The sequence below is a fragment of the Elaeis guineensis genome, chromosome 16, assembly GCF_000442705.2.
Source record: "Elaeis guineensis isolate ETL-2024a chromosome 16, EG11, whole genome shotgun sequence".
NCBI lineage: Eukaryota > Viridiplantae > Streptophyta > Magnoliopsida > Arecales > Arecaceae > Elaeis > Elaeis guineensis.
In genome coordinates this window covers 6,889,702-6,961,790 of record NC_026008.2, presented here as the reverse complement: position 1 = coordinate 6,961,790, position 72,089 = coordinate 6,889,702, and positions in this window count along the sequence as shown.

Below are 72,089 nucleotides of genomic sequence, written 5' to 3'. Positions count from 1 at the left end.
TACACAAACTATAGGGTTATGGTACTCTAAGGACTCACAAATTAATTTATTAGGATATTCAGATGCTGATTTTGCTGGATGTAAATTAGATAGAAAAAGCACAAGTGGAACTTGCCAATTTCTTGGAGTTAATCTAATCTCATGGTTTAGCAAGAAACAAAATTTGGTGGCACTGTCTACGGCTGAGGCCGAATACATTGCAGCCAGAAGTTGTTGTGCTCAAATCTTGTGGATTAAGCAACAACTCGAAGATTTTGGAATCAAACTTAATGAAACACCAATAAAATGTGATAATACAAGTGCCATAAATCTATCTAAAAATCCAATACAACACTCAAGATCTAAACATATTGAAATAAGACATCATTTCATAAGAGAACATGTTCAAAACAAAAATATAATTCTTGAATATGTTTGCACTAAAAATCAATTAGCCGATATCTTTACAAAGGCCCTTAGTGAGGATAGATTCTGTGAAATTAGGAGAAATCTAAGAATTCTAGATCCATTTGTCTAAACTTCTCTTAATTAATATCAAATATTCTTAGAGCTCAATTTCCAACAACTATCCTGGTTCCAAAAGCTCAGATTTATCACTCTAAAAACTTATCATTGAGCAAAATTCCTTCTCCCAAAATTTTGAATTTTTTTGGAATTTATTTGCATTTTTCCTGATTTTCTGAACTTCATGAGTCGACCCCCATGAGTCGACTCAATGGCAAACTTGTAAATCCCACCAACTTCCATCGGGTTCATTGTTTTTAAAACGGGAAACCCTGTTTATGAGACGACTCATCTTCTCGTCGTCTTCCTTCCAAAAGCCGTCCTCTCCAACTCTTTTTGCTCCAAATCCAAGGATCAATTCTGAGGCAATTCTCCCTCCTTCTCTCCACCAAAAATCGCCTCCTTGAAAAGGACTTTTCTGTGCTTTCTCGCAGTGATTGGCGCGGGCGGAACGTGCCCTAGAACTTCACCGTTCATTCAAAATCCACTTCTTTTCTCCACCAAAATTCTTCTTTACTCTTTTGTGATCCCTCCTCCACTGAATTCAAATCTTCTTGTCTGCTATTTTTTGGATATGGCTCCAAAGATGAAACTTCCCCAAAGAAGGAAATCAATCCGAGAGCCTGAGGAAATTGTCCGAAAGAAAAGGCATGCTCAGTCTTCCAGTATTCCCGATCCAGTTTCAGTACCTGCTCAAGGTCTCTCTCAATCCTCCATAAGCCCCAGTGTAAATCCTCTTTCTGATAGAAAAGTAGAAACCGGGAAAAACATAGATTTTCGGTTCTTTGAGAAAGAAGGCTTTACTTTTGCTACCAAGATCAAAAATCAAGGATGAGAACTTTATTGCTCTCTTAAGGAAGTCACCTATGTTGATCTAGTCAGAGAGTTCTACCAGAACCTAAATTATGGAAACGGGTCTGTGACTTCAACTGTAAAGGGGATTGACATCTGTTTGGATTCTAGGATATTGGGAGAAATACTTCAGTTGCCTAGTGAAGGATACTCATATATGGAACTCCCAATTAAAGAAGAAGGGATCAGAATTATCTTAGGAGAAACTTTTTCAGGAAGTTTAAACAAATTGGAAGCAAAGCTATTATCCATTGAGATGAGGGTCCTGCATCAGATTGTAACGAAACTCTTCTTTCCTAGGAGTGGTAGACATGACTTACTATCTGGCAGAGATGTATGTGTCATGTTTCATATCATCACTCAGACCCCCCTAAACCTCCCTGCACTTATGATAGAGGCCATGAGAGAAACTTTGAATAGATCAAAGGCACACTTGCCTTATGGTATGGCCCTTACTAGAGTTTTTAGGAGGTTTGGAGTTAGCTGTGAGGGGGAGACACCTACCAAGCTCTCACATGTGGATACTTTCAACCAACACAGCCTGCACCGAATGGGAATTACAAAGACTGTTGGTGGTTGGATCAAGGGCTCTGAAGAAAGAGCTGAGGAGAGAGCTGAGGAAAGAGCTGAAGACAGAACTGAAGGCAGAGTAGAAGAAGAAGGTCCATCTTCTCCTGTACATGACTTCAGGACAGCTTCACCAGATACCCAGTTCATTCCTGATACTGAGGCTGGCCCTTCTGAGTTTACTAGGATGCCCACACCAGTGTATCAGCCAGAGAGCAGAGCACCTCCATCAGAGTTCAGACTGGCTGACGATCAGATCGAGCATATTTCACAGCGTGTGGCTTCTTTGCTGTCTAGCCAGTGGAGTAGTACTTCTTTTGCACCTGGAGCTACTTCTTCTGATCAGACCATTACTCCCCACATCTCCACTGTATTTCAGATGATTTCAGATCAGTCCGTCAGGATACAGCAGCTTGAGGATACAGTCTGGAGACTTACTGGCAGAGTTCTTGACTTGCAGGGGCAAGTCCTTGCATTGGCCCATCCCTAGCCACAGGAGTCTACTATTGAGGTCACAGACCTCACTGCAGAGGCTGGCAGGCTCAGAGGAGCATTAGTAGGTGGATATGAGCTACTGAGGAAAGAGATCAGAGGATCGAGTGAGCATGCTACCACCCAGTTCACTGCTCTACTTCAATCTGTTTCCAGAGCACTGAACGTACTTGATTCTATCAGACTCATGGTATCAGCCCTAGTATCTCAGCGTTCTCAGCCACCCAGTTCATCTCGTTCTCCTGCTCGTGCCAGCACTTCCACTCGTGGCAGAGGCAGACGGGGTAGAGGACGCACTTCTGATCCATCATCTCCTCACCCTATATCTGATGACTCTGATCATTGACTTATCTAGATCCTAGGAGTTAGTATCTTGTTCTAGGATCTATACCTTGGGGCCATGTATTGACATTTAGCCGGTTGAATTTTATGTATTGAAACAATTATGATATTAATGGAATCATCTTTTACCTATATTTCTACCACTTTGTAATGATTATATTTTGGTTATATTTCAATCTCTGATACATCTGTTGAAATATTATCTTCTCCTTGTTGTTGTTTGCTGTTGATAATTGCTATATTAAGGGGGAGCAAACATCTGTAAAAAAAAAAACTCTAAAGAAGAAGAAATTAAAGAATATTTCAGAAAAAAAAAAGAAAGAGTTAACTATGTTTGATGATGTCAAAAAGGGGGAGAAATTAAACTAAAACAAAAATTAAAATTAGACAAAAAGCAAAACCCTAAATTATGAGAAAAAGGGAGAGAAATTAAACAAAAACAAAGATTAGGAGAAATTAAAACAAATATTGGAGAAATTAAACAAAAATAAATATTGGAGAAATTAAAACAAATATTGAAGAAATTAAACAAATATTGGAGAAATTAGACAAAAACAAGGATTGAAAGATTAAACAAAACTTTGAGAAATTTTGGTATCAAAATTTGGTGTCAGACAGAACTTTAACAAAAAGTCATCCATCAAAAGCAAAATCATGAGTACAATGCAAATAAGTATTTTTTATATAAGCTCTGATATTCAAACTTGCTTTTGAAATTTTACTCACCTTGATACATCAATAAGAAATTTGTTTTACTCTGATACATCCTACAATTTCTTTTAACTTAATCTGATACATGATAACATTTGATCCAATACAGTGTGAAGGTTTCTCTAATATATTATAACATTTGCTCTGATACAGTGTGAAATTTTTTCTGACATTTGCTCTAATACAGTATGAAATTTTCTCTGATACATTATAAAATTTTCTTGCTCTGATACATTATAAAATCTTTTCTGATATCATTGTAAAAATTATTTTTGCTCTGATACATAGAAAAAGTTATTTATCTTCTCTTGCTCTGATATATCTTGAACTCAAAATGATCTAATACCCTTTTCAAATCTTTAAGAAAATGGACAAACTATTTTTGCATTTATATTACATGCCAAAAGAATCATACTCTTTTCAAGCATATACACCTATAATGGATTCTTTTGAAATTAATGCATTAACATAAATATTTTTATTCAAATATTTTGTCATCATCAAAAAGGGGGAGATTGTTGCTCCTAGATTGATTTTGATGATTACAAATCAGATTGAAGGGATTCAAATAATTTTAAAATGAAAAAGTCCTTATGATCTTCAAGGGCAAAATCATAATTTCACTCAAATCTTGATTTGATAGTATCATTTGGTAGAACAAATGATTTGAAATCTATTTGTGAAAATTTCATTGTGTTTGGACTTATATTTTTGAAGTTATGAAGGTTTGAAGTGCATGAGTCGACTCATGAGTCAACTCATGGCACTGTGAGCTGATTGGCACACAAAAATTCTCCTTGGCACGCTAGTTTTCTGGCTTGGCACGACCAGTGAGTCGACTCATGAGTCGACACACAAGGCATGAGTCGACTCATGAGTCGACCCCTGCTAATTTGAGCCAAGAAATTCCAGAAAAGCATTCTCTGGTTTTTGCAACAGAGGTCGACTGACTCATGAGTCGACCCCTGCTAATTTGAGCCAAGAAATTCCAGAAAAGCATTCTCTGGTTTTTGCAACAGAGGTCGACTCATGAGTCGACCCCTGAAGCATGAGTCGACTCATGAGTCGACCCCTGCGACGGGAAATGTCAGCAACGGCTATTTTTTTGCCCGTTTTAATTGCCATTTATGCTTCCTAAAAATCCTCTAACGGCTCTTTATCTGCCTAAATTATTTTCTCTTGCTTCTAATGCTACAAAATGCTTAATTTGATGAAAGAAATTGCAGATTAAATAGCGGATCAAACGTGAAATCAAAAAGAAGAGAAGAAGAAGAAAAAGATGAGAAAGAGAGAAGAATAGAAGAGAGGATCCGTAATTTGCAAGAATAAGCCTGAGATCAACGAAATATCCATAGAGAAAAAGAGAGAGGATCCACAATATACCAGAGAGATTGTGAAAGAGAAAAGCTAGATCTTTCAAGGAGAGAATTCTTCACGCCTATCGTTTCAACCTTGATCTAGAGATCGTTCAAAGCTTTCAAGAGATCTTCAATCAACGATCAACCTCTTCTCAAGCATTCGTTCAACCGTTCATTCATCTTGAGAAAATCTGAAAAAGGGGTTCTTCATTTGAGTAAAGCTTTTATTGTTATATTTGCTCATAAAAGGAGCTGTTATTGTATTAATCTGTACTCTAAATATTCTTACTCTTTGTGAGTTTTTGCTCTTGTTTTTGGAGGATTTCCAAAACAAGGAAAGGTTGATCCGAACCTGAAATCGGAGTGTTTTGGATTTGCTTGTACCCGAAAAACAAGTGATCTAGCTTGGGATAGCTAGTGTCGGAGTTTCCGACGTTTTGTATTCGGGTTGAATACAAAGGATAGTGGATTGAAATTCCCAAGTGGGATCTTGGAGAGTGGATGTAGGTGCAAGGTTAGCACCGAACCACTATAAATCCTTGTGTTTGTGGTGTGCTTTATCGCTTTATCTTATTTCTTTATTATATCCTTGCAATACTGCTTTAGGTAATTAATATTGTTTTAAGCCATTGTTTTGTTCTTCATAAGTTATCTGTTGGGCTTAAAATTTTTAGAAACCCAATTCACCCCCCCTCTTGGGTTGCATAGCTGGGCAACAAGATGGAAAAAGAAAGAAGTTCTAAAGATGAAAATCCTAAGAGAGTTTTAGACCTAGAGACGATAGACGAGAAGGTTATTTTTAATTATTTTTCTTGATTTTTCAAATAAGTGATGCAATCAAGCCAACTCTATCCTAAGGTTATCCTAGATCTAGACAGCTCCCAACTCCCAAAGTCACCTTCAAGCACTTCAAATAAAAGACTAGCCACTCAACTGATCAGTTAAGTATGAGGTTGGTGGGGGTCTCTCCAGTATTTTTCTTAAACACTAACTAAGTTAGCTAGATCAGTGAATAAAACTAATTAATGAACTACCTTCCTTTGGGATGTAATCTTTGAACTACTTTTTTAGACACCAATTAAACTGACCAATATTAATCCAATCCAACTCTTAGGATTCCTTATCCTATTATGCTCAACAGTCCTTAGAGGCCAATGTCTAATTAATTTTAAGTTAGAGGCCAATGTCTAATTAATTTTAAGTTAGAGGCTTAGGTCAATGCAAATAGGATTATGATTTGTGGGCCAAGGAAAGGTGATCAAATCTCTATCTTATCTTATTTAATTAGGTTAAGTGCCCTTAAAGTATTTTATGAAAATATGCAATGCAAAAAGAAAAGGTGTCCAAACATATTAAGTAGCTTTTAAGATTTAATTAGTTTTTTTATATTAGTCAAATATTATGTGGTGTCTTTGTATTCTTTTTATATTATGTTATCTTTAAGCAAGAAGAAATAAGAGGCAAGTTTTAAATTAGGTTAAGTAGGAATAAGAAGATCTAGTGAATCTAACTAAATAAAAAGTAAATAATACTAAAATTAAAAGATAAGTAGGTAATCTACAAATAAAGCAACAAATCAAATCTACTTTTAAGATAATAAATTATTCTAAGCTATGAAAAATAGTAAATCACTAGGAATAATAAGCAGTAATAAATAAAGTAACTACTTAATTATGCAAATAAGATAATCTCATAGTTAAGAATAAAAAGTAACTACATAATCTAAATAAAAGATAAAAAGTCTAATCTACTTAGAAAATAGAAAATCACTAATTATATAAAGCAGTAAATTATTCTATGTTGTAGATGTTGAATGCATGCCCTAGAAGCTAATCTTGGCTGACACATATTATATTACTAGGACATGGTTTTGTACTTAATAGGCACTTATATTACCATTCATATTTTATGTGTCCATGAATCATCTAAGGGATTAACAAGATGATAATATATAATCTCAAAGTATTAAGAATTTGAGACATGTGTCATTGATGGTTAATTCTTAAATTGCTTCTGATCATAGGATCATGGGGATGGTGATTAATCCAGATAGATCAGTGCACGGATCACTTCCTTCAGATAAATGAGTCTCGAGTCTGTGATGTAGTGACACTGGAGCGAGAGTGCAGGTGGTTATTAAAAAATAACTAATACTGAGTGTGATCAATACGAGAAGTTATATAGATGTCTCCTCACTCGTTAGTGACTTTCTCGATGCTGTAGTAGTGTGACTGGTCCTTTAACCTATGATGCTACAGCTACTCTCAATGAGGCTGCTGAAGTTTAACTACACATAAACATTGACTCAATGAGCCCTTGTAGTGGATGTTGGCAACAGTTGATCCATCGTAGGAGTAGGGTGCGCACCTAGATAAAATCTATCGATCCTAGCAGAAGGGAGTAGTTCTATGAGATTTAAGAAGCTGAATCTTTTAGTCTATGGCCATAGTAGTGTGATTAATGAAAAAGAATTTTCATAAGAATCATAGATGGACTCGAGCTAATTGAATCTATCATATGACCAACGATGAGGTTTGATAATTTATCCATGATCTGCCATCTGACTAAGACTCACGATAGAGAGACTGTATCATACATTAACTGTACCTAGAGGTTCATCATCTTTTATTCTACTAGATTGCCACTATATACTGTGAGGTGTCATTGATGGATTGTGAGACCCATAAACATCATCTCGATGATCGATCATCTTTGATGGACAGAGTTGGAATGGTTTCAATCCATTGAAAGGAGTTTTAATGATCTTGCGATAGAAAATACAATATATCTCACTATCGGATAGAACAGAACTTATGGGATCACACATAAAGAGGTTTTTGATCGATCAGATGGTTGAATTATGATTATGAATCATGATAGGATTTAATTATTAATTTAATTAATGATTAATCAAATGCAAAAGTTATGATTAAGTAACTCGCTAAAGAGCTAGTGAGTTATAGGAGGATTAATTAGTAATTGGATTGCTAATTGGCTCAATTTGATTGAGCAATGGGACTTGCATCAAGTCTAATTAGATTTAATTTGACTTGACATAGATTTGATTTGATTAAGCCTAATAAGGTTATGAGATAACCAAATTACATGGGAGAATAATTTCTTGTTTGATTAGAATTTGAATTTGACTTAATTTCTAATTAGACAAGAATTTAACTAAGAAGTTTTTAGCATCATATTTGGACTAGAAATCCTCTTCTAATTAGGTGACATCTAATTCCTAATTGGATTAGGCTTTAATCTAAATAGTTTGGGCTCCTAATTAGATTAGGATTTCAATCTATTTGGGTCTAATCAATTCCTAACACGGTTAGAATTGATTAGAATTTTAATTGATTTGAATCAACCACCTAAAGAGGAGTCCTAAGTGGTTAGGACTCTCCCTCTCCATGCGCCATAAGGAAGCCCCACGCCCACCCATATTTGGATGCCATATATACCCCACGCCCCACTCTTTTTGCGAAACTCCTTTCTCTCCGAGAGATATCTTGGCACAAATAGAAGAAAGTTTGGGCAGCATCATGATGTAAGAGTCCTAGGATCATTGGACTCTAATCTCCTACCCAAAACCAAACTCTCTTCCTTTTTAAACATGGGATAAGAGAGGGGCAATAACAACCTAATGGTGATCAGATTTGGATGCCAAAAGGATGAGGAGGTATGCGTGAAAAAAAAAGGGGATAAGAGAGGCATGGCATGAGGCTTCATGGTGTGAGTTTTGGTTGCATCTATCCCTTCTTTCTTACCAACAACCAAAGGTTGGTTGTTAGGGACTCTTCTCTCTCTTTTTATCCAAGTTTGGATATGGAATTATTCTCTCCTCTTTGTCCAAGAGTTGGACATATGTTCTTACATCTCTAGCATAGAGATTTGGTGCATGAGTTTTAGGCAAAAAAGAGAAGAAAGTGTTCTTCTCATGATCTCTAGCGTAGAGATCATCATCCTCCTATTATCTTCTTCTTCTCAAAGAGTATCTTGAGAGGAAAAAAAAAATTAACTATTAAGATGCGATCTCTACAAGCAAACTAGCATCTCGATGAGATCAAGAAGCTTTTGATCAGATCGAAGTCTCGTGTGGATACCAGTAGAGGCCAGATGCTTGTGCGGTTTCAACGAACCTTTGGAAGACATCCACGATCATTAGTTTGTGGTGTAGATCGACTTACACCAAGGTATGAAGATTAGATCTTCTCTATTTATTTTTGTCTATTTAATTTTTATATCTAAATCCTATATCACTTATGTAGATCTTGTTTATGATTTTAAGATTTGATCTTATACATGCTTGGATTAAATTAGATTTAATCTAAATTTTTAAAATTTTTACTGCGTACTCATTTCAAAATTTTTGCATACATGAAATCATGAAATCCTAGCAATGGTATTAGAGCCATGTCATATGCATGAGATTAGGATTTAGATTTGAAATCTGTAGAGAAAAATTTTAGATCTAAAAGTTTTTGATGTCGTTATGATATAAGGTTACCCTGGTATAACTTGTTATGCTGTATGGTTGTCCTAGAAAGATATTAAAATTTTTAATTAAAAAAAAAATTAGATCTAATTTTTCATCATATATATGATATATATTTTTTTGTTTAGATCAAAAAAGAGTTTCGAGATCTATTTTGATTCATATATATGATATATGAAAGCATGTTTAGGGCTGAAATCAGTTTCTATGACCTGAACTTTATTCATGTATATGATATATGTTTGTTATGTATGATCTAAAAAATTATTTTGAGATCAAAAACATACTTTTCATGCAAAGAATTTAGATCTAAAAATTTAGATTTAAGATCTAAAATTAGTGTTTGTGCATGAGGGATTGGTCATGGGTAGATCAAATTAGGTCATGTAATTGGATTACATCTAGAATTTCTGATTTGATCATAATGGGTCAAAATCAATTTAGCAGTTGATCAAACTAAGTCAAATGTGGATTAGGGTTAGGACAATAAAGCTTAAGATCATACAATTGTTGTTGATCAAATCGATTGACACCCATATGTAGAATCAATTAACTTAAGAACCTAATTCGACTCTATGGCTCGAATCTGATTCACCAAAGCTAACCTATTCGGACCAATTAACCAATTGATGTCTAAGGCAAGCAATTGAAAGGTGGTTATTTAATTGATTCCGTTCGTTGATTTGGCTAATTTATTGATGTCTAAGGAAAGCAACGAAGAGATCCCCATCAATCTTCACTTACTTGGCCAATTTAGAAGATTAAGTCTCAAATATGGTTGCTTGATGGTTTGGTTTAGCCCATGCCAATTAGATCTATCATGTGATTACTGATTAGATGAGATCTAAATTCAAATCTTTCCACAAATATTAAGTCCAATAATCTTCCATCATTATAGATGTGCGGGCGTGCTACCGACGTTGATTGTTCATGGCTGGTCATAGTGGTTCAGTTGCATCAGAAACACGCAACCACTCTATTAGCAAAGAGTTGCTCCGAGGTAAAGATGGGGTTGGGCCCAATAACTATTAGATGAGGAACCCAATGATGGCTTTGTACCTGCTTGTGAATGATGGGTTTGACTTAACTAAGGAGTATGGATAATAACTGTTATGTGAGCCCACATGACTTAGAGATCAAGTCGCTGCAACATACTTAGAAAAGTATCTGGACAAAGAGTTATCCACACATCAGTGTGCGTATTACCAATAACTGTTAGGTGAGGTGCACGACATCGATGGGACCGTAGTACCCACTAAAAATCAGTTGTCGCATTAGGGTTTTCGTTTCTCCACCTGGAGAGTGTGAGAGATCTGATAAAATAGTGGGAGTCCTTTTGCATCTAAAAGTTTTTAGAGTAAATTATAAAATAAGTACAAATATCTAACTAGAATCTTTGCTCTCTACTATTTATTGTGTCAGCTTCCATCTCTCTAGCTCAAATCCTAGATATCAACCATTTAACCAAAATTAATTACATAGATTTGCTCACAAATTTAAGAATCATTCTTAATTTTAAAAATTAAGCAATATTCTCTATCAGGTTATTCTAATGTTAACAGCTAGTCCAACCCAAAGTCAATGAGCTATACTTGATGAGTGGATGGACTATGACAATAAAGATAGATGCTATATGTTGAAGTTCATGTTAGATGAACTCCAACGAATGCATGAGCATATGTTCACTGCCAACAATATATTGATTCATCTACAAGTGTTGTGAGGTGATCAGAGTTACACAACGCATAAGATGTGGGATGGACAGTCAGTCTATGATCATTATTTGATAATGGTCAAAGATGTTAAGGAGCTTAAAAGGCTCGACATGACCATGCATAAGAAATTGCTTGTGGATTTGATCCTACAATCCCTTTTTAATTTATATGGATAGTTTATGGTAAACTACCATATGAATGAACCTCTTGGCATCTCATCTGAATTGATCAAAATATTGGTAACTAAGGAACCTTGAAAAGTTCAGAGATATATAGCTAGAGAGCCTAAAGAAATAAGGACACACCTTGAGTAGGCTTGTCAAAATTACTCAATACTATCCTTATGATTTTCTCTTCTCCTAGTTGAGTTTAGACTTTAGTATTTTTATGCACTTTAGTATAGAGTCTATGGAAAAGTAGAGGGCTAAAGAAGTAATCTTTATAATTGGCAATAGGGCAAGAGTTACTACTGTGGCCATGGATATTTATCCTTTGTGATTATCGTTTGGATTTAGTTCTTAGAGACAATCTCTATCATTTGCATAGCAATGAATCTGTAAACCTAATTGAGCAAGTAGTGAATGCCATTGGATCTAAGAGATCTAGAGTTGAGATAAAACTTAAGTATATGTAGAACCTTAGGCTAGATTATATAGGAGAAGAAATGATTAACAGACTGAAGAAATATGAACTTTTGGGCTCATTGACTATTGGGTCATATCTAGTTTATGCATCATCTCTTTGAGAAAAATGACCAAGCTACTCTTGTGGGATAAGAAGAAAAAGACCACTAAGATACTTATCTTGATACATATTTGATTTGTGTAGCCCATTTGATATGCTAACAAAGGGAGTTGTCTCTACTTCATTATCTTCATTGATGATCAGTCAAGGTAAGGGTAAGTATATGAGATGCAAAGCTGAAATTTTTGAAAGGTTCAAAAAATTTAGATATAAAGTAGAGAAGCAAATCAAAAAATTTCTAAAGATACTTCGATCAGATCGAGGATGCAATACCAAAGAAAGAAATTTCTTGGTTATCTCATAAAATGGCATAGTTTCATATTGGACCTCTCTTGGTACATCTTAGCTCAATGAGATAATTAAGAAGAGTTATGGGTCTGTATGAGATGTGGACCGATCCATGATGGACTTCACTGATTATTTTTATTTTTTTAGAGACATGCTTTATTTCTATGAAATTAGGTTCTCTCTAAATTTATTCCTACCACACCGTATGAGATGGTATGGTGAGAACTGAATCTTGGTTATTTCAAGATTTAAGGATGTCTAGCCTGTGTTAAGGACAGCAGGTGGATATATTAGAGGATAGGTCTATAAAGCTCATTTCAAAGAATATCCTAAAAGAGTTTGGGATACTACATTTCTTCTGAAAGGATTACAATGTGATTGTGACCCGATATGCTATCTTCATGAAAAATTATTTATCTAAGATGAAGCAGTGGGAGGAAAGTTAAGCTTGAAGAGAGTGTCTGTGAAGAGCGACGAGTCTTAGGATCTAAAGAATCTATTCATGATAAGCCAGTATATGTATGTTCCTCCTCTACCTCGTAGATACAGTAGGATCTCCCATCCTCTCAAAAGATACTTGGATATGCTTAACAGAGGATGTAAAGAAAAATTATTTCTCAATGAGAGAGAGGGAACATAGAGATGATCCCAAAATCTACAATGAGACAATGTCAGACATTGACTCCAAGAAAGAGATATGAAATAGCTTTCCTAATTGGATACTTTTTGAAGATTTTCATATGGAGTAGCTTATGGTTTCACTTCTCATGATAAGAGATCACTAAGTCTGTGATAATCTTAAAGTTGGAATATTTATTTTGATAATATGATCAAATTGTTTGATCAGAAATGAAGATTTATGTGTTTCCAAAAGGGTCAATGAGAGTGTCCAATACTGACGTCGGTTAAAATATGGTTATATATTGAATTCTCCATGAAAGACCTAAAGCAAGCATCATATATTCTGATAATATAAAGATCTATAGAGATAGATGTAATTGGATGCTTGTGTTTTCACAAATAAAGTATAGAGAGTAGATGTTGAAAGGGTTCAGCATAGAAATCTCGGAGAGGGGTCTACTACCCTTTTGGATATAGATGTATACCATGTAATGTATTTAATCTGATATAGTTAATATTGTGAATGTCACGAGTAGATATCAGTTGTATCCAGACTGAGAGCATTGGATTGCTATGAAAACATCCTTAAGCACTTGAGAAGAACTAACGATTTATTCTTAATTTTTGGAGAAGGATGAAAGCTAGGAGTGGGAGGATACACCAATTCAGATGTTATGTCTGATATTAATGGTAGAATATCTATATCTTGGGGTGTGTTCCTACGTAATCATGTCGATATCTTGGGGTGTGTTCCTATGCTTATCAGATATCCAAGCACATAGAGCAGCATAATATGCGACTACCTCAAGTAGAAATACATAGAGGTGCAAAGAGCAAACTCTACATGGGATGTGGTTAACCCACTGGTAAGTCACTTAGCCAATGGAAGACTAAAGCCTGTCTTGAGAAGATGGAGCTTGGTATATAGCAGATTGGATTTAGTGCAAGTGGGAGATTGTTGGATATATGTCTTAGAAGCTAATTTTGGTTGACACATATTATATTACTAGGACATGGTTTTGTACTTAATGGGCACTTATATTACCATTCATATTTTATATATCCATGAATCATTCAAGGGATTAACAAGATGATGACATATATTCTCAAAGAGTTGAGAATTTGAGACATATATCATTAATGGTTAATTCCTAAATTACTCCTGATCATAGGATCATCGTGGAGATGGTGATTGATCCAAATAGACCAGTGCACAGATTGCTTCTTTCGGACGGATGAGTCTCAAGTCTGTGGTATAGTGACACTGGAGCGAGAGTGTAGGTGGTTATTAGAGACAACTAGCACTGAGCATGATCAATATAAAAAATCACATAGATGTCTACTCACTCATTAGTGACTTTCTCGATGCTGTAGTACTGTGACTGATTTTTTGACCTGTGGTGCTACAGCTGCTCGCAGTGAAGCTGTTGGAGTTTGACTACACATAAATATTAACTCAATGAGTTCTTGTAGTGGATGTTAGCGATAGTTGGTCCACTGTAGGAGTAGGGTGTGCACCTAGATAGAATCTATCAATCCTAGTAGAAGGGAGCAGTCCTATAAAATTTAAGAAGCTGAGTCTTAGTCTATGGCCATAGCAGTATGATTAATGAAAAAAAATTTTCATAAGAATCACATATGGACTCGAGCTAATTGAATCTATCATATGATCGATGATGAGGTTTGATAATTTATCCATGATTTGCCATCTGATTGGGACTCACGATAGAGAGATTGTATCATACGTTAACTGCACCTACAAGTTCATCATCTTTTATTCTGTTGAATTGTCACTATATACTGCTAGGTATCACTCATGGATTGTAGGACCCATAAGCATCATCTCGATGATCGATGATCTTTGATGGGCAGAGTTGGAATGGTTCCAACCCATTGAAAGGAGTTTTAATGATCTTGTGATAGGAAATGCAATATATCTCACTACCAAACAGAACAAAACCTATGGGGTCATACATAAAGAGGCTTTTAATTGATCAGATGGTTGAATTATGATTATGAATCATGATAAGATTTAATTATCAATTTAATTGATGATTAATCAAATATAAAAATTATAATTAAGTAACTCACTAAAGAGTTAGTGAGTTATAAGAGGATTAATTAGCAATTGGATTGCTAATTAACTCAATTTGTTGAGCAATGAGGCTTGCATCAAGTCTAATTAGATTTAATTTGACTTGACATGGGTTCGATTTGATCAAGCCTAACAAGGTTATGAGATAACCAAATTGCATGGAAAAATAATTTCTTATTTGATTAGAATTTGGATTTGACTTAATTTCTAATTAGACAAGGATTTAACTAAGAAGTTTTTGGCTTCATATTTGGACTAGGAATCCTCCTCTAATTAGGTGATATCTAATTTCTAATTGGATTAGGTTTTAATCTAAACAGTTTGGGCTCCTAATCAGATTAGGATTTCAATATATTTGGGTCTAATTAATTCTGAATATGATTAGAATTGATTAGAATTTTAATTGCTTTGAATCAGTCACCTAAAGAGGAGTCCTAAGTGGTTAGGACTCTCCCTCTCTATGTGCCATAAGGAAGCCCCACGCCCACTCATATTTGGATGCCATATATACCCCACGCCCCACTCTTTTTGCATGTAAGAATCCATGGGAAACTCTTTTCTCTCCGTGAGATATCTTGGTGCAAATAGAAGAAAGTATGGGTGGTATCATGATGTAAGAGTCCTAGGATCATTGGACTCTTATCTCCTACCTAAAACCAAACTCTTTTCCTATTTAAATATGGGATAAGAGAGGGGTGGTAACAACCTGATGGTGATTAGCTTTGGATGCCAAAAAGATGAGGAGGCATGGGTGAAGAAAAAAGGGGATAAGAGAGGCACGGCATGAGGCTTCATGGCATGAGTTTTGGTTGCATCTATCCCTTCTTTCTTACCATAATTGAAAAGATATATAAGATAGAAATTTTAAAAAGAGTAAATAGAAGGTAATTAAAAAATTAAAGTAAATTAATTAACAATAAAAAGCAAATTATCAATCAGCAAAATAAAGTATAAAAAATAAGAGTGCAAAAGAAAAAAATAATCAACTAAAAAAATAAAGTAGTAAATATACTTTTTTTTTATTTTTTTTATTCTTTCTCAAGACAATCGTGCCAAGCTCTTCGGTAACGGTGCCAAAATTTAATGGGAGTCATAGCTACCAAAATTAATCCTACTTACTACTATATAGATTGGGTGAGTCGGGATCATATCTATGGGATCTTAGGTCGATTATTTCAAAAATACAAATGAAAGAAATAGTAGATTTTAAGAAACTAAAAATAAAATATGGAGATTGTAATAAAAATATTTTTTATTGATCAAATAAAGAAGTATACGTAATAGAAGAGAAATAAAAGTTTGATACAAGACAACTAAACCAAGTTAAACTTTTCACTGTGTCCGATGGTGGATGCGTTTCCTTGAATCCTTCATCTTCTTCTATATAGACAGTGGTAGGATGGCTGGAAGGCTTGATCTAGAAATTTTATAAAAGAAAGATAGATGGAAGAAGGTATGGGGATATGGAAAGGATAGCGGTACTACGATTAGGATCTCTCCTAGATTTGATGGAAGGCGTGCTAGGGTTAGGACCTCCCCTAGACTTCTTGGGATGTCGAGAATGGATCTATGAAGGAATATGGTATCGTGCTTGGGTTAGTACCTCCCCTAGACTTATGGAGAAGAGAGAAAAAGAGATGGGGGCAGCAACTTGGAGAGAAACTTAGGCGTTGGCTTGATGGGAAGAGAGAAAAGGAAGAGCTTTGATAGAGGAGAGAAGGGGGAAGAGAGAGGAAAGAAGATGTAAAACCCCAAAAGGGGGCTGATGTCTCTTTGGAAGAGAAGGGGGTGTGTATTTATAGAGTGGAGGCTAGGGTTTTAGGTGTTGAAGACTTTAGGGTTTCATGAGAAGAGAGGTAGGAGCATGAATAAGGACTTTTAGATCTTCATATTGCTTCTTCTCCGTTGATCAATAAGTCACATTCACATTAGATCTTCATGAAGAATGATCTTTTAATCTGAGCCCTTAATATTTAAGTCATGTTCACACTTGAATAGGAGCTGATTTTCTGGTTCACTCAATTCTAATCTGATTTGAGTCCAATTTGAATTGATTTGAATCCAAACTTTTAATTACTTATAAAATAGACTAGAGAGCATCAAATTTTAATAAAATAATATCAATTATCATAATATTTAATATCTCTAGTGACTTAAATTAAGTGTTCATCACCTAACACCAACAAGAAGGAACCCATGCCTAAGAGGAGACCTTCTCCAATTTTTCTCATGCCCAGAAAGAAGACCACCGCCTCCTTATTTTCCTCACACCCCCTTGAGATATCTCATGGTGAAAATCTGATTTTCATCACTCAAAATAAGAGGCTTTTTGGTGTCAAGGGAAGTTTAATTGGATGAGATCATATCTCATCTTAATAATGAATTAAATCAAAATCAAGTTTAAGCCTTTCCTTATCTTTATCCATACTATTTGGGTGTTGAGAAAGGAGTGCACCATCTACCTTTTGCATGAAAAAACCTCACGCAAAAAATAAAAACCACGTGAGAAGGGTTGGCATGGACATAGGGTGGCGCAAGAGATAAGGGAGAGAGTCCTAGTACAACAGGACTCTCGTATGTTACTTAAATTAGATCCCAATCAAATCAAATTTGGTTGGACCCAAAGATGAGCGATTCTAATCTAATTAGAAACTTAATTTTACTTAACTAAATTCTAATTCAATTAAAAATTAACTGAACTTAAGTCCTGATCAAATCAGAAACTAATCTCTCTTAGCATTTAGGTTATCTAATAACCTAATCGATTCAAACTTAATCGAATTCAATTCAATTAGACTTGATCCAAATCTTATTGCTCAATCAAATTGAGCTAATTAATAATTTATTTATTAATTAATTATTCTATAATTTACTAATCCTGAGCAAATTATTAATTACAACCTTTACATAAAGTTAATTATCAATCATATTAATGATTATACCCTTCAATGATTCACAATCATAGATCAGCCATCAGATCAGACTGAAACTTCTATTGTGTGTGACCCTATAGGTTCGAACACTATGTTGGTAGCACAAAAATAAATTTTTATACTAATCGAAGTGACCATCTAGCAATGATATCCGATGTCCGGATAGTGTTGAATAGTTGTAAAGCAACATTCAAGAACCTGGGATATGGTTACTGCATAATTCATTCCTTTAATCCTCAATGCTAAGGATGACTTTAGAGTTAAATTGCCAACTCTTAATCAGTTCACATACATTGTGTTTCAACCTCATAAATCCTGTGACTCCTCATAACGATTATCCTGATCAAGAGTTTGCTCAATTCAAACACAGTGATGCATTAACTCTTATAATTCGAAAAGATCGATCCCATCTTGACTCACACATTGACTTCACAAGTATTTGACTATACCCAATAGCCTTCGATCATTGTATTAGAAATATAGGTAGTTTAGCACTAAAGTACAGTGAGTTGCTTGCATATCACCATGGTGATCTTAGGTCTGAGGGACACTTATATCCATATCCTTCATGAGCTACTCTTAACAGTAGAGTGCTCCATAGTTTGGTCATGTTTAATGAAATGTACTTCCTACATTTCACCTGTATGCTATACTAGTGTCTCCACACTCTTTGATTATGAAGACAACCAACCTATAGGGCACACAATGATCTACACTTGATAAATATTATCGTCCTAATTAATAACATATTATCTGGTCATGAACGAGTTTAAGAACTATGCGATAAATCCTCTTTTATCGATAGAAAGCAATTCTAAGGACTTTATCATAATACAAGAGTTTAAATAAGAAAGATATAAAATTTATGAGAAAAAATATCAAATAACTTTTATTAATTTATAATTCATATATAAATTATAAGTAGCACAATCAGCTACAACTTAGATGATTGGCTTTAGAATATATTTTTCAATAACTCTCACTTAGACTAAAGCCAATCAAAACAGTAGCAAATATCCATCTTTCATTGGTGTTCATTGAACTCTTTAATTTCGAGGGCTTTAGTAAATGAGTCGGCCAAGTTCTCTTTTTCGTTGATCTTCTGAAGCTTGATGTCACCTCGATCTACGATCTCTCATACAAGGTGATAGCGATGCAGAATGTGCTTAGTCCTATGATGTAACTTCAATTTTTTAGCTTGAGCTATGCTCTAGTGCTATCACAATATTGAAAGATAGGACGATCGATGGAGAATGTCACTCCAAGCTTGCTGATGAACTTCTGTAACCAAACAACTTCTTTGGCAACATCAGATGTCACGATGTACTCTGCCTCACAAACAGAGTTGGCTACAGTGTGTTGCTTGAAACTTTTTCAGTAAATCGCTCCTCTATTTAGGATAAAAACTTAACTTGACACACTTTTACTATCATCTCGATCTAACAAAAAACTGAAATTAGTGCATTCCATAAGTTTTAAGTCAGATTCTCCATAAATGAGCTATTGGTTCTTAGTATTTCTGAAATACTTAAGGATGATTTTTATAATCTTTCAATGATTTTCATCAGGATCAGACTGATACCTATTCGCTACCCCTAGTGAGTAGACAACATCCGACCTCGTACATGTCATCGCATATATAATAGATTCCACTGCCAAAGCATATAAAATTTTACTCATATGCTCTCTCTCTTAAGGAGTTGTCAGACAATCCTTCTGAGAGAGAGTAATGTCTTGGCCTATTGGAAGACAACTATTTTTGGAATTCTCCATGCTGAGCTATTTCAGCATGGTATCTATGTACGTGGATTGGGACAAATCAAGCAACTTTTTAGATCTATCTCTATAGATGTTCTTTCCTAAGATGTAGGATGCTTCTCTCAAATCCTTCATGGAGAACTGAGACGACAGCCATAGCTTTACATTTTGTAAAGTTAAGATGTGATTCCCAATTAAGAGAATGTCATCCACATAGAGTACAAAAAAATCACTACAGAACCATTAGCCCATTTGTATGTATCGAGTTCTTTTTCATTCTTAACGAAGCCATACATTTTGATCATCTTATCAAAACATATGTTTTAATTTTGAGAAGCTTGCTTCAATCCATAAATGGATCTTTGAAGCTTGCACACCTTAGACTCATTTATGGATGTGAACCTTCAGGCTATATCATATATACCTTTTCATCTAGCTTTCTATTTAGGAAAGTTGTCTTGACATCCATTTGCTAGATTTTATAATCTAGGTATGCCACTATCACAAGCATAATCTGAATGAATTTGAGCATTACCACAGAAAAAGATGCCTCATCATAGTCAATACCATAATATTGACGATATCTCTTGGCAACCAAATGGGCTTTATAGCTCTCCATCTTTCCGTCTATGCCTCCTTTTCTTTTGAAAATTCATTGGCATCTAATAGATTTTATCCCTTCAGGTGGATCAATGAGTATCTATACATCATTAATCTTCATAGATTTCATTTCAAATTTCACGGTTTCAAGCCACTTATCAGAGTCAAATCTTTGGATGGCATCCATATAGATGATCGGATCCTCATTATTCTTATATAGTTCAACTAGACCACCATCCCAAACTAAGAAATCATAGTATTTATTTGGTTGATGTGGTACTCTATCGAATCTCCTCAAAGATGCCTCTACAATGGGCTTCGAATTTGATCTAATCAAATCTAATTCTATAGGTTCACTTGTTTGTATTGGTTCTTCTACTTGTTGACTTTAGTGGCATTAGTTCCTTTGTTAAGGAACTCCTTTTCTAAAAAGACTGCCTTAAGAGCCACGAACACCTTTTGTTCGTTAGGAAGGTAGAAGTAACACTTATCGGACCGGAGCCCAAGCTTATCGATCTTTAAATATTTGATATGAGCCGGACAACCCTAAACCCTAAGATGAGAGTGTTGCCTTACACCCACTCTATATCTCATATGATGTTTTGGTGATCGATTTGCTCAAAACATTATTCAGAATATAGCAAGCAGTCTCAAGAGCATAATCTCAAAAAGAGATTGGCAGACTTGCAAACCCCATCAAGGATCGAACCATAACTAATAAAGTTTGATTTCTCATTTCTGACACTCCAGTTTGTCGTGGTGTCCCAGGAGGTATCCATTGTGAGAAAATTTCATTCTCTTTTAGATATGTTGGGTATAAAATACCCTCGACCGAAGTTCTTGATGGGATCGACCCTCGCAAGTCTCTTCCAACTTTCGACTACTGTTGGTGAACTCCTGTCGCTCCGCCTGGACTCCTATGGGAGCCGGGCTTCGTCACCAACTTCGACTGCTGGTAAGCTCTGTCCATACTCCTACGGGAGCCGGACTTCGCACCTAACTTCTAGTGCAAGAAAGACTCCGCCCGGACTCCTACGGGAGCCGGGCTCCGTCACCAACTTTGACTGCTGGTAAGCTCCGTCCGTACTCCTACAGGAGCCGGACTTCGCACCTGACTTCTACTGCAAGGAAGACTCCACCCGGACTCCTACGGGAGCTGGGCTCCGTCACCAACTTCAACTGCTGGTAAGCCTTGTCCGATCTTCGCCTTTGATTTCAATTACAGGAAGGCTCCGCCCGGACTCCTATGGGAGCCGGGCTCCGTCCACAACTTCTACTGCAAGGAAGACTCTACCCGGACTCCTACGGGAGCCGGGCTCCATCACCAACTTCAACCGCTGGTAAGCCTTGTCTGGACTCCTACGGGAGCCGAACTTCGCCTTTGATTTCAATTACAGGAAGGCTCCGCCCGGACTCCTACGGGAGCCGGGCTCCGTCCATAACTTCTACTGCAAGGAAGACTCCGCCCGGACTCCTACAGGAGCCGGGCTCCGTCACCAACTTCAACTACTGGTAAGCTCCGTCCGGACTCCTACGGGAGCCGAACTTCGCATCTAACTTCTACTGCAAGAAAGACTCCGCCCGGACTCCTATGGGAGCCGGGCTCCGTCACCAACTTCGACTACTGGTAAGCTCCGTCTGTACTTATACGGGAGCCAGACTTCGCATCTGACTTCTACTGCAAGGAAGACTCCGCCCGGACTCCTACGGGAGCCGGGCTCCGTCACCAACTTCAACTACTGGTAAGCTCCGTCCGGACTCCTACGGAAGCCGGACTTCGCACCTGACTTCTACTGCAAAGAAGGCTCCACCCGGGCTCCTACGGGAGCTGGGCTCCATCCACAACTTCTACTGCAAGGTAGACTCCGCCCGGACCCCTACGGGAGCCGGGCTCCATCCTCAACTTCAACTGCTGGTAAGCCTTGTCCGGACTCCTACAGGAGTCGGACTTCGCCTTTGATTTGAATTGCAGGAAGACTCCGCCCGGACTCCTATGGGAGCCGGACTCCACCTACGACCCCAACTGTAAGTAGACTTCATCCGGACTTCTATGAGAGTCAGACTCCGTCTTCTATTTTGACTACGGGAAGACCTCGCCCAAACTCCTACGGGCACCGGACCTCGCTACCGACTCCAACCGAACTTCGGCCGACAAGTCTGGACCCCCTGGCAGGCCATAGTAACGGACAGCACTGCTCCACTCGCTGCGGCGGACCCTGCGTAGCTCCATTACTCCCTGACAGGCCGTATTAATGGCCATGATTCTGCTCCACTCCCTGCGGCGGATTCTGTGCGATTCCACCACTCCCTGACGAGTCACGACAGCGAACATCGCTCCACTCTCCGTAACTGATTCCACGTGGCGAGCCACAGCGATAGCCACGATCCCGCTCCACTACCCTCCGCAATAAATTCCTCCTGACTCTAGGCGGCCCACGACTAGACGGTTACGGCGTCACTATCAATTTGTTGCCCCCTCCATCTATAAAAGGGGAACCCCATATACGTTATTCTATAAGCTCTCATTTTTACCTGGAAACTCTGCTAAAATTTTCGTTCGAGCACTCCATTCTTGTTGAGGCAGAGAACTGACTTGAGCGTCGGAGGGTCTTGCCGGAGCAACCCCACCTCCGGTTGAGACTTCTTTTGCAGGTCCCGACGGCGACCGCGGCTCCCTCGACTCCAGCTTCTCCGGCACAGGTGGATTTTTGCACCAATAGGATTGGCGCTAGAATGAGGGGGCTGTGTCTTCGCAGTATCCTTGTTCTTAAAGGAGCGCTCAACGGGGCCACCTCCGGTCATCTTCTCCGACACCAGCTCCTTTTTTCTCCCACTGGGTCCTCGCCCGATGTCTTCTCGTGAAGCATCCGCACAGCTATCCATGGTCTCCACAGCCATATCTCGGGCCCCGATCCCACCTCTGGTTTCCCAGACCCTGCATCCTCTAGCAATGGTCGCCGGCATGGAGTGGCCGGACAATCGGCCTCCGATGGATTTCGCCAACACCGTCTCGGGAGGATCCCTGCAGGAAGCAACCAACATACCGCTCGTACCCCCCAAACGGCAAAAGATTGAAGAGCCCATAACCTTCACTGAAGAAGATGCCCAGGGAGTCCAATTCCCTCATAACGATGCGGTCGTAGTTTCCATGAATATAGCAAATTATGACGTCCGTCGCATTCTCGTCGACAATGGAAGCTCAGCCGACATCTTGTTCTACGATGCCTTTTCAAGAATGTCCATCCTTGACAGCCATTTGAGATCGATTAGATCCCCTCTGGTAGGGTTTACCGGCGACGCTGTTCCGACGGAAGGAATGATAACTTTGACTGTGGTCGCAGGTCGATATCCAAGGCAATCCAGGGCTCTGGTGAATTTCTTGGTGGTGAAGGTGCCGTCAGCCTACAATACAATCCTCGGCTGACCTGGCCTCAATGCTCTCCGAGCCATCGTGTCAACCTACCATTTGAAGTTAAAATTTCCCACCAACCAGGCGATCGGAGAGGTCCGGGGAGACCAAGCTCTGGCCAGGCACTGCTACAGCATAGCCTTGCAAGAAAGCGACCAATCAGACCCCTGTCTCGTTGATGGATTGGATGCACGCGATGACCTCACCGAAGAGAGGGGCACCCCAATTGAAGATCTGGTACCAATCCCTTTGAACGACGGGAACGCGGAGCATGTAGCGATGATCGGCTCCAACCTGGAGGAGGAGGTGCGGATGCGTCTCATTGATTTTCTACGAAGGAATGCGAACATTTTCGCTTGGGTTCCAGCAGACATGCCAGGGATTGACACAGAAGTCATGGAGCATCGCCTGGCCATCGATCCAAAGCATCGACCGACGAAAGAAAAAATTCGAGGTCATGCACCGGAGAGGCAGAAGGCGATAGCCGAAGAAGTGGACAAGCTCCTTAAAGCCGGATTCATTAAGGAAGTCAATTATCCTAATTGGATTTCCAACGTTGTCCTAGTCAAAAAAGCAAACGGCAAGTGGAGGATGTGCATAGACTTCAAAAAGCTGAATAAGATTTGTCCAAAGGACAGCTACCCCCTTCCCGGAATCGATCAACTGGTGGATGCGACCTCGGGCCATGAGCTCCTCACCTTCATGGATGCGTTCTCCGGCTACAATCAAATCAGAATGGCACCGAAAGATGAAGAAAAGACTGCTTTCATCACTAATCGTGGCCTTTACTGTTACAGGGTCATGCCTTTTGGCTTCAAAAATGCGGGCGCAACCTACCAACGGTTGGTGAACAAAATCTTCAAGGAGCAGATCGGCCGTAACATGGAGGTCTACGTGGACGATATGCTCGTAAAAAGCAAATCTTCCAGAGATCACGTCACGACCTCGAGGAGACCTTCGACGCTCTCCAAAAATATAGAATGAAGCTGAACCCAACTAAATGTGCTTTCGGGGTAACCTCGGGAAAGTTCTTGGGCTTCATGGTGTCGGGGCACGGGATCGAGGCCAATCCAGAGAAAATTTGTGCCATCCAGGAGATGGCCACCCCAAAGTCGATAAAAGAGGTCCAGCACCTCACGGGGAGGATAGCGGCCCTAAATCGCTTCGTCGCAAGGTCGGCCGAACGGTGCTTACCCTTCTTTCAAACCCTCAAGCAGCCCAAGAACTTCTGTTGGACCTCTGAGTGCCAACAGGCGTTCGAGGAACTAAGGAGCTACCTCGGCTCACCCCCGCTGTTGGCAAAGTCGGAGCCTGGGGAGGAACTATTTTTATACCTGACGGTCTCTCCCATGGCTCTCGTAGCCATCCTTGTCAAAGAAGAAGCGAAAGTCCAACGGTCGATCTACTACGTCAGCCGTGCTTTGAGGGACGCCGAGACCAGGTACATCAAATTAGAAAAACTGACTTACGCCTTGTTGATTGCAGCCCGGAGGCTCCGGCCCTACTTTCAAGGGCACACCGTGATGCTGCTCACTAATCAACCGATCAAAGCAATTTTGCACCGGGCGGATGCCTCTGGGAGGATGGCAAAGTGGACAATCGAGCTCACAGAATTCGACATCAACTATCGACCCAGGCCAGCAGTGAAGGCTCAAATATTGGCAGATTTTATAGTGGAGTGTACTATCCCAGAGGAGGCTAAACCTGAACAAAGCAAAATTGACGACCTGAAGTCCCGATCGAACTCCCCCAAAGAAGAAGCGGATCCCTCTAATCACTTTTGGGCCCTCTATGTGGACGGGTCTTCCAACATGTCAGGTGCGGGTGCAGGCCTAATCTTGATCAGTCCGGAGGGAATCGTGGCGGAGTATGCTCTGCGTTTTGAGTTCCCCGCAACAAATAATGGAGCGGAATATGAAGCTCTGATTGCAGGACTAAGGGTCGCCAAAGAGCTGAAAATAGACCAGCTCCGGGTCCACAGCGACTCTCAACTAGTAGTGGGACAAGTCAGCGAAAGTTACGAAGCGTGGGAGGACAGTATGGACAAATACCTTGAAAGGGTAAAGGAGCTCGTCCCCGCCTTTAGCAGCTTCAACATCAAACAGATCCCAAGGTTGGAAAACACCAGGGCTGACCTTCTCTCCAAGCTGGCAATGCTGGCTCCGGCCAAACTGCCCAAGGGCATTCTCTTTGAAGTTCTAAAGCACCCGAGTACGGAAGAGTCGCGGCCCGTGATGGAAACTGACCACGAGCCCAGCTGGGTCGACCCCCTAATAATCTATCTCAGAGATGGAGTTCTCCCCCAGGATGCGAAAGAAGCTCGGAAGCTCCGGAACTAAGCCTCCTGGTACATCCTTTATGAGGGTAAATTGTACAAGAGATCATACTCCTTGCCCCTCTTAAAATGCCTCCGGCCTTCGGAGGCTGACTACGCCTTGTGGGATGTGCATGAAGAAATCTGCGGAAACCATTTGGGAGCTAGATCTTTATCCCACAAGTTGCTCCGCCAAGGGTATTACTGGCCGATAATGCATCATGATTCGATCGAATATATCAGAAAGTACGATCGATGCCAGAGATATGCTAACATCCAGAGACAGCCCGCCACCGAGCTCACACCCTTGAGTGCCTCATGGCCTTTTGCGCAGTGGGGGATGGACATCCTTGGCCCCTTTTCTATGACGTCTGGGCAGAGGAAGTTCCTCCTTGTAGCGATCGACTACTTCACCAAATGGGTTGAAGCCGAACCACTAGCAAAAATCATAGAAGCAAAAGTGCAAGATTTCATCTGGAAGTCAATCGTGTGTAGGTTTGGTCTGCCTAGGACCCTAATCACTGATAATGGACGGCAATTCGCGGGAGCAAAATTTATCAAATTTTGTGAAGATCTAAACATCTCCCACAACTTCACATCGGTAGCCCATCCTCAGGCGAACGGCGAAGCTGAGGTGACTAACAGAACCCTTTTGCAGGGGATTAAGGCAAGACTCGAAAAGGCGAATGGAACTTGGGTGGACGAACTTTATCATGTGCTGTGGGCGTATCGAACTACCCAGAGGCTGCCCACAGGGGAAACCCCCTTTGCTTTGACCTTCGATACGGAGGCCGTCATCCCAATTGAGCTTAAACTCCCATCGGCGCGAGTCGTAGCATTCGACAAACATCAAAATTTGTGAAGTCTTAAGGCCAACCTCGACCTGCTGGAAGAAAGACGGGAGATAGCTTAGGTTCGAATGGCAGCCTACAGACAGAAAGTCGCTCGACACTACAACGCCTGGGTCAAGAACAAAGTCTTTAGAGCAGGAGATCTAGTTCTTCGATGAGTCACTGTCTCGCAGCCTCAGGATCGAGGAAAGCTTGCCCCAAACTGGGAAGGCCCGTATGAGGTCAAAGAAATAGTTCGACCCAGAACTTATTATCTTAAGGAGCTCAGAGGAGCCAACCTCCCGCGACCATGGAGCTCGGAGAACTTACGAATGTACTACCAATAACTTCATTTTAACTAAAAGTTGTATATCTACATGTCTTTGGTACTATCCTACATCCACAGGACAATCCAAACAAATTATCTCGGAAGCAAGAGGGAAACCTCATCTCGACAAAATTGAAGGCCCGGTTCCCTTTAGACCGGATGGGGGGAGAGGCCCTACAACATCCGTACGCGCCCCAACAGCCCTGTTAGGGACAAGAGGAGAACTTCGCCCTAATTTGAGCAAAGTCGAAGGCCCGATTCCCTTTAGACCGAATGGGGGGAGAGGCCCTACAACGCCCATACGCGCCCCCACAGCCCTGTTAGGGATAGGAGGAGAACCTCGCTTTAACTCGAGCAAAGTCGAAGGTCCGGTTCTCTTTAGACCGGATGGGGGGAGAGGCCCTACAATGCCCATACGCGTCCCCACAGCCCTATTAGGGATAGGAGGAGAACCTCGCCCTAACTCGAGCAAAGTCGAAGGCCCGGTTTCCTTTAGATCGGATGGGGGGAAAGGCCCTACAACGCCCATACGCACCCCCACAGCCCTGTTAGGGATAGGAGGAGAACCTCGCCCTAACTTGAGCAAAGTCGAAGGCCCGATTTCCTTTAGACCGGATGGGGGGAGAGGCCCTACAATGCCCATTCGCGCCCCCACAGCCCTGTTAGGGACAGAAAGAGAACCTCGCCCTAATTCGAGCAAAGTCGAAGGCCCGGCTCTCTTTAGGCCAGAAGGTGGGAAGGGCCCAGCAACGCCCATATGTACGGCCACAGCCGCGCTAGAGACAAGTGGAGGACCTCGTCGTAACCAGAGCTGAAACCTATTACGACTGGAATAAGAGAAGAACCTCATCCCGACATCAATTAAAAGTCCGATCATTCAAAGACCAGAAGAAAAAAAGGAGGGGGGGACTTTCCCCAGCGGCCCCCTCGCAATAAAACTCCGCCCGGACTCCTATGGGAGCCGGGCTCCGTCACCAACTTCAACTGCTGGTAAGCTCCGTCCGGACTCCTACGGGAGCCGAACTTCGCACCTAACTTCTACAGCAAGGAAGACTCCGTCCGGACTCCTACGGGAGCCGGGCTCCGTCACCAACTTCGACTGCTGGTAAGCTCCGTCCGTACTCCTATGGGAGCCAGACTTCGCACCTGACTTCTACTGCAAGAAAAACTCTGTCCGGACTCCTACGGGAGCCGGGCTCCATCACCAACTTCAACTGCTGGTAAGCTCCGTCCGGACTCCTACGGGAGCCGGACTTCGCACCTAACTTCTACTGCAAGGAAGACTCTGCCCGGACTCCTACGGAAGCCGGGCTCCGTCACCAACTTCGACTGCTGGTAAGCTCCGTCCGTACTCCTACGGGAGTCGGACTTCGCACCTGACTTCTACTGCAAGGAAGACTCCGCCCAGACTTCTACAAAAGCCAGGCTCCGTCACCAACTTCAACTGCTGGTAAGCTCCGTCCGGACTCCTACGGGAGCCGGACTTCGCACCTAACTTCTACTGCAAGGAAGACTCCACCCGGACTCCTACGGGAGCCGGGCTCCATCATCAACTTCGACTGCTAGTAAGCTCCGTCCGTACTCCTATGGGAGTCAGACTTCGCACCTGACTTCTACTGCAAGAAAAACTCCGCCTGGACTCTTATGGGAGCCAAGCTCCGTCACCAACTTCAACTGCTAGTAAGCTCCGTCCGGACTCCTACGGGAGTCGGGCTTCGCACCTAACTTCTACTGCAAGGAAGACAATGCCCGGACTCCTACGGGAGCCGGGCTCCGTCACCAAGTTCGATTGCTGGTAAGCTCCGTCCGTACTCCTACGGGAGCCGGACTTCGCACTTGACGTCTACTGCAAGGAAGACTCCTTCCGGACTCCTACGGGAGCTGGGCTCCATCACCAACTTCAACTGCTGGTAAGCCTTGTCTGAACCTCGCATTTGATTTCAATTGTAGGAAGGCTGCGCCCAGACTCCTACAGGAGCCGGGCTCTGTCCATAACTTTTACTGCAAGGAAGGCTCCGCCCGGGCTCCTACGGGAGCCGGGCTCCGTCCACAACTTCTACTACAAGGTAAACTCCGCCCGGACCCCTACGGGAGCTGGGCTCCATCACCAACTTCAACTGTTGGTAAGCTCTGTCCGGACTCCTACGGGAGCCGAACTTCGCAACTGACTTTAATTGCAGGAAGACTCCACCCGAACTCCCTCAGGAGCCGAACTACGCCCCGACTTCGCCTACGGGAGCCGAACTCCCGTAGCCTCCCCCAGAGCGGAGGAAAAATTCCAAGCGAAAAAGAAAAAAGGAAGGCGATGGGTCACGTCAACGACAAATGAAAAACAAACAGCATCCAAGATACAGAGAACTCTATCTCGGCAAGGACTGGGACTCTCATCAAGAACCCCAGCTTTCAAGGAAGCTTTCAACACAAACCCAAGGTAAGACAACTTCCTCAGGGTGACAGAAGCTCAGACCTCCGAGCTCGAGCCCTGATGGGGGCACCAAATCCGAATGGCCCCTGATGACTATACAGCCACAGACGAAAAAGATGGATCGATACGATGGCAATCGAGTACCTCCGAACGACAGAAGGGCCGAAAAGAAGCTCAGCAAACGACAATTCAACACATGAGGAAAAAGGTAGTGAAAAATTACCTTCTCGTATGCATTATAGAGCCATTGAGGTTGAAGGAAGGGGATAACTAAAAGGCGAGCCAGCGTGGCAACCATCGGTAACCTAAGGACGACGTCAAAAAAAAAAAAAAAAAAAAGAGAGAAGAAAAAGAGAGAGGAGGGGAAGGGAATACAACAATAACAACGGCAAAGGAAAAAGCTCGGCAGACAACGATTCGACACAAAGTACGGACAAGGTAACAAAATCACCTCCTCATTTTTCGACTAACAAGATGTACGTTACAAGACCTGGAGGGCCAGAAAAGAATGCATTATTACAAGGCTCGAGCACACGGCTTGGAAGGGATACACCGGAGGCCACTTCAAGCTGCAAACTTCTCTTCCCATTTCTGTCCTTCCCAGCTGCATTTTCCAGTGCGTGTGACAAGCTTGTCGGCTCTCGCCCCCACCTCGTTCTGCTCCACCTCCAAAATCCCAACCCTAGGGGGAAAAGGATGGGATAGATTCCAGGGGGCAGTAAGGGCAACGACAGCGGCAATGAAGACCTGTTTCAAGAAGAACCGGAGTTACCCCGGAGGCAGCAATGGCGCCAGAGATATGCGCCATCACCGAATGCTCCATGACAACCACCGTCCTAAGTGTTCCGGTAAGGTCAGCGTGCGCTACTTCCACCATCCCTGCAACAAGTTTTACTGCCCCACCGTCGGTGCCGACCACTTCTGATCCCTCGACCCCGATGACATCAAGGATCCTGCCATAGCTTGTGACGACAGCTCTGCCCTCTTGACCGGTGTCACCCCGTCTTGCTACTCCAAAATTCTCAGGTAGAATGCCTTCACCGGCTATCCCCGTTATTAAACCCCTGTTGTTGATGAAATTCTCCCTCGAGCCCCCTTTGAAGCGACGGGAACCTTCAGCGGCCGCTCGATGATCGGAGAACTCGCAAGCTGCTGTTCTCCTCCTTGCCCTCCTCCAAGCCCGTGGCATCCTCTTGAGGATGGCCTCCGGGGCGGAGACCCTGGCGGGCGAACCCCTTAGAGAGGAGTCGGGGGGCTGGAGACGGCAGAGAGACGGCAAAGGCCGGTGTGGAGGATGCTCGGAGTTGGCAGGGGCACCGATGGAGTGGCTGAGTGGCAAAGCTCTCAGACAAAAGAAAGATGTCGTCCTTCAGGCGAAGTAAAGCCCCCGGAGGAAGGGTGGGGGGTTTAAATAGGCAGCGGATCTTAGCGCAATTATGGTGGCGAGTGTCCCTAGACCAACCGATGCTCGCCACATGTCCCGCGTGTCTCACTCGCCGCTACCGAGGGTTGACTATTCGCAAACTTTCATGGCGCGATGCTTGGGATCACGTCCCGGTGGGAGTTTCGAAAAGACTCTTCGGGTCACCCTAATCAAAAAAAGGGCTCCGACATGTGCGCATTAAATGCCGACATATCCAAGGACGGTTGCGCGCGGACGTCAGGGGGAGAACTTCAGCTGCGACAACCTCTCTGTACTTCCTTCATTCGAAATTCAAATTCGAAAGTAGGGGGACTGGTGTTGGGTATAAAATACCCTCGGCCGAAGATCTTGGCGGGATCGACCCTCGCAAGTCTCTTCCGACTTTCGACTACTGTTGGTGAACTCCCGTCGCTCCGCCCGGACTCCTACGGGAGTCGGGCTCCGTCACCAACTTCGACTGCTGGTAAGCTCTGTCCGTGCTCCTACGGGAGCCGGACTTCGCACCTAACTTTTACTGCAAGGAAGACTCCGCCCGGACTCCTACGGGAGCCGGGCTCCATCACCAACTTCGACTGCTGGTAAGCTCCGTTCGTACTCCTACGGGAGCCGGACTTCGCACCTGACTTCTACTGCAAGGAAGACTCCGCCCGGACTCCTACGGGAGCCGGGCTCCATCACCAACTTCAACTGCTGGTAAGTCTTGTCCGAACTTCGCCTTTGATTTCAATTGCAGGAAGGCTCCGCCCGAACTCCTATGGGAGCCGGGCTCCGTCCATAACTTCTACTACAAGGAAGACTCCGCCCAGACTCCTACGGGAGCCGGGCTCCATCACCAACTTCAACCGCTGGTAAGTCTTGTCCAGGCTCCTACGGGAGCCAAACTTCGCCTTTGATTTCAATTGCAGGAAGGCTCCACCCGGACTCCTACGGGAGCCGGGCTCCGTCCACAACTTCTACTGCAAGGAAGACTCTGCCCGGACTCCTACGGGAGCCGGGCTCCATCACCAACTTCAACTGCTGGTAAGCTCCATCCGGACTCCTACGGGAGCTAGACTTCGTACCTAACTTCTACTGTAAGGAAGACTCCACCCGGACTCCTACGGGAGCCGGGCTCCGTCACCAACTTTGACTGCTGGTAAGCTCCATCCGTACTCCTACGGGAGCCGGACTTCGCCCTGACTTCTACTGCAAGGAAGACTCCACCCGGACTCCTACGGGAGCCGGGCTCCGTCACCAACTTCAACTGCTGGTAAGCTCCGTCCGGACTCCTACGGGAGCTAGACTTCGCACCTAACTTCTACTGCAAGGAAGGCTCCGCTCGGGCTCCTACGGGAGCCAGGCTCCGTCCATAACTTCTACTGCAAGGTAGACTCTGCCCGGACCCCTACGGGAGTGGGGCTCCGTCCTCAACTTCAACTGCTGATAAGCCTTGTCTGGACTCCTACAAGAGCCGGACTTCGCCTTTGATTTCAATTGTAGGAAGACTCCGCCCGGACTCCTACGGGAGCCGAACTCCGCCTACGACCCCAACTGCAAGTAGACTGCGTCCGGACTTCTACAAGAGTCAGACTCCGTCTTCTATTTCGACTGCGGGAAGACCTCGCCCAAACTCCTACGGGTATCGGACCTCGCTACCGACTCCAACCGAACTTCGACCGACAAGTTTGGACCCCCTGACAGGCCATAGTAACGGACAGCACTGCTCCACTCCCTGCGGCGGACCCTGCGTAGCTCCATTACTCCCTGACAGGCCGTATTAACGGCCACAATTCTGCTCCACTCCCTGTGGTGGATTCCATACGATTCCACCACTCCCTGACGAGTCACGACAGTGGATGCCGCTCCACTCCCCGTAACTGATTCCACGTGGCGAGCCACGACGATAGCCATGATCCCGCTCCACTACCCTCCGCAATAAATTCTTCCTGACTCTGGGTGGCCCACGACCAGACGGTTACAGGCATCACTATCAATTTGTTGCCCCCTCCATCTATAAAAGGGGAACCCCAGATACGTTATTCTATAAGCTCTCATTTTTACCTAGAAACTCTGCTAAAATTTCTGTTCGAGCACTCCATTCTTGTTGAGGCAGAGAACTGACTTGAGCGTCGGAGGATCTTGCCGGAGCAACCCCACCTCCGGTTGAGACTTCTTTTGCAGGTCCTGACGGCGACCACGGCTCCCTCGACTCCAGCTTCTCCGGTGCAGGTGGATTTTTGCACCAACAAGATATGTCAAAAATACTTTGGAAAGTTATTCACCACCTCGGTCTGATCGAAGGCTTTTGATACTCTTTTCAGTTTATTTTTCTACTTCATTACGGAACCATTTGAACAATTTAAATAATTCAGACTTATACTTCATAAGATAGACATATCCATACCTAGATAGATCGTCTGTGAAAGTAATGAAGTAGTTAAACCCTCCTCTAGCACTTGTGTTCATGGATCCGCATACATCAGTATGTACTAGACTCAGAATATCGATGGCTCGTTCACCCTTTCCAATAAAAGGTGACTTAGTCATCTTCCTCTTCTCAAAAAGATAAGACTCACAGATCGGTAATAATTCACAATCATTGATCTCGAAGATTTCCTCTTTGGTTAGCTGCTTATCCTGTTCTTGTTTATATGACCTAGCCGATAATGTCAAAAGTAGGCATTCATGATATTATCTAATCTAGAATATTTGTTAGATGTGTATATTACACTAACAAGCTATGATAAAAGGTATATGCCATTTCTCAATTGTCTAAGCATTATTGTAGTATCATTCATAATGAACATGATAATCATTATTTATTGATAAACTATAACCATCTTTGGCCAAAAGGCCTATGGAGATTACATTCATCAAAAAACTTGGATAATAGTGACAATCACTTAAAATGATAATTTTTGAGTTGAAAATAAGCTCGATAATTTTTAAATCCAGGACTTGAACATGACTTCCATCTCCTACGTTAAGGAGCCTCTCACCATTTTCAAACCTTCTACTAATCTGAAATCTTTGCAATGAATTGCAAATATTAATTAAACTTTCGGTATTCAATATCTAGGTAGTAGTATCATAAATAAAAAAATTGTAAGGAGTTATCATATAAGTACCTTGACCAGCAACTATTTGCTGATTTCTCTTTTTAGGCCTGTTTGGATTAAGAGAATCAAGATATTGAGAATAATTTCTCTTCCAATGACCCAACTTCTTACAAAAAATATACTCTATCTGACTTTGATCTGTTTTGAGCTTCTTGGCTGTTCTGACCCAAGAATAATGTTTAACTTCTGATACTGGCTATCGAAGTTGGATCTCATAAGCTCATCACTGTCTAATAGTGAGAGGAGTGACAATTTACTAGCTATTACTGAAAAGAAAAGAAAATATAAGACCTATTAGTATATGAATTATTTAATCCTAAAGATTTAAATTTTAGTCTAAAGATTTTTTTCACTATTTTATACAAATTGGTAGCCTCTACCTCCAATTCAAGGAATTACCTTAATTTTTTAGTGGGTACCAAAATCTACACAAACTGCACACGAGCCCGAGTGTGGCTTGGCCAACCCCTATGCATCTATGGATAAGTTCTTAACCAATTATTTTTCTAAATAATTTTTAGTAATGATTTTATCCCAAACACCTCTACAACAGGCATAAGGCACCTCTACTGAAAGTTTTGATTAGATCCAACCATTAACATGAACATACTCAGTGAATCTAACTAATGAATGATTAGATCTGAAGAAAGCTCTGACCAACCCAACCATTCATCAGATAGTATAATAGAGTCATCGTATAATGAATGATAATTTCAATATCCAGATAAACACCAAATGTAAGGTGCCTCCAATATTAATCTAAAATATCAGACCCATTCCCATCCACCTTAATGGGAGGTTATGAATTTGTTATCTCCATAACTTATTCAATTTAAGGACCTAATAATTTAAAAGATTTAATTTTTTGATTTAGAATGAAGAGAAGAGATTAACCAGCAATTAACAATCCTCTCATCTTTGAAGAGGACTAGAGACTAAGCTAGTTAAGAAGCAGCTAAATCAGTCATACTGATTAACTTAAGATCCTTCCACTGACTTCACCAAGTCATGAGAGGACAAAGGGGGTTCAGGTTACACCTTAATCAATTAACACAATCATACGACTGACTAACCTAGGTGGCATGGGTTAGCTCGAATCAATGAACAACATAATCAAAAGCTGATTGACCACATTGGCCAGGTAAGTGAGATCGATGGGAGGGTCTGTCAAAAATTGCCTGAGACAACATCAAAATAGCCAGATAAGCAGGCTGCCAATTAAAAGCCACTGATCAATATGCCAAAGTTATTTTAGATATCAATTGGTTTATCAGTTTTGATTTGGTCTGCCTAAAGACTTGGGTTCAACCACTGAGCCACGATCAGGTCCATTTGGTGCAATCAAAATCATAGACTTTGATCAACTACAACTACTGAGTTTGATCTAGAGAAATATTGACCTAATCTAATTCAACTCTTGATTAGATTTAGTCAACTTCTCAATTTAGTTTATATATGATTCTAGCCCTAAGTCTAATCTAGTTAAATGATTTGATTCCGAGCTAACCTACAGACCCATATTTTATGCAGTATCTTTAGATTTTAAATTCACAATTTTAGATCTAAAGTTTCAACTCTTAATTTTTAATTAAGTGTAAAAAGATGAAATAATTTCAAATATAAATTCTACATTAAAATTTATGCAAAATAATTTTATCTAGAAATTTGAATGACTCATCCTGGATTAGAGTCAACTCATCTTGGTGAGTCGACTCGACTCTGAGATAGAGTCGACTTCACCTGAGGTGAATAAAAAATAATTTTTTGAGCTTGCACAATTTGAGTCAGCTCAATAGTAAACTAGGCTGGCTCACAAGTATCTTAAATCGACTCAAACAAAGTAAGTTGACTCACCAGGGTCTTGAGTCGACTCGAACAAAAATTGAGTCAACTTGACAGGCATAGAGCAACTCATTGTAGAATTTTAGATCAGGATATTTTGTATAAATAATTTCAATATTTCAAATCAGATCCTAGTGTTTCTATCACACCCCCGATCCGAGATTGTGAATTGAGAGTCATGGCAACCGCCGCATACTCATAGGAAACTCTTTCCATAAACATGCAAGGCATCTTATCATGATATCAATGTTTCACAGTAAAATAATTAGTCAACAATTTAGATAAAAAATATAACAATCCAAATTTCAACTTTAATATCTCAATAAAGTCAATAAAGTTCCATAGGCCTTACATCAAATTCAATAAGAGTTTCAACCTAAAATAAAAGTATGGAGATTCTACTTCTAATCACTCTTCCATTCATATCTTGTATCATCTCAATTCCTCAATATCTGTAAAAATAGTAAAATAGGAGGTAATGAGCTAGACAGCCCAATAAGTAATGATCACTTTCAACATATTTCATCAGGTATTTAAGTAAATAATCATTTATAGAAAATAAGCATATAGAGTTCATCAATTCGAAATCAATTTCGATTATGCAGTATAGTTCATTCCAAATTTATTTCTTTTTCAAAAATTCAAGTTTCTTTCGAGATTTTAATTTCTTTCATTCTTAAGTTCTTTTCATCAACCATGAGCTATGACCATATTTTTTCTACGGTAGGGTTATAATACCGCATATCTTCTTGCAGTGAGCTGCGAATCATCTGGTAGCAAAGTCCTTTGGAACCGCTGGTCTCTCTGACGACATATCGCTGGTCTCTTTGGCGACATAAATTCTCAAGATAAATCAATTGCCAACATATATGCCCCCATTGACGGGATCCTTTTGCAGTACCCCAATTCTCAACCACACAAATCTCAAAGCAATAAAAAAAAAAGAAATTTTGGAGCCAGCACATGCTCTGCTCGTGCTAGGCTGCGGGCTGAGAGTTTGTAACTGAAATAATTCATGGAGTTCTTCTCCCAATCAAATCCAAATATCATCTAGAAAACCTGATTGAAAATCGAATTGAAACTCTCCCTAGTTAAGGTCTATTTAAAGACCTCAATCTCAACAGATTGTTTCTCACAAAAATCACCGATTAATCACTGAGTTTCTTCCCTTCTTTCGTCTTATTTGTCGATGGATTAATCTTCTTGTGGCCGTCGAAAATCGAGTCAAACCAAATCCAAATTAGGTAAAATCTCTTCTATTTTATTCTGTCAATCTTTTAGAGATTTTTATCTTGGATTTTACTGAGTTTTCTACTAAAAAATCCCTTCAAAAATCCTTATTTTTTGAATCCCCTATTTTTATCTTTATTCTTGATTTGCCGTCACCGTGGGCCGTTGCCGGTCATCGGACCCGACCGCTCGACGTCACCGGGGACTACCCCATCGGTCGGAGGGGTGGTCGGCTAGGGGGAGGCCTCTTAGTTCGAGAACAAGAGGGAGGAAGACCTCCCTGTTCCGTGAAGAAAGAAGAGGAAAAGATGAGAGGGACGTGAGTTCCCTCTCCCGTGAAAGAAGAAGAAAAAGAAAAAAGAAAAAAAAAGAAAAAATAAATAAATAAATAAATAAATAAATAATAAAAATGAGAAAAAGTTTCTCTCTTCTTTCAGTCTGAACCCTTACTTTCTCTCTCTAAAATTGGACTTTCTCTCTCTACTTTCTCTCTCTAGAATTTTTTCTCTCTAGATTATTTCTCTCTCTTGATGGATTTCTCTCTCCAAAGTTATTCTTCGAGGATTAGCGTAGTGAAAGGCTTCATTTTGATGATTTTGATCGAGTTTAGGGAAGAGTCTGATTCTAAGTGAGATTTTGATTTGGGATTTGTTTAGATTTAATTTTGAATTAAAATTAATAAAAAAATATAATTTTGGATAATAGGTACTGAAGAATCTCTTAGAAGTTAGTCGATCTATTCATTCAGTACTCTGTGAAAGGTAAGTAATGAATCATCTTGTCGAGATATTTCATATTTATTCTGAAAATAAATAATTATTCTCTAAAATTATGCATGATTTATGAAATTATGTTTTGAAAGAAAAATACTTTTGAAATATTATGGTACATCGATTATGCACATGTATGATATATTATGATACAAAAGTATTTTGATACAGATCGGATTTATGCTCTCAGCCTAAACTATGTTTCAGTGGACCCCGTCAATAGAGATTATACGTTGGTACTCAGTGGACCCTGCCAGTGGAGGTTGTGCACTGGTATTTAGTGGACCCTGCCAGTGGGGGTTGTGCGCTGGTGTTGTGGACTCGGCCAGTGGGGGTTGTGCGCTGGTATTCAGTAGACCCCGCCAATGGGGGTTAAACGTTGGTCATAGTCGAGGCTGTTGAGTTACGAGTATTTTGAAATCGAATCGAATTTATGATTATATTATATGTGAATATTTGAAAAGATTGGATTTGTATAAAATCAGCATGAAATATATTTTTATGTTTATCTGCAGTATTATTTCTGAAAATTATATAATATCTAAAATATCTAGTTGAGATATTTGTTACTTACTGGGCTGTCTAGCTTATTACCTTTCTTTCTATTTTTTAGATTCAAATAATTAATTACGAGTGTGGGAAGAAATATTGGGACAGACTTTTAGAGGCGAGATTTAGCATTGTCAACTTCATTGAATTTAGATCTATTATTTTATTTTTAGTAAAATTTTATTGGATATAAGATATTTGATTTAATTACTTGAATTAAAGTTGAATAATAATTATTTAAATTTATTCCACTGTGATGCATTGATATCATGATGAGATGCCTTGCATGCTTATGGAGAGAGTTCTTCATAAGTATGCGGCGGTTGCCGCGACCTCCTGCTCGTGATCTCGGGTCGGGGACGTGACAATTAATATGGTATTAGAGCATAAGTGAATAAATTATGACACATAGAATTAGACATAGTATTAGTGTAGGTGGGTAAACATTAGAAATATTGGGATGTTAAAGTGTGAGCATCATAATAAACCAATCCTAACAAATAGATAAATGAATCTAATAAGGTTTTACTACTACAAGGTTATCATGCCTCCCCGTAGAATGACAAGAACTACTCAAGGAATTGCAAGTGAGACATCACAACCACGAGATGGTAGCACTCCCCATCTGACCAGTGGCACCCCTCAGGAGGAGGGAGTCGTAGATCCTAATGGGAGTACTTCGAGAGCACGTCAGGAACCAAATATGGCTCAGTTAATACAGACCCTAATCAGGATGGTACAAACGCAACAACAAATACAACAGCAAATACTTGAACAACAGCAGATACAACGAGATACACAACAACATCAGCATCCACCACCACAACATGGAGAGCAACCAGTACAACGGAACAACATTTCAGAATTTAAAAAGCTTGCCTCTCCAGCTTTCAAGGGGACTACTGAACCTTTGGAAGTTGATAACTTGATAATGGAGATGGAGAAGGCCTTCGCTGTCCAAGAGTGTCTTGATGAAGAAAAGATTCGATATGTAGCTTATTTACTACAAGGAGAAGCATACAACTGGTGTCAGCGACTACAGCACAAGTATGAACAAGATGGCGAAATACTTACCTGGGAAAGATTTCGGATTGCATTCTACGATCAGTATTTTTCTCGGAGTATGAGGATCCAGAAAGAGCAAGAATTTATTTATTTGAAACAAAAGGGTATGAGTGTGACTGAATATGAAGCAAAATTTATAGAGTTAGCAAAATTTGCTTCGAGATTAGTGGATGGTGAGCAAGAATGTGTTCACAAGTTTGAGATGGGACTGAGAACTGAGATTCGAAAACCAGTGGTTCCATATGAATTGACAACTTATGCCGATGTGGTAAACAAAGCACTGATAATTGAAAGAGAAGTCAATGAAGAACACATGGAAAGGGAAAGAAAGCAAAGAAAGAGAGCAAAATCAAATGATACACAAGGGCAGAATAATAAAAACATCAAAAGTTTAGCTAAGGGAGCAATAGATAATAAGACTCAACAGATTGATGGTGAGCAGTACTCCAGATGTGGCAAAAATCATGCAGACAAGGATTACTATTGGAATATAGGTGCTTGTTTCAAATGTGGTCAGATGGATCATAAAATTGCTAGCTGTCCGCTAAATACTGAAAATCAAGTTGGCCAAAGAACTTATGAAGGACAACATAAGGGTGGTGGACAGATTTCTAAAACTCAGGGAAGAGTTTATGTGCTTACTCAACAGAATGCACAGGCTTCCAATACAATGGTGACAGGTAAGAAAAATTTCGAAGACAAAATTTTTTTTTAGGAGGAAAGAATGTAGTACCCCAATTCTCAACTACACAAATCTCAAAGCAATAAAAAAAAAAATTGGAGCTAGCACGTGCTCTGCTCGTGCTAGGCTGTGGGCAGAGAGTTTGGAACTGAAAGAATTCATGAAGGAGTTCTTCTCCCAATCAAATCCAAATATCATCTAGAAAACCTGATTGAAAATCAAATTGAAACTCTCCCTAGTTAAGGTCTATTTAAAGACCTCAATCTCAACAGTTTGTTTCTCACAAAAATCACCGATTAATCACTGAGTTTCTTCCCTTCTTTCGTCTTATTTGCCGATGGATAAATCTTCTTGTGGCCGTTGAAAATCGAGTCAAACCAAATCCAAATTAGGTAAAATCTCTTCTATTTTATTCTGTCAATCTTTTAGAGGTTTTTATCTTGGATTTTTCTGAGTTTTCTACTAAAAAATCCCTTCAAAAATTCTTTATTTTTCGAATCCCCTATTTTTGTCTTTATTCTTGATTTGCCGTCACCGTGGGCCGCTGCCGGTCATCGGACCCGACCGCTTGACGTCACCGGGGACTACCCCACCGGTCGGAGGGGTGGTCGGCTAGGGGGAGGCCTCTTAGTTCGAGAACAAGAGGGAGGAAGACCTCCCTATTCTGTGAAGAAAGAAGAGGAAAAGATGAGAGGGACGTGAGTTCCCTCTCCCGTGAAAGAAGAAGAAAAAGGAAAAAGAAAAGAAAAAAAAAGAAAAGAAAAGAAAAGAAAATAATAAAATAAATAAATAAATAATAAAATAAAAATGTGAGAAAGTTTCTCTCTCTTCTTTCAGTCTGAACCCTTACTTTCTCTATCTAAAATTGGACTTTCTCTCTCTACTTTCTCTTTCTAGATTGTTTCTCTATCTAGATTGTTTCTCTCTCTTGATGGATTTCTTTCTCCAAAGTTATTCTTCGAGGATTAGCGTAGTGAAAGGCTTCATTTTGATGATTTTGATCAAGCTTAGGGAAGAGTCTGATTCTAAGTGAGGTTTTGATTTGGGATTTGTTTAGATTTAATTTTGAATTAAAATTAATATAAAAATATAATTTTCGATAATAGGCACTGAAGAATCTCCTAGAAGTTAGTCGATCTATTCATTCAGTGCTCTGTGAAAGGTAAGTAATGAATCATCTTCTCGAGATATTTCATATTTATTCTGAAAATAAATAATTATTCTCTAAAATTATGCATGATTTATGAAATTATGTTTTGAAAGAAAAATACTTTTGAAATATTATGGTATGTCGATTATACACATGTTCAGTGAAAAATTATGGTATATTATGATACAAAAGTATTTTGATACAGATCGGATTTATGCTCTCAGCCTAAACTATATTTCAGTGGGCCCCGTCAATGGGGATTATACGTTGGTACTCAGTGGACCCTGCCAGTGGAGGTTGTGCGCTGGTATTTAGTGGACCCTACCAGTGGGGGTTGTGCGTTGGTGTTTGTGGACCCTGCCAGTGGGGGTTGTGCGCTGGTATTCAGTGGACCCCGCCAATGGGGGTTAAACGTTGGTCATAGTCGAGGCTGTTGAGTTACGAGTATTTTGAAATTGAATCGGATTTATGATTATATTATATGTGAATATTTGAAAATATTGGATTTGTATAAAATCAGCATAAAATATATTTTTATGTTTATCTGCAGCATTGTTCCTGAAAATTATATAATATCTGAAATATCTAGTTGAGATATTTGTTACTTACTGGGCTGTCTAGCTCATTACCTTTCTTTCTATTTTTCAGATTCAGATAATTAATTACGAGCATGGGAAGAAATATTGGGACAGAGCTTTTAGAGGCGAGATTTAGCATTGTCAACTTCATTGAACTTAGATCTATTGTTTTATTTTTAGTAAAATTTTATTGGATGTAAGATATTTGATTTAATTACTTAAATTAAAGTTGAATAATAATTATTTAAATTTATTCTGCTGTGATGCATTGATATCGTGATGAGATGCCTTGCATGCTTATGGAGAGAGTTCTTCATAAGTATGTGGTGGTTGCCGCGACCTCCTACTCGCGATCTCGGGCCGGGGGCGTGACACCTTTACATAGTCAGGTTATCAATTCATACTGTTCTTATATCAAAATTTTTCATAAATCATGTTTCTTATTCTAATTTTGATAAGAAAATATATAATCATGTAGTATCAAAATCAATCAATATAATGCATCATGAAATTAATATGCTCAATCATGCTTCATCATAATATATCAAAATATGATATTTTTATAACAAAATATCATTCATCTAATTCATGCATCGTTTCACAAATCATGTCAAAAAAATATATTATAATTTATCGATAAATCTAAAAAAAATAAAATATTACTTACCTCGAACGTATTCCAATAAATCCATATATTTCTATACATTTTCTTTCAAAAATTCTATTCGTAGATCATATCACGATATCCCATGATCAAACATCCATAATCCTATACAGGATCAATTTCAATAATTAGAAAGGATCGGAACAATTAAGAAAAATAGAATTGATGGACACCCATATTCTATCATCCAGATTGGTCTGATCATCTAATTTTATCTGATCAAAATCTAATTAGAACATAAACGATCCAAAGTTTGACTATCAGATCAAATCAGATTCGAAATGATAGGATCGAAGTTCCTTCATTGGGTTCATAAATTAAGTAGAGAGAGAAAATCAGAGGAGAAAGAATTCATGAGATACAATCCAAACTAATCAGATGCCACAGTCCAACATCTCAATTGGTGTGATCAAAATGATCTAATTCAAGTCATGGTTAAATCAGGATCATGGATAATCAAATTGAGAAATATCGGGTCTGATTAAGGTGAGTGCTAGTACACTGCCGACAATCATGGATCAGGATTCTTCATCAGATCAAAAATATTAAAAAAAAATTCTTCATTGACATATCTTTTTAAAGAGAGAAATCAATCGAGAAAAAAATAGTTTAGAGAGAAAAAATTTTAGAGAGAAAAAATTCATCTTGAACTTTTCAAACGATATGATTCAACAAATTCGATCAATCAGATCAAATCATGCTAAAATTATCATGTTGATAGTTTAATAAAATCATGAGAAATAGAATCTTAAAAATATTAGGTCTGATCAAGGTGGATGCTAGTATACCGTCCGACAATCACAGATCAAAATTTATTATTAAGATCAATTTCAATTCATCATCATTCTTCTTAAAATTTTAAAAATCATAGGAGAGAGAAATAGCCTAGAGAGAGAATTTTAGAGAAAAAAATAGAGAGAGAAAGAGAAATTTTAGAGAGAGGAGAAAAGTGGGAGAGAGAGTCTATATATTTTTTTTTTATTATTTTTCTTCTTCTTCTTCTTCTTTTTCTTTTCTTTTTCTTTTTCCTTCCTTCTTCCCATGGCCTCCTTTGGGCGAAACAAGGGATCTCAAATCCCTTCATTGGCTGGCTGATCGATGGTGCAGTCGGTATAGGGGCGGCCATCGACAGGAGGGCGGCGACCCACCGCCCAAGGAATCATAAATTTGGTGGCCGGCGGCGACCACCAGTGCCCAAACCCAAGCGAAACCGAAACTCCTTTCTCAAAGAAATCTGGCGACTCCAGTCGCCGGCGAGTGTGCATACCGACACGAGAAGAAAAGAGAAGAGAGGAAGGGTAGGAGGCTCACCTTCGATGCCGATGAGGGTTTCTGATGAGAAAATTGGACGGGCACAGAGTCGGTCTTCCGCAAGGATTTTCCTACGATCCCTGCCATTTTGCCTCTGGATTCTCAAGTGAGGGAAGGGAGAAGAGTCTCCCCTTTAAATAGAGTCAGAGGGGAGGAGTTTGTCTCCTCCCCGACAAGGTTTTCTGACTCCGATTAGGAGCCAGTTGGGAGAAGAAGACTCCCTACAAGAGTCTTCCTCAATTTTTTTTTGTTGGGCTTTTGCGGGCTGGGTAATTGGGTCGGGTTAAAACATTCTTACCCTCTAAAATAAATTTCATCCTCAAAATTTTTTTTGCTTTAGTCTTCATAATTTTTTACTTGAGATTTATGATAAAAATCTCACCCACAAATATTTCAATATTCTAATTATTGATACCAATTCATTCTTAAATCATTTTATAAGTAAAAGATCAATACATCAAATATAGATCTGAAACAAAATCATTCATTTTCTTATTATCATAATCAACATCTCAAAGATTTTTAATTTTTTAAGATTTCAAAATCATGATCTTATTTTCTATAAAAATAATGTTCAATACCTCATGACTAGATCAAAATCAAACCTATCTTTTGTAAATAGAAAAAAATCTATATCTTAATTCCTGAATAAGAATTTCATTCATCATCATTATTATTTTTTTTCAAAATACTAACTACTCTTAGTTAATCAACCCATCATAAGATAGAAAAATATACTTCTATGAATCACATGATGATATCTAAATCAATCAAAATTCAAAAATATTTTCTCTTATTCATACTTTCAAAGGTTGAAAATTTATCTTTTTAATCTCATCATCAAACTTTTGATGTTTTAATTTTTTTTTAATGCAAATTCATCATTAAGTCATTTCATAAAGATCAATATCACCAATGTTGATTAGAATCAATAACACTATTTCTGATCATCGAAATTAATCTCTCAATTCTAGAAAAAGAGATCAAATTTCTCACCAAAAATCTTTAACTACTTATGATTTGATCAATTTATCATAAGATCATAAACAAATTTTACCACATTCTCCATAGATAAACTTTTGAGTATAAAAATCTAAGATCAAAATCAATGTTCGATAAACAATCTCAAATTTTTTCTAATAAATAAATAGAGAATTATTCAATTCTAGGATAAAAAAAATTTATCTCTAAATATTTTAAATCAAAAATTAAAAATTAAAGGTCCACTCATTCTAGAATTAGGATGCTAAATATTTTCACAGCATAGTAGATGGAAGCACTATTTTTAAAAATCACATTAAGGGTATCCAAAATAATCCAAAATTTTAAAAATATTATTCTTTCTAATATCAATGAATTTTTTTGTATCAAATCATATCATCTATCATAATTCTTTAATTCAAAGAGTCAACATTCCTGACTTACTCAAAATAATCCAGATCACCATGCTTCCACTGCACACTCTGTCCTAACAATCAAAATTTTTTAGGTTCATCAAAAAATTTTGATCAAATTATTTTTTTATCTTATCAATAGAAAAAATCTAAAATTTTAAATTTCAATTGAAGTCAAAAATTAACTTATGATTCTCATTCATACTTTTACTGGTGTACAATAATCTTGATTAACCCTTGAGTCTAATATCATATTTAAAACAATCATATAGGTTTACTATAATTAATATAAATCAAATCTTAATTCTCATATCAATTCAATTCAACAATTCTAAATCAAAATCCTTATAAGTCAAATCAACGAGAAAATCTTTCGATGCTCCATTAAGTTAAGACATGATCAGAACATATAAAAAATTCAAATCATTATCATTTCTAAAGTTCTATCATCAGGATCTTCAATATCTATCAAGTATTCTTTCATAACAATCATACAAGCCTCAAAAAATTAATTTTCTACTTAATAGATTCAATCAGAGACCTCATTAACAAAAGTAAAAGAGCTCCATATCAATTCTTAAATCTAAAATTTTTAAATTATAAATTCATATGGGTCTCATAATCTCAAATAAATATAAATTAAATCTTTTATCTTAATTTAAAGATATCAACAACAATATCAAAATATTTCTTGATCAACTTAGAAACAAAATCTTTAAATTAAAATTTCATACATATCATGTAGTTTTCAAAAGACACAAATAAGATCTATTATTTAGATCCAAGGATGATATTTACAATATTTAGCATAATGAATATTCTACAATCTCATAATCAATTTCATCAATAAGAAATAGACTTCTTTGTAATATCTCTAAATATGCATTCATCCTAATATGCCACTTTATATATGTCCATATACTAAGTTCAATTTCGATAAATATTCCAATCAAGCATCATAAAAGACTTTCTTAGTCCATCCTGAAAAATATTTTATCATTAAATCTTTATCTTGCCAATAATAGTCAACTTCTCAACTAAAAGTATTATCATAATATTATTCTCACATCAAATTTGAACTTACGATTCACTTGAATAATCAATGATCAAATTAATAACCATAATGCACAATAAAATTTAATGTCAATCTTTTTGTAATTACTTTCAATCAAAATCTAACTAATCATATCATGATCTATAGATCATCCATCATACTTCAAACTCTATATGTCATAATCTCTTGTGATCCTTTCATACATAATCTCAATATTTAACAAAAAATTATAAAAATTTCTCCCACTACAATCATCAAAGATCTACACCATAATATCCCTAGCATCTATCCACTGACACTAATTCTATACACATCTTAGTTCATCCACTAATGCTCTGATACCACTCTAATTGTCACACCCCGATCTGAGATTATGAATCGAGGGTCATGGCAACCACCACATACTCATAAGAAATTCTTTTCATAACCATACAAGGCATCTTATCATGATATCTATACTTCACAGTGGAATAATTAGTCAATAATTTAGATAAAAAATATAACAATCTAAATTTAAACTTTAATATCTCAATAAAGTCAACAAAGTTCCATAGGTCTTATATTAAATTCAATAAGATTTTCAATCTAAAATAAAACTATGGAGATTCTGCTTCTAATCACTCTTCCATTCATATCTTGTATCATCTCAATTTTTCAACATCTATAAAAATAGTAAATAGGAGGTAATGAGCTAGATAGCTCAGTAAGCAATGATCACTTCCAACAAATTTTATCAGACATTTAAGTAAATAATTATTTATAGAAAATAAGCATATAGAGTTCATCAATTCAAAATCAATTTCGATTATGCAACATAGTTCATGTCAAATTTATTTTTTTTAAAAAAATTTGAGTTTCTTTCAAAATTTTAATTTCTTTTATTCTTAAGTTCTTTTCATCAACTATGAGCTATGATCATATTTTTTTTATGGCAGGGTCATAATATTATGTATCTTTTTGCAGTGAGCTACGAATCATCTGACAGCAAAATCCTTTGAAATCGCTGGTCTCTCTAGCGATTTGTCGCTGGTCTCTCTGGCAACTTAAATCTTAAGGACAAATCAATTGCCAATGTATATACCCCCATTGACGGGATCCTTTACATAGTCAGGTTATCAATTCATATTGTTCTTATATCAAAATTCTTCATAAATTATATTTTTTATTCTAATTTTAATAAAAAAAATATAATTATGTAGTATCAAAATCAATCAATATAATGCATCATGAAATCAATATGTTTAATCATGCTTCATCATAACATATCAAAATATGATATTTTTATAACAAAATATCACTCATCCAATTCATGCACCGTTTCACAAATCATGTCAGAAAAATATATTATAATTTATCGATAAATCTAAAAAAAGTAAAATATTTCTTATCTCAAATGCATTCCAATAAATTCACATATTTTTATACATTTTCTTTCAAAAATTTTGTTCGTAGATCGTATCACGATATCCCATGATCAAACATCCACAATCCTATACAGGATCAATTTTAATAATTAGAAAGAATCAAAATAATTAAGAAAAATAGAATTGATGGACATCCATATCCTATCATCCAGATTGGTCCGATCATCTAATTTTATCTGATCAAAATCTAATTAAAACATAAACGATCCAAAGTTTGACTATCAAATCAAATCAAATTCGAAGTGATAGGATCAAGGTTCCTTCATTGGGTTCATGAATCAAGTGGAGAGAGAAAATTAGAGGAGAAAGAATTCATGAGATACAATCCAAACTAATCAGGTGCCAAAGTCCAACATCTCGATTGGTGTGATCAAAATGATCTAATCCAAATCATGGTTAAATCAAGATCATGGATAATCAAATTGAGAAATATCGGGTCTGATTAAGGTGAGTGCCAGTACGCTACCCGACAATCATGGATCAGAATTCTTCATCAGATCAAAAATATTAAAAAAAAAATTTCATTGACATACCTTTTTAGAGAGAGAAATTGTTCGAGAAAGAAATAGCTTAGAGAGAGAAAATTCATCTTGAACTTTTCAAATGATATGATTCAACAAATCCGATCGATCAGATCAAATCATGCTAAAATTATCATGTGGATTGTTCAATAAAATCATGAGAAATAGAATCTTAAAAATATTAGGTCTGATCAAGGTAGATGCCGGTATACTGTCCGGCAATCACAGATTAAAATTTATTATTAGGATCAATTTCAATTCATCATCATTCTTCTCAAAATTTTAGAAATCTTAGGAGAGAGAAATAATCTAGAGAGAGAATTTTAGAGAGAGAAAGTAGAGAGAGAAAGAGAATTTCTAGAGAGAGGAGAAAAGAGGGAGAGAGAGAGGAGAGAGAGTCTATATTTTTTTTTCTATTTTTCTTCTTCTTCTTCTTCTTTTCTTTTCTTTTTCTTTTTCTTTTCTTTTTCTTTTTCTTTTTTTTTCCTTCTTCTTCCCGTGGCCTCCTTTGGGTGAAACAGGGGATCTCAAATCCCTTCATTAGCTGGCCGACCAATGGTGCAGTCGGCATGGGGGCAGCTATCGGCAGGAGGGCGGTGACCCATCGCCCAAGAAAACACAAATTCGATGGCCGGCGGTGACCACTAGTGCCCAAACCCAAACAAAATCGAAACCCCTTTCTCAAAGAAATCTGACAACTCCAGTCACCGACGAGCATGCACACTGGCACAGGAAGAAAGGAGGAAAAGAGAAGAAGGGGAGGAGGCTCACCTTTGACGTCGGTGAGGCTTTCCAGTGAAAAAATTGGATGGGCACAAAGTCGGTCTTCCATGAGGATTTTCCTGTGATCCCCGTCGTTTTGCCTCAGGATTCTCATATGAGGGAAGGGAGAAGAGTCTCCCCTTTAAATAGTGTCGGAAGGGAGGAGTTTGACTCCTCTCCGGCAAGGTTTTTCGACTCTAATTAGGAGCCGATCGGGAGAAGAAGACTCCCTACGGGAGTCTTCCTCAAAAAAAAATTTTTTTTTTGTTGAGCTTTTGTGGGCTGGGTAATTGGGCCGGGTCATAGCAGTTTCGAATCTAAGATTTTGCAGAACATAAGTTTTAGATCTAAATTTTACAAAATATGTATATCACATATATAAATTATAGATCAAAAACAAATCAAAAACATATATCTAACATATATATCATAGGATCTAAATCTAAAACATGAAGTACATACAATTTTTGTTTGTAGTTTTTTTTCATGGGATATAATCATAAGTGGCACCCCTACACGCTATAAGAGAACCCATCGATGGACAAGAGAGAGACTTTGATCCCTATTTCCTCTTATGATCGGACGGCCAAAATGATCAATCCAATCTGAGTACTAGACTACTAAGAAAATAATTGATCTAATCATAAAATTTATTTAGATCTAATCTAAACTATCAAAAATTAGATCATAAATTATAAATCACTTTAGATCTCATCTAAACATATTCATGATTTAAGTTTTTAGATCAACACATACTAAGACAACCTCATAATTAGTATTTGCGATCTCTGACTAATTATTTTCAGATCTTTATGTATATATGATCATGTCAAAAAGAACCTAGCTATGATACCAATTGAAGAAAAGCTAGGGTAGTTCGTGCATGGTTTTCAAAAATTTTTCTCATAGCAGAAGCAAACTAGATTAAACTATTTAATTTATCATATACTAGATCTATTCTAAAACTACCTAAGTCAGGATCTTATGACATAAACATACATGCATAATCTGAAAATAACATTTGAAATAATAGATCTAATCTACTAGATGATAGAGATCTGACCTCTATACCTGGGTGCGGGCTGAAATACACCATAGTTAAACACCAAGTACTTCAGGTTCTTCTAGTCGTACACACTAGGACCTCTATGAGTATCCACATGAAGTCCGATCTGATCGATCTCCCTAGAGTGCTAGCTTCTTGTAGAGACCCTTGATGGCTAATCTATGGAAAAAGAAAGATTTGGGGTAGAAGATGAAGAGGGAACAACCTTCTCTCTTGTTTTTCCTCTCTCCCAAAACCCTAGTGCCAACAAGGAGGAACCCACACCCAAGAGGAGACCTTCTCCTCTAATTTTTCTCATGCCTCAAAAGAAGACCACTGGCTCCTTATTTTCCTCACACCCCCTTAAGATATCCCACAATGAAAATCTGATTTTCATCATACAAAACAAGAGGCTTTTTGGTGTCAAGGGAAGTTTGGACTAGATCACATCTCATCTTGATAAGGAATTAAATCAAAATCAAATGTCAACCTTTCTTTATCTTTATCCATACTATTTGGGCATTGAGAAAGGAGTGCACCATCTGCCTTTTGCATGAAGAAACCTTATGCAAAAAATAAAAATGACATGAGAAGGGTTGGCATGGGTATGGGGTGGCGCAAGAGATAAGGGAGAGAGTCCCAGTACAATGGGACTCACATATGTTGCTTAAATTGGATCCCAATCAAATCAAATTTGGTTAGACCCAAAGATGAGTAATCTAATCTAATTAGAAACTCATTTTTACTTAATTAAATTCTAATCCAATTAGAAATTAACTGAATCCAAGTTCTGATCAAATCAGAAACTAATCTCTCTTAGCGATTAGGTTATTTAATAACCTAATTGGTTCAAACTTAATCGAATCTAATTTAATTAGACTTAATCCAAATCTCATTGCTCAATCAAATTGAGCTAATTAATAATTTATTTGTTAATTAGTCTTTCTATAATTCATTAACCCTTGGTAAATTATTAATTGTAACCTTTGCACAAGGTTAATCTCAATCATATAGGTAATTATACCCTTCAACGATTCACAATCATCGATCAGTCATTAGATCAGATCGAAACTTCTATTGTGTGAGACCTCATAGGTTCAAACACTAAGCTGATAATATAAAAATAAATTTCTGTACTAATCGAAGTGATCATCTAGCAATGATACCTGACATCCAGATAGTGTCGAATAATTGCAAAGCAACATTCAAGAACTTGAGATATGGTTATCGTATAATTCATCTCTTTGATCCTCAATGCTCAAGATGACTTTAGAGTTAAACTGCTAACTCTTAATTAGTTCATCCATATTGTGTTTCAACCTCATAAATCTTATGACTCCTCATAACGATTACCGAACTAAGATTTTGCTTAATTAAAATATAGAGATGCATTAACTCCTATAATCTGGAGGGATCAATTCCATCTTGACTCATACACTAGCTTTATAAGTATTTGACTGTATCTAATAGTCTTCTTTTATTATATTAAAAATATTAGTCTGACACCAAAGTATAGTGAGTTACTTGCAAGTCACCATGGTGATCTCAGGTTTGAGGGATACTTATACCCATACCCTTCGCGAGCTACTCTTAAAAGCAGAGTGCCCCATAGTGTGGTCATGTTCAGTGAAATATACTTTCTATATTTCACCTGTATGCCATATCAGTGTCTCCATACTCTTTGGTTATAAGGATAACCAACCTATATGGTACACAATGACCCCCACTTGATAAACGTTATAATCCTAATTAATAATGTATCATTTGATCATGAATAAGTTTAAGAACTACATGATAAATCTTTCTTTATCGATGGAAAGTAGTTCTAAGAACTTCATCATAAAATAGGAGTTCAAATAAGAAAGATGCATAATTTATAATAAAAAATATCAAATAACTTTTATTAATTTATAATTCATATACAAATTACAAGTAGCACAATCATCTACAACTTAGATGATTGGCTTTAGGATATATTTTCCAACACCAATTAAGGGGTGAGAGTCTTGATCAAGACTCTGTATGGATCACTATTAGAGGGCGAGTACTTGGGCACCTGATGGAAGCTCTATCGAAGTTTGGATTTAGTGATACAGGTATTCTTCTATTTCTTCTACAATGTCGGAGTATATGATTGTTAATCATTAAGGATGTCCTGGATTAGGGTTTGATAATTAAAATTTTATTATTCAAAATTTTTAAAATCCATACTTCCACTGTGCTCACCGAACCCTATAAATCCAACTTGGATGATATCATATTCAAATCCTAATCAAATTTGGCTCAACCAAGTTAACAACTGACCTTAGTCCAATGCATCCTAATTAAATCGATTAAAGCATCAATCTATCATGAATCATAAAATTTCAGATTATCAAAAATTTTAAATTTAGCAACTAAAATTAAAGTCTAACTATGACCATGGTCAAAAAAATTTTAATTAAAGATCGATGCAAGTAATCAATTAAACATTATGGCATCACATGAATCAAATCTAATCTATATTATAACCATAGCATGTTGTTTGATTGAATCCAACAAGGATGGCTCTGATATCACTATTGGGTTCTAGTCCTGCAGTGAAATATGATTTTCAAAAATTTTTTAACAAGCTTTAATACTTAAAACAAGACAATCAAAATACAAACCTTAGGACTACCTTTTGGGTTTCAATTAAACTAAAACAAGCATACAATAAGTTAGATAATATACCTTCCTGAAGATGATGATCTAATGATAAGATGATCTCCACAAGACACCAAAGTATATGTCTTCTAATGGTGATCCACATAAGATTGATCAGGATCTTTTTCAATTTGATGTAGTGCTGCAGCCTTCTTCATAAGTTTACTATCAAGTTTTCTTCTTAAGAATAGATTATACCATAGCCTAATAGCCTTCGAATCTTTTATCAAAACTATACCATAATTTTTTTCTCAAAATATTTGGACACCTTAATCTGATTTAGATATCCAACTCTTAGGTAATCTAAACCCTAGAATTAGCAAACACTTTCCCTTTTTTTCCCTCTTGATTTTTCTTTCTATTTTTTTCTCACTTTTTTTCTTGTATTTTTCTCCTATTTTTCCTCTCCTTTTCCTTTCAATCTCATGCACAACTCACTAAGGAAATGTACACCACATCTTGTAGTAGTGCCCCATTTTTATAAGGTAAGAAGGGGCACTTAACCAACTCTTGGTGTTTAAGTTTTCTCATGCGATGAAATAAATCCAACGCATGAGACTAAAGGGGTGTGGAGGAATTTTAAGAGTAGAAGGACTCTCCTTTCTATGCTCAAAATCTAAGGCACCATCAGATGGTGCATCCTGTAAGTGATGGCATGGGAAAAAATGGCAAGGAGTTAAGAGGAGTAGCCCAGGAGGACTCTTCCTTCTGGGTGCCATTAATATGGGGTGCTTCATTTATTTTGGTGTGGAGTTTGGTGTGGTGGCATGGAGAAGTCCAAGTTTACATAAAACTCTTCCATGTGATAAGGTTAAGATACCTAAGAGTCTTTAGGTTTGAATCTAATCCAATTAAGTTCAAAACATAAAGGTAGGGTTAGCTCAAACACTTTAGAACTAAACCTAATTGGGAACTTGGGTTAATCCATATGCTAGCAAGTTAATTAAACCTATAAAGATTTATAATAAATCCAATTAGATCAGATTATGATCAAATCTCAAACTGTGTGACCTATTGGGTTCCATATCTAGGTAGCAGTAGACTCAGGCTCATGACCAAAACTAAGCCGATGAGATTAGGTCAGCCTAAATATATCAATTAATCAAAATACTTTTTAATTAATTTTAAAATTAATTTTTTTTAATTCTTACGAGTCCACAAATCAAGATTGATGTCTAGCAACATGTCATGACTATTTGAAAGATATAAAATTTAGTAGAAATATCAAAAATATCTTTCAGTGGCAAGTTATCATGCAATTCAATTCTTCGATTATACAACATTCTAGATGAGTTATAGGCATGAAATTATGTCAAGCCCAAATACTTATCTATATGTATCTCGATTAGAAGATGATGATTCAGTTGATGATACATTAAAAACTCTTTCTAATTATCATCCTGCTTTGACCAAAAATTTTTTGAATCATAAACCTATAAGATCACATAGGATGTTCTCTCTCCGTATAAAGAGTGACAGATTCCTTGTTGACCACTCACAACCTCTATGTATACTTCACCATATCCAGAATACCCCACATAAGGTTCAAAGAGTTAAGTTAGAAAATAATCCAAAATACAGATTCATATACATAAGGTACCATAGTGATCTCAGGTTTAAAGATCACTTATACTACTCCTATTAGAGAACAATCCATTGACATGCATATAAGGCTCAATCAGATATTTTTTTTTTTGGTCAATTCAGTGAACTCATTGCCTAATGAGTACCCACATCCTTGTATTAGTATCACCATACAAGTGATTGTGAGTTCAACCATTCTCTCCATCGAGCATACATAGGATATGTCATTTTTACTGGTATCATTGATCTCTGACTCAATGATCCTACGATTAAAAATATTTTAGATTAGGACTATCAAGGATTTAGATCTCATTGGTATAATCTCATCATAATCCTAAAACCATTACCCTAATCTATAGGGTTCATTATAATCTTAAACAAGCATTAAGATGCAGCATATAATGAAATAGAATACCTAATTTTATTAATAATTAATATCAAACATATGAGTTTGAAAGATAAAATATAAAAAAATATTCCATCGCATCACTCATATAATTGGTTTGTAGGATATTATTCTTTCTCATCTATCATCGATCCGAAGTCTCTAAACCTACTGAGCAAGATAAATTAGCCCCAAATTGGAAAAGACCTTATTGGATTTCTAATATTATTCAATCAGGATCCTATCGAATTGAGAAATTTGATGGCACTCCTATATCTCAGACTTAAAATTCCAAAAATTTGAAGATGTACTATTAGTAAGTTTGTTATTAAAGTATTAAGCAATGCAACCCTTGTTTTAAGCAGCATATATGATGTTAAATATCATTGAAGTCACTTTGGCCTATGTTCTACATTATGCACAACAATTCCACATTGATTCACCAAGTACTTAGGGATATTTTTCATAGCAATCCAATGCTCCCAGCCTAGATTCAACTAATATCTGCTCATGACTCTTACAGCAAAATATACCAAGTTAAGTACACAGCATGGCATACACCTATACCCAAGAGGATAACAGATCTCTCTTGGAGGTTTCAATACAGAACCCTCTCAACACCTCTTCTATGTACTTATCTGTGAAAATCAAACATCCTTTTAGGATCTATCTCTATAGACTTTTTTTTAAGAATACTGGATGTTTGACCTAGAACTTTGAAAAAAAAATTCTATATGCAACCACATCATAACCAATGTTAGTATGGGACCCTCCCACTGACCTTCATGTAACTACATGATTCCTTCTAATTTTTGATGAAATCAAACAATTTTATCGCATCATTAAAATAACTATTCCAACTCTGAGATTTAGCTTAAATCCATAAATGAATTTTTACAGTGTGATCTTTATCACTGAAAGTGAAATTCATAGGCCACTGCTAATAGATACTTTCCCAAGATATCCATTCAGTGGGGCCATCTATACATCCATTTCTCGGGATCGATGTACAACATCATCTCGTTGTAGGTTTCAGGATTATCCCTATGTTTCCAATCTCTTTCAAAAAATACTTTCTCTGAATCCTTTGTAAGAATATCAAGTACCTTTCTAAAGGATGAAAGATCCTACTAGATCTATGAAGTGGAGGAGGTCCTACATATACTGGCTCATCTTAAATATGTTGTATAGATCTTGTGACTCATTGTTCTTTAGAGACTCTTTTTGAGTTCATCCTCTTACTATTTTCAAAAAAACAACATGATTGCTCACAACACATTGTGAACCATTAGGAAGAGAAAGTGACATCTCAAACCCTCTTGGGATACCCCATAAACGAGCTCTCACAGATCTATCTTTTAACTTATCCACCATATCATATCTCATACGGTGGGGTGAAACCAACTTTAAAACCAATCAAATTTAAATTTTAGAAATTAAACTTTATTTCTAAAGAAATAACAGTTAAATTAGTGATGTTCATGATGGATCGGACCATATCACATATAGTGCCATTGCTCCTCATAGATACTCCATTGGGTTGAGGTGTACAAGAAAGATTCCATCATGAAACTGTATCATTTTTTTTAGATAACTGATAAATTTTTTATTTGGTATTGCATCCTCGATCTGATCGAAGTATCTTTAGGATTTTTCTGATTTATTTTTCTACTTCACATCTAAATTTTTTGAACCTTTTAAAGTCTTCAGATTTGTATCTCATACACATACCTATACCATGACTGATCATCGATAAAGGTGATGAAGTAGTGATAACCTCCTAGTCTGGCTCATCAAATGGGTCATGCACATTGTATATGTACTAGGGTAAGTATCTTAGCAGTCCTATCCCTTTGTCCTACAAAAGATAGCTTGGTCATAAATTCTCAAAGAGATGGTTCATAGACTAGGTATGACTTAATAGTCAATGAGCCCAAAGGCCCATTTTTCTCCAATCGGCAAATCATTTCTTCTCATATATGATCTAGCTAAAAGAACCATCTATATACTTCAGGTTATTTGGTTCTGGATCTCTTAGATCCAATGGCATTTACTATTTGCTCAAATAAATTCACAAATATATCACCATGTAAATGATAAAGAACTAAATTCAAACGGTAATCACCGAGGTTAGGTGCCCACAGCCACAGTGTAACTTTTGCACCATTGCCGACTCAAAAGAGTCACTTCACCTTCCCTCAGCCCTCTTCCTTCATTAGACCCTCATACTAAAGTGAGTAATATGCACTAGAGTCTAATGAAAAATATGTATATATAAGATCAGATTTGAGCAATTCGACATACCTTCCAAAAGCATGTCACCATTTCTTTAGGTTCTCTAGGTATTACCTTTGAACTTTTTAAGGTCCCTTAGTTACCAACATATTGACCAATTCAATTAAGGTGCTATAATATTTATTCATATAATAGTTTCATAAACTACCTATATAAATCAGAGATTGCAAGATCAAATCCATTAGTAAGTTCTTATGCATGGTCATGTCGAGCTTCTCAAGCTCTTCAATGTCCTTAATTATTGTCAAACAGCGATCATGGACAAACTGCCCATCACACATCTCATGCGCTATGCGACTCTGATCATCTCACAACCATTATAGATGAATCAGCATATCGTTAGCAGTCTACATATCCTTATGCATATATTTGAGTTCATCAACCATGGACTCCAATTTATAGCACCTAACCTAATTGTCAATGTCCAACCATTTGTCAAGTATAGCTCATTGACTATGGATTGGACAAGCTGATGACATTGGGTTAACCTGGTTAAGAATATGACTTAATTTCTAAAGGTCCAGAACTATTCTTAAGTTTCTGAGCCAGAATATGTAATTGATTTTGATTAACTAGTTGATATCTAGGATTCAAGCTAGAGGATTGGAAGCTGAAGAATAAATCGTATAGAGTAAAGATTTAATTAGATGATTGTATTTGTAAAAGTTTATTCTAGAGACTTTAAAAATAAATAAAGGCTCTCACTAATTATTTTGAGTCTCTCACACTCCTCGAATAGAGAAACAAACATCTTAACACGATAAGTGATTCTAGTGGATGCTGCAGTCCCATCGATGTATGGCACCTCACCTAATAGTTATTGATGACACGTACACCAATGCGTGGATAATTCTTTATCCAGATGCTGATCCAAGCATATTACAGTAATTTGATCTCTAAGTTCTATAGCCTCACCTAATAGTTATTTACATATTTCTTAGTTAAGTTCGACCCACCATTCACCAACGAGTGCAAAATCGTCATTGGATCCCTCACCTAATAGTTATTGGACCCAAACCCATCTTTATCGTGGAGCATCTAAGGCCAATAGAGTAATTATACCTTTCTGATGCAACCGAATCACTATAACCAGTCGAGAACGATCAATGCTGAAAAAGACACCCACATCTCTATAATGGTGGAAGACCACTAGACTTAATATTAAGTAAGAAGATTTAGGTTCAGGTCTCTTCTAATTAGTCACATACATTCGATGTAATGACTAATCTGGTTTGGGTCAATACAGCTCATGTCTGACCAACCTAGCGACATGGGTGAACTTGAGTCAACAAGTAACCTAATATAAAACATAATCTCCCAAAATGGCTAGATAAGTGAAGATGAGTGGGGTCTCCCCATTGCTTTCTATAGACACCAATGAATTGGCCAGATCAGACAATGAAATCAATTAAAGAACCACCATCTAAGACATGCCGTAGACACCAAATTGGTTGATTAGAAACAATCAGGTTAACCTATAGATCCAGACTCGAACCAGAGTCAAATTCAATCTTAATTTAATCAATTCACATCACATATGAATCAATTTGACCAACCACAACTAAACTCAATTTTGAGCCCCTTTGATCGAATCCCAACCAACTCTTGTTTAGGTTTGATCAAATGCTCAAAATTGGAAAGGATTCTAATCTGATCTAATCAATGACCCTAGTTATAGTTTAGTCTCTAAACCTAATTGGTTCAACCCATACCCAAATCCTATATTTTATGCATTGAAATTTAGATCTTAAATTCATAATTTTAGATCTTTTAATTTTGAATCTTAATTCTCAATTAAGTGTATTATGTATATGGATTTTAGTTTAGATGTCAAAATAATTTTTAATATAAATAATTTATATTGTATCTCATATAATTTTGCTGTCTGCAGAATCGATTCGACTCATCCTGGTACTCGAATCGACTTGTCATAGTAAATTGATACAATATTGAGACAAACAGAAACCTGTAAACCTAGCTTGCACAATTGAGTCGGTTCATCAGCAAATGAGCCGACCTACCAAAGCTCAAGTTGACTTTAACAAAAATAAGTTGACTCGCCAAGCACTCGAGTCGATCCAAAACAAGAATTGAGTTGACTCTATAGGCATGCCAGTCACAGTTTCATGGTTTCAAGCAAACAGAACTTGAGATTTTGCAGAAATTAAGTTTTAGATCGTGCATCAAAATAATATATCACATATAATATTTATTGATCTAAAACACATAAAAACACATGCATAATCAGATTTAAATCTAAAACATGTATCACATACAATTAAATTCAAATCTAATTATCTTTCACATGTCAGACATATGAACAATAATTTAAAATTATGCATGCAATCATACATCGCATATATAAAAAATATCAGCAATCATACTAAATCCAAATTAAACCCTAATCAATGTATTCAGATCTGAAACTAATTTCAAATCTAAAACTGTCACACCCCCGGCCCGAGATCGCGAGCAGGAGGTCGCGGCAACCGCCACATACTTATGAAGAACTCTCTCCATAAGCATGCAAGGCATCTCATCACGATATCAATGCATCACAGCAGAATAAATTTAAATAATTATTATTCAACTTTAATTCAAGTAATTAAAATAAATATCTTACATCTAATAAAATTTTACTAAAAATAAAATAATAGATCTAAGTTTAATGAAGTTGACAATGCTAAATCTCGCCTCTAAAAGCTCTGTCCCAATATTTTTTCCCACGCTCGAAATTAATTATCTGAATCTAAAAAATAGAAAGAAAGGTAATGAGCTAGACAGCCCAGTAAGTAACAAATATCTCAACTAGATATTTTAGATATTATATAATTTTAAGAACAATATTACAAATAAACATAAAAATATATTTCATGCTGATTTAATACAAATCTAATATTTTCAAATATTCACATATAATATAATTATAAATCCGATTCGATTCAAAACACTCGTAACTCAATAGCCTCGACTATGACCAATGTTTAACCTCCATTGGTGGGGTCCACTGAATACCAACATACAACCTCTACTGGCAGGGTCCACAAACACCAGCGCACAACCCCCATTGGCAGGGTCCACTGAGTACCAACGTATAATCCCCATTAGCGGGGCCCACTGAAACATAGTTAGGCTGAGAGCATAAATTCGATCTGTATCAAAATACTTTTGTATCATAATATATCATAATTTTTCACTGAACATGTGTATAATCAACGTACCATAATATTTCAAAAGCACTTTTCTTTCAAAACATAATTCATAATTCATGCATAATTTCAGAGAATAATTATTTATTTTCAGAATAAATATGAAATATCTCGAGAAGATGATTCATTACTTACCTTTCATAGAGCACTGAATGAATACATCAACTAACTTCTAGGAGATTCTTCAGTGCCTATTATCCAAAATTATATTTTTATATTAATTTTAAATCTAAACAAATCCCAAATCAAAATCTCACTTAGAATCAGACTCTTCCCTAAACTCGATCAAAATCATCAAAATGAAGCCTTTCACTACGCTAATCTTAGAAGGATAACTTTAGAGAGAGAAATCCATCAAGAGAGAGAAATAATCTAGAGAGAGAAAATTCTAGAGAGAGAAAGTAGAGAGAGAAAGTCCAATTCTAGAGAGAGAAAGTAAGGGTTTAGATTGAAAAAAAGAGAGAAGAGAGAGAAACTCTCTCTCATTTTTTATTTTATTATTTATTTATTTATTTATATTTTTCTTTTCTTTTCCTTTTTCTTTTCTTTTTCCTTTTTCCTTTTTCCTTTTTTTTCCTTTTTCCTTTCCTTTTCTTTTTTTTCTTTTTCTTTTTTTCTTCTTTTTCTTCTTTTTCTCGGGCTCCATCCTGGCCAGAACAAGGGACCGCAGGTCTCCTCCCTTGACTGGTCGTTCAGGCCAAGGCCGACACGGCCGACCCGACAGCAGAGGGGGGGCAACCTCTCAAGTTCGGAGAGGCAAGGCCGGCGGTCGGTTGTGATCGCCGGCGTCGGAAAACCAAAGGGAAGAAGAGACCAAACAGGGGTCTCTTCTCTGTCCAAAAATCGGTGGCACCCGTCGCCGGCAGTCGCGCATAGAGGCACGGGAAGAAGGAGAAAGAAAAGAGGAAGAGAAGAAAAACTTACTTCGACCTCCGGTGACCCCGCCGGTGAGCAATCACGGTGAGAACGAAATAAGTATCCGCGGCTCCAATTCAGGAAAATCAGGGAGGAAGAGAGGGAAATAGGACCGACGATCGGCTTTTAAGAAAGGGGAGGATCTTTTTATAGAGAGCCCTAGGACTCCTGATGGTCTTAAGACTCCGATCTCCATGGTTTGATCAGAGAAGAAGACTCCTACCAGTAGACTCCTACCAGGAGTCTTCTTCCCGATCCCCTGTTCTTCCTCTTTTTTTTTTTTTTTGGGCTTGGTTCTTTTAATTTGGGCTTGGGCTATAACATTCTTCACCCCTAAAAGAAATTTCATCCTCAAAATTTTTCATACCTGTCACCATTGTATTGGAAGCCTGTGCATTCTGTTGAGTAAGCGCATAAACTCTTCCCTGGGTTTTAGAAATCTGTCCACCACCCTTATGTTGTCCTTCATAAGTTCTTTGGCCAACTTGATTTTCAGTATTTAGCGGGCAGCTAGCAATTTTATGATCCACCTGACCACATTTGAAACAAGCACCTGTTTTCCAATAGCAATCCTTGTCTGTATGATTTTTGCCACATCTGGAGCACTGCTCACCATCAATCTGTTGAGTCTTATTATCTATTACTCCCTTAGCTGAACTTTTGATGTTTTTATTATTCTGCCCTTGTGTATCATTTGATTTTGCTCTCTTTCTTTACTTTCTTTCCCTTTCCATGCATTCTTCATTGACTTCTCTTTCAATTATCAGTGCTTTGTTTACCACATCGGCATAAGTTGTCAATTCATATGGAACCACTTATTTTCGAATCTCAGTTCTCAGTCCCATCTCAAACTTGTGAACATGTTCTTGCTCACCATCCACTAATCTCGGAGCAAATTTTGCTAACTCTATAAATTTTACTTCATATTCAGTCACACTCATACCCTTTTGCTTTAAATAAATAAACTTTTGCTCTTTCTGGATCCTTATACTCTAAGAAAAATACTGATCGTAGAATGTAATCCGAAATCTTTCCCAGGTAAGTATTTCGCCGTCTTGTTCATACTTGCGCTGTAGTCGCTGACACCAGTTGTATGCTTCTCCTTGTAGTAAATAAGCTGCATATCGAATATTTTCTTCATCAAGACACTCTTGGATAGCGAAGGCCTTCTCCATCTCCATTATCCAGTTATCAGCCTCCAAAGGTTCAGTAGTCCCCTTGAAAGCTGGAGGAGCAAGCTTTTTAAATTCTAAAATATTGTTCCGTTGTACTGGTTGCTCTCCATGTTGTGGTGGTAGATGCTGATGTTGTTGTGTATCTCGTTGTATCTACTATTGTTCAAGCATTTGCTGCTGTATTTATTGTTGCGCTTGTACCATCCTGATTAGGGTCTGCATTAATTGAGCCATATCTGGTTCCTGACGTACTCTCGAAGTACTCCCATTAGGATCTACGACTCCCTCCACCTGAGGGGTGCCACTGGTCAGATGGGGAGTGCTACCATCCCGTGGTTGTGATGTCTCTCTTGCAATTCCTTGAGTAGTTCTTGTCATTCTACAGGGAGGCATGATAACTTTATAATAGTAAAATTTTATTAGATTCATTTATCTATTTGTTAGGATGGGTTTATTACGATGCTCATACTTTATCGTCCCAATATTTCTAATGTTTACCCACCTACACTCATACTATGTCTAATTCTATGTGTCATAATTTATCCACTTATGCTCTGATACCATATTAATTGTCATGCCCCCGGTCCGAGATCGTGAGCAGGAGGTCGCGGCAACTGCTGCATACTTATGAAGAACTCTCTCCATAAGCATGCAAGGCATCTCATCACGATATCAATGCATCACAGCGGAATAAATTCAAATAATTATTATTCAACTTTAATTTAAGTAATTAAAATAAATATCTTACATCCAATAAAATTTTACTAAAAATAAAATAATAGATCTAAGTTCAATGAAGTTGACAATGCTAAATCTCGCCTCTAAAAACTCTGTCCCAATATTTCTTCCCACGCTCAAAATTAATTATTTGAATCTGAAAAATAGAAAGAAAGGTAATGAGCTAGACAGCCCAGTAAGTAACAAATATCTCAACTAGATATTTCAGATATTATATAATTTTCAAAAATAATATTGTAAATATACATAAAAATATAATTCATGCTGATTTAATACAAATCTAATATTTTCAAATATTCACGTATAATATAATCATAAATCCGATTCGATTCAAAACACTCGTAACTCAATAGCCTTGACTATGACCAACATTTAACCCCCATTGACGGGTCCACTGAATACCAGCACACAACCTCCACTGACAGAGTCCACAAACACCAGCGCACAACTCCCACTGGCAGGGTCCACTGAGTACCAACGTATAATTTCCATTGGCGGGGCCCACGAAACATAGTTAGGTTGAGAGCATAAATTCGATCTGTATCAAACTACTTTTGTATCATAATATATCATAATTTTTCACTGAACATGTGCATAATCGACGTACCATAATATTTCAAAAGTACTTTTCTTTCAAAACATAATTCATAATTCATGCATAATTTCAGAGAATAATTATTTATTTTCAGAATAAATATGAAATATCTCGAGAAGATGATTCATTACTTACCTTTCATAGAGCACTGAATGAATAGATCGACTAACTTCTAGGAGATTCTTCAGTGCCTATTATCCAAAATTATATTTTTACATTAATTTTAAATCTAAACAAATCCCAAATCAAAACCTGACTTAGAATCAGACTCTTTCCTAAACTCGATCAAAATCATCAAAATGAAGCCTTTCACTATACTAATCTTAGAAGGATAACTTTAGAGAGAGAAATCCATCAAGAGAGAAACATAATCTAGAGAGAGAAAATTCTAGAGAGAGAAAGTCCAATTCTAGAGAGAGAAAGTAAGGGTTCAGATTGAAAAAAAGAGAGAAGAGAGAGAAACTCTCTCTCATTTTTATTTTATTATTTATTTATTTCTTTCTTTTTTTTCTTTTCCTTTTTCTTTTCTTTTTCCTTTTTCCTTTTTTTTCCTTTTTCTTTTTCTTTTTCTTTTTTTCTTCTTTTTCTTGGGCTCCATCCTGGCCGGAACAGGGGACCGCAGGTCTCCTCCCTTGATCGACCGTTCAGGCCACGGCCGACATGATGGACCCGGCGGCAGAGGGAGGCAACCTCTCGAGTTCGGAGAGGCAAGGCCGACGGTCGGTTGTGATCGCCGGCGTCGGAAAATCAAAGGGAAGAAGAGACCAAATAGGGGTCTCTTCTCCGACCAAAAATTGGCGACACCCATTGCCGGCAGTCACGCACAGAGGCACGGAAAGAAGGGGAAAGAAGAGAGGAAGAGAAGGAAAACTTACTTCGGCCTCCGGTGAGCAATCACGTGAGAACGAAATAAGTATCTGCGGCTCCAATTCGGGAAAATCAGGGAGGAGGAGAGGGAAATAGGACCGATGATCAGCTTCTAAGGAAGGGGAGGGTCTTTTTATAGAGAGCCTTAGGACTCCTGGTGGTCCTAGGACTCCGATCTCCGTGGTTTGATCGGAGAAGAAGACTCCTACCGGGAGTCTTCTTCCCGATCCCCTGTTCTTCCTTTTTTTTTTTTTTTTGGGCTTGGTTCTTTTAATTTGGGCTTGGGCTTGGGCTATAACAGAAATATTCATGATTTATTTTAGATCTGAAATAATTTTAGATCCAAAATAAAACTATAATCACATTACAACATGCAAAAAATTCTGATCTACCATTAATTAATGTTCTACATCATTCAAAACAACCATTCGGCATAATAGGGTTATGCTAGGGCAATCTTATTTCAGAATGATGTCTATTATCTAACTAATCTTTAGATCTGACTTCTACAAATCAAATTTCAGATCTGAGGAGTTTCGTGTTCATATCAGAACTCATGACTCTGATACCACTATTAGAAAGCAGTAGTTTTGTATGCATAGTTAAAAAATTGTACAAACTATTTATGTGTAGTGAAAATAAATTAAATTAAAATCATTTTAATTTAACAATATGTGCCAGATCAAATCTAAAAATCATGCTTAGGATCTTGATACGAACATGTTACCATGATCTGAAATCTAAAAATAAAATAAATTATCAGTAAAAAAAATCAGAGATCTGATCTCCATACGTTCGAATCCTGCAGATGTCCGGGGTTCCGATCATAGATGCACAGGTGCCCAGCATCTACTGGTATCCACACGGAGATATCTGATTGCAGCATTAAGATCATCGGTGCACTAGCACCTTATAAATCTCGCTCCTCAACCTTGGATCTGGGTCTCTTCTTCTAGATCTTGAAGAAGATGAAGGCTGTGCGAACTCCTTCGTGCAGATCTGACGGGATCTGAACCAGACCATCAAGAAGAGAAAGAAGACTCTTCTTATCCTCTTCTTCTCTCTTTATTTTTTTCTCCCTTAGATCTAATCTCATTAATTTTGGGCATGGAGGTGAAGGAAGAAAGAAAAGGGTGGCATTGAGGTTGCTACATGGCAAGGAAAAAATTCTTCCTTTTTATTAGTGCATGCCCCACCCTTCTCTCTTGATTTTTGTTGTACAAAAATTTGATCCATCACCTTTCCTTTTAGACATTATCCCTTTCTTATTTTGAATCAAATTCAAATAGAAAAAAAATAAAAATAAGGAAGGATGACACATAGAGGAGGGGTGCCCCTTTTTCTTTCACGCACGCAAACATGCGTCCCTTCTTTTTCCAATATTTTTGTTGCATAAAAATTCAACTCCCATCCCACATCTGATAAGGATTTGATCTTATTTTGAATCAAATTTAAATAGAAATTAAATCAAAAAGAAAAAGAATCTCAAATGGAGTGGGGCACCAACTATTAGTGCCCCTTCCTTTCACACGCACAAAAATCAGAAGGGGATGCATCTCCACACATGCCCTCCTTCTTTCTATATGATATCTAGAGAGAGAGTTTCAAAGAACCTGGGCTCTAGGAGTCATAGTCTATTTAGTTCAAATTTGATCTCAATCAGATTCAAATTGAGCTTGAATCGAATCAAATTCGAAAGGCTATGAAACTTGATCCAATCAAGCTTGAAATCGAAATCTGATTTGAATAATTGAATCCAACTAATATTAAATTAAATTAAATTAAATTAAATATAATTTAAATTAATTAAAACTTGATCTATAATTTAATCAGCTCCAATTAAATCATAATATTTGTAATTAAGCCCCTGCGCTAATAATTAGCAACTGCCAAGATTGTATCACTTACAAATTAGTAGTTTTCAAATTTTAAATCAATAATCCAATTGATAATTTGAATATGATCCAAATCATTGATCAGGTCATGCTCCTTTTTTGTGTGACTCTTTAAGTTCTATTCTATCCGGTAGTGAGATATACCTTGATCTCTATCACAGTATCATCAAAACCCCTTTTAATGGGCTATAACGATTCCAACTCACCTCAACAAGGATCGTTGATCCGAAAATGATCCTAGTGAGTCCTCACGATCCATCAGTGATGTCTAGCAGCATGTAGTGGCAACCCAGTAGAATAGAAGAATAAACTTCTAGGTATAGTTATCGTGTGATACAATCTTTCTATCGTGAATCCTAACTAGACGGAGGTCATAGAGAACTCGTCAGACCCCATTGTCACTTATATGTCAGATTGGCTCAACTCAAGTTTATTTATGAATTTCATAAAAATTCTTTTTCAGTATTCATACTTGCTCTGGCCAGAGACTTTTTGAACTCAGTCTTGCAAATCACATAGGACTTCTCCTTTTCTACCAAGGTCGATAGATTCCATCTAGATGCATCTTACTCCAAACAGTGAATCTGAACCTACAATAGCCAACATATATAGTAAGAATCTGAATGGCTAGGGACCAAGAGAATGTGGAATCAAACTAAGTAGCCTCATTGTGAATAGCCAACACACCGCAGGTCAAAAAATCAGTCACACCACTGTAGCATCGAGAAAATTATTGATGAGTAAGTAGACATCCAAGTGATTTCTTGTGTTGATCATGCTTAGTACAAGTTGTTCTCTAACAACTATCTACACTCTCAACCTAGTGTCTCCATATTGTACACTCGAGATTTATCTGTCCGAAAGGAAGGTGATCCGTACACCGATCTTAAATGAATTGATCACTATCCTCCATGACGATCCTTCGATCGAAAGTATTTAAAAATTAACCATTAATGATGTATGTCCCAAATTCTTAATACCTTGAAAAGATACAAAATCATCTTTATTAATTTTTAGGACAAATCATGGACATATATGACATGATTGATTATAAAGACTGCACGTCAAGTATAAAACATGCCCTAGAGAAAGGTATGTATCAACCAAGATTGACTTCTAGGGCACATATCTAACACACTCTACTAGCAAAGAGTTGCTCTAGGGTGAAGATAGGGTTGGGCCCAATTTGTATTATTTGAGGGACTCAATGATGGCTTCAAATCTACTTATGAACGGTGGGTCAGGTTTAACTAAAGAGTAGGGCAATATGTGTTATCTGAACTCTCATGACTTAGAGACCAAGTCACTGTAATATACTTAGAGAAGCATCTAGAAAAAATGTTGCCTATGTATCGGTGTGTGTGTCACCAATAACTATTAGATGAGGTGCACAGCATTGGTGGGACCATAATACCCACTAGAAACCTTGCATTGGTCGTGTTGGATTTTTGCTTTCCACTTAAGAAGTGTCCGAATTCAAAAAAATAGTGGGAGTTTATTTGCATCTAAAAGTTTTTAAAGCAAATATAAATTTTAAGTACAAATATCTAACTAAAATCTCTACTCTCGTAGATAAATAATGTTGGCCTCTAACCCACTATCCCGTATCCTTGAAACCAATCGACTGATCGATACAGATTATAAAGACTGACTCAGAAACCTCAGGATAGTTCTGACATCTAAAAAGATTAGGTATGTGCTTAATCAGGATGTCCCAGCCTTACCAGTCCATCCTACGATAAAGCAAAGTGCTGCTCTGGATAAGTGGATGGATGATGATCTCAGGGTGAAGTGCTATGTACTGGCTTTCATGTCAAACGAGTTGCAAAGCTAGCATGAGTACATGTCCACTACCCGTGCCATGATCACTCACCTGCAAGAGTTGTATGGTCAGTAGAGTCAGACTGCGTGCTTCAAATTGTCCAAGTGGTTGTTCAACATGAAGATGTATGATGGGCAATCAGTCCACGATCATTGTATGATAATAATCAAGGACCTTGAGGAGCTCGAGAAACTCAGGCTTAATATGCAAAGAGAATTAAAGGTCGATTTGATCTTCCAATCCCTAATCAGTTTATTTGGATAGTTTATTGTAAACTACCACCCAAATTGATCAATATACTGGTCACTACTGAGGGTACTTTGAAAAGTTCAAGGGACTTTGCTCTTGCTGTTGAGCGAGCACCTTCCAAGAGAAAGTCTCAAGGAAAGAAAAAAATAAGCCTGCAAAAAAGCAAAGAAAGGAGAGCAAGCCTAAGAAGGACACTTTGAAGAAAGCTGTGGGGAAAGGAAAGTATTTTCACTGCAACTTCGATGGCCACTGAAGGAGAAACTGCCTGTCTTACCTAGAGAGCTTGAAGATGAATAAGGGTGATCGACCTTCTAAAAGTATACTCATAATAGAATCTAACCTAACGGTTTCTTCCACTTTTAGTTGGATATTAGACTCTGATTCTAGTGCTCATATATGTACTTCAATGCAGGGTCTAATAGAAAGTAGAAAGTTGAGAGAAGGTGATATGATCCTTTGAGTCAGCAATGGAGTAAAAGTTACCGCAGAAGCCATTGGAACCTATCTTCTTTGATTACTGTCAGACTTTAGATTAGATTTAAAAGACTGTTATTTTGTTCTTGTAGCTAGCTTAAATTTCAGTTTTTGTACTAGCACAAGATGGATTTATTTTTTAATTTAATAAAAATTTTTATTCTATTTATTTATGAAATAAATTGGTTGCATCTGATCTTTTGATTGACATTTTTTATCACTTGCATGTTGATGCTAATGTGAACTTAAATGATCCAGTAGTGAGTACCGTAGGCCAAAAAAGATCTAGAGATGAGTTTAACCATAAGTATTTGTGGCACCATAGGCGTGGTCATATTGGAGAGGATAGGACAAATAGACTGAAAAAGGATGGGATCCATGACTTAGTTAAATTTGAGTCAATTCTGACCTATGAATCAAGCTTTTGAGAAAAAATGATTAGGTTATCCTTTATGGGACAAGGAGAAAGGGTCACTGAGTTACTAGCTCTCATATACATCAAGGTGTGTGGTCCATTTGATGTACAAGTCAGAGGTGGTTATAGCTACTTCATTATCTTTATTGATGATCTGTCATGGTATGGATTTATATTTCTTATGAAACATAAGTCTGAAGTCTTTGAAAGATTCAGAGAATTCAGACAAGAAGTAGAGAAGCAAACAGGTAAACCCATCAAAGTCCTACGATCTGATCGAGGAGGAAAATATCTGAGTGTTAAATTTTTTAGATATCTTGGGGAGAATGATATTATCTCTTAATGGACCCCTCCCGACATGTCTCAACTCAATAGGATATCTGAAAGGAGAAATAGGACCTTATTGGATATGGTCCGATCTATGATGAGCTTCACTGATTTACCCATATATTTTTGGGGACATGCCTTACTTATCATGATGTATATTTTAAATAGGGTTCCTTTAAAGTCTGTTCCTACCACACCATATGAGATATGGCATGGTAAGAAGTCGAGTCTGAGTTACCTTAAGACTTGGAGATGTCCAGCCTATCTTAAAATATAGAAAGTGGACAAGTTAGAGGATAGATCAGTTGTAGCTCAATTTATAGGATATTCTAAAAAATCCATTAGGTACTACTTTTACTTTCCACATGATCACAATGTGATTGTGAGTCACAATGCCACATTCCTAGAAAAATAGTTTATCCATGATGGCGGCAGTGGGAGGTTAGTTGAGCTCGATGAGAAAGTATCTGAAGAGCAACGAGCTATAGATCCTCAAGAACCTGTTCATGATGAGTCAGTGGTTAATGTTCCACCTCCACCTTATAGATCAGGTAGAATCTCCCATCCTCCTGAAAGATATATGGGTATGATGAAAGAAGATGTAGAGAAAGCATTTCTTATAGGAGATGGGGGTCATGGTGATGATCCTAGTACTTTTGATAAGATGATATCCGACATCAATTTCGAAAAATAGTTAGATGCAATGAAGTCAAAAATTGACTCAATACACTTGAACCAAGTATGGTCCTTCGTGGATCCATCGGAGAGAATTATTTCCATTGGGAGTAAATAGATCTACAAAAGAAAAATAAGTGCTGATGCTAAGGTAGAGACCTATAAGGCAAGGTTGGTGGAAAAGGGTTATAGTCAGCACGAAGGCATTGACTATGATAACACTTTTTCGTCTGTAACGATGCTGAAATCCATCCGTACATTGCTTACTGTTGCAGTTTACTATGATTATGAAATCTGACAAATGGATATAAAAATTATTTTTTTAAATGGATATCTTGAGGAAGATATCTACATGGATCAGTATCTGGGTTTTACATCCGGTGATAGTGATCAACGAGTCTATAAGCTGCAAAAGTCCATCTATCAACTAAAGCAGGCTTCTCGAAACTAAAATCTTTATTTTGATGATGTGATCAAATCATTTGGTTTGATAAAAAATGAAGAGAAACTTTGTGTTTATAAAAAAATCAGTGGGAGCGCATTTGTCTTCCTCGTACTGTACATCGATGACATCCTCCTTATTGGGAATGATATTTTCATGCTGACTTTGATCAAGGCTTGGTTGTCTAAGAAATTCTCTGTGAAAGATCTAGAGAAAATATCCTATATTCTTGAGATAAAGGTCTATAGAGATAGATTTAGAAGGATGTTTGGTCTATCATAAAAGTGTACATAGAAAAGGTGCTGAAGCGGTTTAGCATAAAAAACTCCAAAAAGAGTTTGTTACCCCTTAGGTATGGTATTTGACTCTCCAAGATGATGTGTCCTAACACTTCTGAGGAGTTTGAGTGCATGAGTAGGATCCCTTATGCTTCGATGATTGAAAGTTTTATGTACATCATGTTATATACTCGACCTGATATTATCCTTGTTGTGAGTGTCACGAGTAGGTATTAGTCGAATCTTGTCAAGGAGCATTGGATAGCTGTGAAGAATATTCTTAAGTACTTATAAAGGACTAAAGATTTATTCTTGATCTTTGAAGGAGCACCTAAATTATGGATTGAGGATTATACAGATTTGGATTTTATGTCAGATCCTGATGATAAAAAGTCTACATCAAGATATGTGTTCGTATGCAATGATGGTGCAGTCAGCTAAAAATATTTCAAGCAGAGCATCATGATAGATTTGACCATAGAGACTGAGTATGTCGTCACTTCAGATGCTGTAAGCTTTTGGTTCAAAAAGTTTATCACAGAACTTGGTGTAATACCACTATACTATGATAATAATAGAGCTATAGCACTTGCTAAAGAGCCCCAATCTCATCAAAAATCAAAGCACATTGAACGACAGTTTCATGTCATATGTGACTACCTTGAGAAGTAATATGTCGAGGTATGAAGAGTAGACTCCATGGATAATGTGGCAGACCCACTGACTAAGCAGTTGAACCAACCCAAAATGAAAGCTCATCTTGAGAAGATGGGGCTTAGATTAATAGCCAATTGGCTTTAGTCCAAGTGAGAGATTGTTTGATGCATGTCCTAGAAGTCAATTTTTGACTAACATATTTTTTGTTCTATGATATATATTTGCCTTAGACTATTGATTTAATCAATAAAGGGTAAGTTTTCTTTTTCCATTCAAGTGTTATGTGTCTTTGAATCATCCTTAAAATTGATGTTACGATATATATTCTTAAGTGCTGAAAATTAGAGACATATATAATCAATTCCTAAATTACTTTCGTTCATGGGATAGTTATAGAAATGATGATCCATCCAGATAGATCGATACATAATTTATTTTCTTTGAGATAGATGAGTCTCTAGTCTATA